This window comes from Pteronotus mesoamericanus, unplaced genomic scaffold (assembly GCF_021234165.1).
Source record: "Pteronotus mesoamericanus isolate MK-2021 breed Mesoamerican mustached bat unplaced genomic scaffold, CSHL_Meso_final scaffold_1066, whole genome shotgun sequence".
Lineage (NCBI taxonomy): Eukaryota > Metazoa > Chordata > Mammalia > Chiroptera > Mormoopidae > Pteronotus > Pteronotus mesoamericanus.
This window is the reverse complement of record NW_026555299.1, coordinates 160,906-232,994: the sequence shown is the minus strand read 5'-3', so window position 1 is coordinate 232,994 and position 72,089 is coordinate 160,906. Positions and strand designations below refer to the sequence as shown.

The window sequence follows — 72,089 nt, the reverse complement described above, 5'->3', positions numbered from 1 at the left end:
TGTTACTTTAGAATTGGAAAATATTTGGCAACTAATAATAATTTTAAAACAATTTGAATTGATTGAGTGCATTCATTTTTATTAATACCAAGGCTGAACATAATTATCTGAAAGACTGACCTATGGAAATCATCATGAGACTAATTAGGAAAAATATTATCAGATTTTCATTTTCTGAAACACTGGGATCCTGTCCATTAATCATAATTTCATAATATTAGTTTTATCATCAATCTTATCCATGAACTTTTCCAACATTGACTTGATGCATCATGTCATTTCAGGGACTGTTATTGCATTTTTACTGCACTGGACCATGGAGAGTGGAAATAATGTCACCGTGTTTATTCTCTTAGGACTATCTCAAAACCGGAACATTGAAATCCTCTGCTTTGTGTTGTTTTTATTTTGCTATATTGTTATTTGGATGGGAAATTTGCTCATAATGATTTCTATCACATGCAGTCCGCTCATTGACAAACCCATGTATTTCTTTCTTAATTACCTCTCCCTCTCTGACCTTTGCTTTACATCAACAGTGACACCCAAACTAATGACCGATTTACTGGCAGAAAAGAAGACCATCTCCTATAATAACTGCATGACACAGCTTTTTATCCTTCACTTCCTTGGAGGCACTGAAATCTTTATCCTTACAGGGATGGCCTATGACCGCTGTGTGGCCATCTGCAAGCCTCTGCACTACACCATCATCATGAGCAGGCGAAAGTGTCACATGATCATTGTAGCCTGTTGCACTGGAGGATGTGTACACTCTGCCAGTCAGTTTCTCCTCACCATCTTTCTCCCATTCTGTGGCCCCAATGAGATAGATCACTACTTCTGCGATGTGTATCCTTTGCTGAAACTGGCTTGCACCGACACCTACAGAATTGGTCTCTTGGTAATTGTCAATTCGGGTCTGATTGCTTTGGTGACGTTCGTGATTTTGATGGTGTCTTATTTTCTGATACTATATACCATCAGGGCTTCCCCTGCAGAGAGCCGTGCCAAAGCTCTTTCCACTTGCAGTTCTCACATCACAGTTGTGGTCCTGTTTTTTGTGCCTGTCCTCTTCGTTTACATCAGACAACCCACAACTTATCCAGAAGATAAAGTGTTTGCTCTTTTCTACACCATCATTGCGCCCATGTTCAACCCTCTAATCTACACACTCAGAAACATGGAGATGAAGAATGCTCTGAGAAAAGTGTGGTGCCGGAAAGCACTTTTGATCGGAAGGCAAATCATCTGAAAGGCATTTTCCCTCCTCACTACAGATCTGTTCAGGTGATATTTGTTCGGCTTAAGTTTATTAAACCAGGAACCGGCTGTAAAAAAATAACCACGACACTTCATTAACATTATAATTTACTATAACATACTTTCTTCTTTACTTATTGATCTGTTTCTTATTTGCATCTTCCCCTAATAATTTGAGTCATCGTTTCCTTGTTCAAGTTCTCTTATGCTCTCCTTTGACTTTTTTTCCTCCTTTAGAGTTCTGTAAGTGGCTAACTGGGGTCACCATTTTAATCTCTTTGCACTTTGGTCCCATGAATGAATAACCAGATGTACAGTAGCAATACTCATACTGACCATCCTAGACCCAGAGAGTCCATATGACCTTGTTATCCTCCCTTTGTATTCTCATAAAAAATGTGCATCAGAAAGCATTTATTTATTTATTTATTGTTAAATACATTTGTCTCCACCTTCTCACCACCACTTTCCCCTGTCCCCTTCCCCCACCTTCCTCCCTCAATCCTTCCCCACTTTGGCTTCATTCATGGGTCCTTCATACATGTTCCTTAACTTGACCCTTCCCTTCCCTTCCCTTTCCCTGACCCCTGCCTCCTTCTCTCTTGACTCTGTTGGTTTCTTTTTTTCTTTCAATGTTGCTGGTTATATTTTCCTTGCTTGTTTGTTTTGTTGGTTAGGTTCCACTTACAGGTGAGATCATATGGTACTTGTCTTTCATTGTCTAGCTTATTTTGCTTAGCATAATGCTCTCTAGTTCTATCCATGTTGTTGCGAAGGGTAGTAGTTCTTTCTTTCTTTCTGCTGTGTAGTATTCCATTGTGTAAATGTACCATAGTTTTTTTGACCCACTCATTTATTTGCATCAGAAATTTAGAACCATTTTTTCTTCCTTCTCATTCCTCCTCTTCCCTCTTCTTTTTTTATAGCCGAGTAGTATTCCATTGTGCAAATGTACCCCAGCTGTTTTATCCATTCATATAATGTGGACACCTGGACTGTTTCCAAATCTTGGATATTGTAAATAATGCTGCAATTAATATAGGGGTGCATATATCATTATACTAAGTGAAATAAGCCAGTTGGAGAAAGACAGATACTTATGATTTCACTCATGTGTGGAATCTAATGAACAAAATGAACTAAAAAGCAAAATAGAGACAGACTCATAGATAGAGAGCAGGCTGACAGCTCTGGGGAGATCTGGAGTCGGGTGGAGAGATTGAGCAAATAATGGAAAAAAAGAGAACTCATGGACGTGGACCACAGTGTAGCATTGCTGGGGGGGATGGGTGGAGGCAGAAGAGGGTATAGGGAGCAATAAAAGATGATGGAAAAAACTCAAAAAACTTCTAGAAAAAATATTTTTATGTAAAAATATGGTTATATAAAAACTGGAAGAATTTTTCCAAAGTGATTTTAATAAAATCATTTTAAAAATCACAGAATTTTAATAATTATAGAAAAAATTTGCTATAAAATTTTCCTTTACATGGTAATGAAATGGTGGCCTTGATTTTAGATAAAGCAGCCACATAATTTATTGTCCCAACTAAGCCACGATGCCACTGCCACTCACCTTTTCCCTAGGGCATCCGTTCTCCTCAGACATTTAAAAGTAGCCAGACATCCTGCTCTTCTGGCACAACCCCATTTATGTCTGGTATTTCAGTAAAACTATAAGTAGATCCCCACTCTTTCACTCAAATATGGCTTAGTTTGGACATAGTGTCTAGTGAAAAATTATAGAGAAGTTCAAGTAGAGAGATATAATTGGAAATGTCTTTAAATAGTGCATATTTGTAGATATATTAAAAACTTAAGAGAATTGTTATTAGAGCAGTTGATAAGTGAATTTATGTAGTGAATATTTAGTGAAATTACTATGCAACCTACACCATGATACATCTCAGCTTGCAAAGGTAATTTTGAAGCAATGAATACATTATTAACAAATGTTTTCTTTTTTAAAATACTTTGGCTAAAGCCTTACATTTATCACCCAATAACTTTTTATTATACATTATTGAGTTATTATAAAGTTAAAGTAATAACAGAGGTGACAATTATAGTCAAGTGATTTCTCATTTTGCTGAAAATGAAAAATATGAAGTTGGTATGGTTGAACACCAAGTGTGCAGATGAACGCACGTCCCAGCTGAGGGGCCCTGGGAAGGTGGTTTGGCTTTCCTCCTCTTGCTCTTCCTCTATAAAAAGGAGGAAATAGAAACTATCTCATAAGGTCATATTGAGGGTAAATGGAAAAGGGTATTGTTCTTCAAATAGAAGCTGCTAAAGATAATTTTATTGTTGTGATTTTTTAATATCCATAAATTAATTTTGTGAAACAGTTGAACTAAAATTTTAACATAAACATTTTATTTTATACTTTAAATATTTTTATCATATAAACATGAGGTTTTTGTGACATGGCCATCATGTTTAAGTAACATTGTAATAAAATACGATTTTAATCAACACTTGGTATTTGTGAAAGCTTTTTTCTTAAAAAGCCCTATAAACTTTAGTTCTGAAACAATGATCTAATTATCTGCTTTATTTTACAAATGGATAAATGGAAACTCTCAGAATTAAAATTTGTCTCATCTTCAAACTACAACCTAGAGAAAAAGCTGAATAGTTAGATAAAAATAAATCTCAAATAAATTGATATTAGTTATCAAAATTTTATTTCAAGCTTTCCAGCAAGGGACAAGTCTTCATACAAATCAGATCAAAGCTTTTACTCTTGACAGTGATATATATAGAAGAAAAAGTAGAAGGAAGGGTCAGATGAGATTTTTAGACTAGATACAGTGGAGGAATGTCTGGTTAAAATTTTTAAGTGAAACATGTATTTGGGCGGGTGAATTCCATTCCCCAAAGATGTTCTTCATTGTATTAAATTCCATCAAAGGATTGCTCTTTCTTTTTTCTTCCCAGAAGAATCTTTAAAGATCATCAAATGTCTTTCCTTAAACACAAGGAATTTTTCCTTCTTAAGAAACTTCTTTGATGAAATCCTTGAAGATGCTTCACCAAGAGAAAAATTTTTTCCTGTATTCTGATTTTGTGCTAAATGTTTATGTAAATGTTACTTAGTTAAAATTTTTTCATCTGGATTTGGATTTTTAAACATGCAATTGAGCTTATATATATTTCAAATGCAATTCTATTCACTTATTCTCTCTCATTCTCCATATATATATATTCTAATGTATGTGATTAGAGAGGACATTTTATGGACAGATCCCATAGTCACTTCCTGTTCAGAGCAACATGTTGCACGGACTCTGGAAGTGGGCTTCACACTGTGATGTTCTGCTTCAATCTGTGTGTTCTCTCCACTTAGGTTACTATAGTAGCAGCTCTCAAACACAGAGAGACTCTCTGATTATTTGGTAAAGGAGTCTAGAGCTATAGGATGCAAGGCCAGGGAATTAGATTCTGAATGGTGTTTGCATATGTGATTGCTGCTATCTTTCTATGACTTTTACAATTGACATTATTCCCTTTTATACCTTGATGGCAAGTCATGAGGGCTGGCTCAGGTCATTTAAGTTAGCCTTTGGAGACAACTGTACTTGAACAACAAATAAAAAAAGCAAAAGTTAACCTTCGGTGCTTGCTGGATCACATTTCTTTCAAGGTCTTTCGGTGTGTTACAGTTTTTAGCCTGCCCTTAAATAAGTAGAAGTTTTACTACCTTGTAGACTGGGACTCAGTGAACTCTAATTTTTCTGAAAGGGTGCAAAGGCATTCTTTCACATATGAAGTGAAGTATTTATTCTCCAGTAATGGGCTTGTCATATCTAATTAAGTGAAATTTATCTTTCAATGAGGTAGCTCAGACTTAGTCAAGATAAAAGCTTGGTTTGTCCAATTATGTTCTGCCAGCAAGGACATTGACTAATATTTTAAACCTACACAAAGAACTATTTGCCATCCAAACTGAGTGGACTCATCATATTACTTACAGAATCAAGATAGGTTCAAGTATTAATGCATTATCTTCAAAATATGTTTTTATTGTTTACAAATGTACTGTTTTTAAAATAGAAAATTTAACATGAAGTCTCTTATTAGAGGATAGTTGTTGTTTTTTATAAAGCTTAACCCATTATAGACATATTCCTCCTAATTCTTGTAAGTATGGAATATTTGTAAGTTTCCCCTAATAATTCATAAATAGGTTTGGATTCACTGGAAAACACAACCCGAGGCAACAATTAGGCGCTGATAGTTTCTTCAGAAATGTAATTCCAGGGAGGCCTGTGTGAGGGAAAGGGCAGTGAGGCAGAGAAGGGACGAGGTCCAGTCCAGTGGGAGGCATGAAAGAGCCAGCCTCAGCCTCACACCCAACACTACCTGTTGATTGTGTCTCAAAGGCCAGGTAAGAAGATCCTGCACCTCGAACCCATCTGTGGAAGGATTAAAATGAAAGGGGAAGTACAACGTCTGCCTGGGTCTGTCTGTAGGAAATTAGCAGTAAAATAAAAATGACATGACCCTTACTTTCATGGAACTTAAAATTCAGTGAGGAATGAAAATGAGGGAAGCATATCAATGTAGAAATATGAAACTGGATGGCAGGCTGTTGTTTAAGGCTTAGCTTTTACACCTTCTGACTGATTTTCCCACTGGCTGGAGGTTGAATAAAGAAAAGGAGTGTCATAAGCAGATATTCATTTGCATCAAAAGATGAGTAGCCCTGAAATCATTGGCTTCCCTTCCCCACACCTTTCAGGGCACCAAAGTTTCCTGATTGTGTTTTTCATCCCCATGTTTCTAAGTGTGTAGATAAGAGGGTTGAGCATAGGGACAATAATTGTGCAGAATATAGACACTTTATCTCTGGTAAAGTTGCAGCTGGTCTCACGTAAACAAAGATGGTGGGTGCAAAGAAAAGAATCACACTTGTGACGTAAGAACTGCCAGTGGAAAGTGCTTTGTGGTGGCCTTCTGCAAAAGAAGTCGTCAAAACCCTGAAGATCCTCGGTCCCATCAGGCTGGAGTCGGCAATGACCAAGTAACCCGTTTTGTGTGTATCAGTGCAGGCCAGTTTCAGCAAAGGACACTTGGTGCAGAAATAGAGTTTTATTCCATTGGGGCCACAGAAAGGAAGAACAATTGTTAAGAAGAAACAGGCCCAGGGAATGCACAACCCCCCTGCACACGATGCTATGAGGAGGACTACACGTTTGTTGGCTCATGTTGATGTCATAGTGGGACGGGGTTGGGGGTGTGTGGTTTGTAGCTGGCCACTGATTGGTCGTAGGCCGTTTCAGTGAGAATGGAGACCTCTTGGCCCCAAAGGAATGTGTGGTGAAAAGCTGTGTCATGCACAGCTTGACTTTCCTCCCTGTTAGTAAGTCAATCATTCGTTTGCATGTCACTGTGAAGATGTAAAAGAGGTCTGAGGGTGCAAGGTAATTAAGGGGGAAGTGCATGGGCTGGTTAATTAGCTGACTGCAAGTAATAGAATCATGATAATCAAATTCTCCAGCCAAATAGCTAGGTAACAGAGTAAGAAAAGTACAAATCAGAAGATCTGAATTTTGTTTGTTCCTAGTCCCAAGATAATAAAATTCAGTAACATTATTTCTATTTTCCATGTTCTGATGCTCCAGAAAATTTTCTGAAATAAAAAAGTAATAAAACAAATAATGGAAGAGAAAATGGGTATCTGATATCTAATTAAAATGGCAATAATGCATTTTTAAAAGACCTAAGCTGTTTTGAGACCAATGAAAATCACTGATTCATGTAGCACAATTCTTTTGTATGGCCAGTGCTAATACTCTTCTGAGGGCCAAGGATACGGTGCTAAGGTAGACAAAATGCCAGTTTTTGTGGAATTTAAATGATTTTGTGAGGAAGCAGGAAAGTATACCAGTCAAGAATAAAGAAATGAAATATTTCAGACAGTTTTAACTATGGTGAACATATAGCGAGCCATCTAAATGGGAGAATTTTGAGTGACTGAGCACCATTAGTAGTTACATTAGAACAGGTGCAAACCAGGACTTCCCAGGGGGAACCGAGGTGTGGGCTTCACACTGATGAGCCCTCCCTACCCCGTGGGGCTCATGGAAAAGTCTTTGTGTCCTTTGCAAGAGTATTTAGCACAACTAATTAGATAAATCCATTTGAAGTAGCTTCATAAATGATGAAGAATTATTTGAATATGTTATTTTGATTATCCAACTATGTGTGTACTTATAAAACAACTTCTTACTACACTACCAGTGTACAGTAGAACCGTGTAACGCTAACTTCTAAAAGAGGAACAAAATTTTTTAGTCTTTTGCATTTTTATTTGCTTTATTAAAAGTTTTTTTCAATTACAGTTGACATCCAGTGTTAACATCGCTTTCAGGTGTACAACATGGTGGTTAGACATCTGTAGTTTACAAGGTGATGCCCCCAGAGAAGTCCAGCACCCAGCTGGCCCCGTGCAAGTTATTGCCGTATCATTGACCGTGTTCCCTATGCTGTACTTCTCACGCCCATGGCTGTTCCGTAGCTGGCAGTGTAATCCCCCCGCCTTTTCCAGCCGCTCCCCAATCCTGCTCCTGTCCTGGTAACCATCAGTTTTTTTCTCACTCAGAAAACTTAAGTTTAGTCTTAGAAGAAATATTTAAAAGATCCAGCTCAGTATTAAAAAGTACATGGCAGTGTAATAATAATAATAATAATAATAATAAGCAATAACAATGATTAAATTCTTATTAAGGAGGCACTGTTATAATTTTTATATTTATTAACTTATATGCTCAGTAAATCTCACTGAATTTTTATTATTTTTCCTATTTTCACATGAGGAGAGTAAAGTGCTGGGTGGATAAAGAATGGATTTGAGCTCACACCTCTAGAAGCAAACTATACTGTCTTTAAAACCTTGTAGAGTTTGAAACTGTGCTCTTAAGTACTATGCTATGCTAATTTTTGGAATTATGGAAATCGTCAGAGTATTTTACATAAAAAACTATTTATGGGAATTCTTGGGGAAGTTTTTTCTAAGTAAATGTTTGCAGCATTTATACCCAGCAGAAAACCAGAAGAAATGATTTTAGATCATCCTTCATCCAATCATTTTAAGTGAATTAAAATGATGAAACATCACTGATGCTTCCGCCTTTAGTATTACACAGTATGCATTTTACTACAAGCAAAATTAAACTTAATGCTAATTAAGAGACACCCAGTGTAATTTTTTAAACTCTGGTCTCAAGTCTGATGGTATAAATACAATGCCTAAAGATGTAAAAGTTCTAAATGACATATTTAACATATTTGACCTCCTTAATGCTTATAGAGTATGACTCCCAAGAACACCTCGTTTCTCAGTGCACATAGAGAATTTGCCACAAGTGATCACTTGCTGGATTATAAAGCAAGGCATGACAAATTTAAATGGGTTCAAATCATTCAGAATATTTCTGTGGTAACAATGAAATTAATTTATAGGTTACTAACTTATCCTTTACTTTTAATTTTACTGAATCTTTTTATTGAATTTCTCATATATGTATATAGGACAATGTTGGATTTAACTTTGTCATTAAAATTTATTAATGTAATTAATATGTTCTGTTTCAATCTGTAATATTTTGTTATATATATGATATTTTACATCCTATACATGCATACATGTGTAAGTATATAGGACCGTTCAGTGTGTATCATATAAATAAATGGCTTTTCACAATTTAGTTTGTTTTGTTTGCCTTTTGCTTTTAGAAAGGTTTGCATTTTTGAGAAGATTTTTACTTTTATACTAAGATCTGTAATATATGTCTATATTATTCTCCTTTTATTTGTGCATTTATTTATTATAAGTGAATTGGAATAAACAGATAATACTCTTAATTTCCCAAACTGTGTGATTTTATAAGTGACCAAGAGCCAACACAGCTACACAACATTTCTCCTAGTTCAAAATTAATAATGAAATAACAAAGATAGAAATTAAAGGTGAGTCGATGCTTGAATGTAGTCAAGTAATTTACTGCCTTTGAACATTTGTTCCCTTGTTCTTGAAAGAAAGGGATGTGGAGTGAATATATTCAAAGTATGAATATCTTATTTTTCGTTTGTTTCTCTGTTACTCTCTTTAAAGCAATTGGTACCCTGAGATAGGAGAGTCTTAATTTAAATTATGGTATCACCCTGCCCTCTGGTGGATATGTATTTATATTGCTTATAAGGGAAAGAAATTCACACTCCGCTATGATTTTTGCAGAGGGATTTAGTATCAGATTCTATGAGAAAATATACTAATTATTGTGCATTTTGGTTGAGAATAAGACCACAAATAAGCGAGTGCCTAGGTTGCAATATTGGGAAAATTAAAATCAACATTTTTTTCTCATTATGTCAAAAAAGAAATAAAAAAACCAAACACAAAATTGCCTCTTGTGTAATAAATATTACTAGACTGGAGATTAAGAGATTCATATCAGGTTTATCTTAACTCTTTAATCTTTTTTGAAATGTGTTATATAGAAGAGTATTCTTAGATTAGGGAAAATAAAGAAAATTGTCTGTAATCACATTGATTGAGAGTTATCCATAGAGCACTAGATATGGGCATACACTTTAAACTTTCAATTCTTAAAGGTATTTCTATCCCTTCTCTTCCCTTCCCTTCCCTTCTTTTCTTTCCCTTTCCCTTTTCTCCTCCTCCTTCCCTCCTCCCTCCTTCCCTCCCTCCCTCCCTCCCTTCCTTCCTTCCTTCCTTCCTTCCTTCTTTTTCTTTGTATTCATCATCTATCATCATACTGGATTGGGGAGGCGATTTTGATTTGTATTTTCTATTTCTCATAGCATAGTATATTTATATACTTGTATATACTTGCATGAATGATCTCCCCATTTACAGAGATGAATTAATAAAACTTGGATTAAACCAAATCCTTTCTGGTTAGCAAAGTTAAAGCATGCTTATTTAATCACTACTATAATTTTATTGGGTAGGAAGTTCAACCAGCCTGTTAGATATGAATATGTTCTGGGTTTTGAGAAGTGCAGATAATTGAAAACCAATAGAATATATTGAGAAGACCAAAAGTGAAGTGATCTTACTGAGAGTTCTATACAAATATGAGGAATAGTCACACGGTATGGGGCATGCAGAGAGACATTGTGGAGTTTCATTGCTTCTGTGTTCTTTCTCAGGAGTCCTTCCCTTCCTTTTACTTCCATGGAAGTTTATATCTATATAGCCCTTTCTAATATCTTATTAGTGAGATTGAACAACCAAGGGACCATAAGAATCATTTACACTATTTTTTTTTGGATACTATGGAGATAAAGTTCTTTCTTTGTTCTGAAATTGGTTTTCCTGCAGTTTTTAAAGGAACAAAATGAATTTTTTCTCTTGAAGTCACAGGGAACAAGGCCAGCCTTTCAGATTTTAGCTTTGAAATATTTTAGAAAGGTTTGCATTTTTACAAAGATTTTTACTTTTATACCTATATCTGTAATATGCACCTATATTATTCTCCTTTTATTTGTGCAGTTACTTATTATAAGTGAATTGGAATAAACTTATAATGCTTTTAATTCCCCAAACCATATGATTGTGTAAGTGTGTTATCACTTATTGTATAAGTGTATATTGTGTGATTATGAGTTCCCTTTTGTTTTTCCTGTGCATTACAGACATCTTCAGGTCCTTAGTTAGGTTATTAGATGCCAGACGCTATAATTCCCATATATAATATCACTATTGATTACTTGACATGGCAAGATACTGGTGCAATTATTAGTTGTTAGAACCATTGGCTTATCCGCAATGAAATGCTGTCAGGAATTTAATGTTCCCTTTCAAATTATAATGAGAATGGGAGTTACCTCTTGTTGTCTACATAAACTATTAATGCAGCAAAATTAATGATAAATGCTGCGTTAGAAGTAAATCAACTTCATTCACAATACCTATACCTTTCTACAATCACAACCTCTTTGTTATTCGACACTTGTCCTTTTGGCATGGAACCCTAGTACAGGGTTCAACACCCAACACAAATTCCAGCTGCATTCCTTACGCAGTTTGGCTCCTCTGATCCTCCAACCCTATCCTGTACCTGTATAAATCTTACTTCTAATTGAGAGAAACATGAATGTCCAAATTTCTACCTTGGTTCATGTTATCATATCTGATTAAAAAGTCTTTCGTTTTTCCTTCTTGTTGTAATCAATTTAATATTATGGTTTGGCACCAAGTTCAAAGTTGTTTTATGATTTTTCCAATCAGGAAAAATCTGCAATATTATTCAGTAATTTCAAATTCTGAAGCGTATCCCTAATAAGCTTGATAAAAGCTTAAAGTAAAAAACAAAACAAACAAAAGAACTTATGCATAGTGACAATGCAGAAAAGTGCAACTTTTTTAAAGCAAATCATAGTTTCTCCTGCTATATTAAAATTACACGATAATAATCACATTATTATAAGCCACGATCTTGTATCATTACTCAAAAGATACCTGCCCACTGATCTGGAAATAATTTTGGAGCTTGCACTATCAAGAAATGAGTTTGCATTGCAGGGGTTGACAAATTTATGAGTCACAAATCAAATCTGGTCTCTTGTCTTTATAAATAAAATGCTATTGACACAGCCATGCCTGGTGGTTTATGTGTCACCTAAGACTCCATTTGTGCTACAACATGCAAATCAAAGAGTAAGATTGAGTCTGTATGTCCCACAAATTAAAAATATTTACCATATGAATCTTTACAGTAAAAGTTTGCTGACGCTTCTCTATTAAATCCAGTAACAGATTGAGATGTTTATATGTTAAGTTATGGAAGCTTCTTAAATAATATATATTATTTTTCAACTTTAATAATAAATATAAGCATTGAGTAACATTATGCTCATATTTGGAAGAGCAATACAAACTACTATTTTAAGAAAATCAATTGTTTTCATAGAAAATGAAGCTCATATTACAATGTTAAATTAAAAAATAGTAAGCAATAAGATTATATGATACTTATTGTATAAGTTTTATATCAAGTTACACAGTAAAAAAATATATGTAGAGAGAGACACCAGAAATACAACCAGGATTAAGAGCAGTTCTCTGAATTGTTACCCAATAGCTGATTTTTATTTTGTACCTTTCTGTATTTTATAGGTATTTAAAGAAAAAATAATTTAAACCTGGCTTATTGCTTTTAAAAAGATTGATAGGTCAAAGTTGATGATGAAATAATTCCCCAATCTGTAGAAGAAATTATATATAACCAAAGTATCACATGAGACATTACTTCACCTAATTGCTCTACCTGTGGCCTCCAAGGCAATACTTCAGTGATATTCTCCAGGGCTAACATCCCTGAGGTCTTGGTGGCATATATGTGTAACACGGTTTGGTGTTAGGATTCAGCTTTTTGGTCTTTTCTCTCTGTCATCTGTAAGTTTATAATAGATTAGAGAAAAAAGTCATTTCCCTTAAATATTGCAATATACTGTAGACTCCTATTAATATTTTTACAGGGTTGTTACTATATAATTTTTAAAGTTGAAATCTCAGCAGGAACTTTTTTGGAGTTCATTAATTTTAGCAAAGAAGATTTAGTAAATGAGTAAGTCAAATTTTTCTGCACTCAGGTGAGTGGATTCAATCTTATTTTATTTCACTTTAGAAGGAAAGTAATGTATACCGGTAATCTTTGCAGGAAGCAAACACATGTTGCGCAAACTGCCAGAATACGTACTTAGCCCATGGCAAGTATTTGAATATTCACTGACCTACATCACTAGGACAATTTCAGTGTTTGTTGATCACAATATCCTTATCCTTCTCTTTATATATATGAACTTTAATAATAAAAAGAATGATATGTTATATCATTTGTCATTTATATATATTGTGTGTGTATATATATGTGGGTAAGAATGAGATGAATACATATCAGAAATTATATTTATTCTTTAAATTAAATTTATTGTGGTGACATTGGTTAATAAAATTATATAGGTTTCAAGTGTACAATTCTATGATACATCATCTGTATATTGCATTGTGTGCACGCCACCCAAAGTCAAGTCACTTTCCTTTATTATATATTTGACCCCCTTTATGCTTTATTGCCCCACCTCCTTCTCTTTGGGTAATTGCCATACTGCTGTCTGTGTCTATGACTTTTCATTTGTTTGTTTTCTTGTTTGTTCATTTGTTGCTTTCAGTTTTATGTCCCACTTATAAGTGAAGTCATATGGTTCTTGATTTTTTCTGTCTGACTTATTTTGCTTATCATGATATTCTCAAGGTCCATCCATGTTGTCGCAAATGGAAATATTTCATCTTTTATGTCTGAGCAGTGTTCCATTGTGTATATATATATCTTCACATCTTCCTTGTCCAATCATCCATCAAAGGATATTTTGGGTATTTATTTTTGATGGTGATCATTTCCCTTTCAACCTGGAATGTTCAGACATTGTCATAACAGCCACAAAGATCAATACATATTTTTGGAAAAAGTAAGCAAAAATGCACTCTGTTGTGGAATTTGTATTTGATGAGTTTTATGTGAAGTTGAAAAACACATTCAGGATATTATAATAAATATGGTGAAAGATCAAACCAGAAGTATAAAAGCAAAGGGATTTGAAGGAACAATTGAAGAGGAAAGGTACAGGAAGATGTGAATGATATTGCTATATATGCAGGAAACCTTTAAGTGCTATGTATGATCATGGAGGATAAAGGCGTAATAACTGAGTGAAGATGATGGAGGGTTTTCATTCAACTCATAACAAGACCTAGAATTTTAAATTCTATGTGGAATGACTTTTCCTTTATGCTGAGTGTCATTTCAGGTTTTAGTAAGTAGTCAGGGAGTGGCTTTGAGAATAATCGCTTATGACAGCCGAAAAAGGCAGTTGAGGCATTTTGGAAGAACATAAAACATCAAAAAATATTAATACATCCTTTTCCCTCTACATGTCCTTATTTTCTGCTACTTCAGGAAGATTAGGTCCCAGGGGATTTCACTATGACGACTTGCTTTGTAGGACTCGAGATATGTGCGTCAGGGCATAGTGAGTTTATAGAGTGGTCCTGATGAATAGGCAAGTCTAACTTCTCTAGAATTTTTGTAAGCTTTTACCCTGGTACAAGTATATAACATTCTCAATGTTTACTCACTCACATAATCACATTCATTTCTTCAGTAAATGTTACTGAGTACCTAGTCTGTCCTCGTACCTATTGTCACATCTTTGGTTTTGCAAATTTTATTTTATTGTGGAACAATGAAGAAAATAATAATTGATACAAAATAAGTAAAATATGTATTATGTTACAAATGTGAATAAATTTGGTATTCCTGAGACTTATAATTATTGATAAAGGCATAGTTAACTGTATGACTATGGTTTTGAAGAATGTGTCAATTGGAGATAAAATTATTGGCAGAGATCAAGAAACTTAGAGAAGACGGAATTGTAAGGATTATCTTTATGTTTACCAAACATTCTCAATGCCACACCAAATAAAAGCCACACTGGAATACCTAAGGAACAGTGCCCCGAGTGTAAAGGGTTTGAGGTAGGCTAAGTTCACCATTTAATGGTGATATAGTAGAAACATCTCTGGCATAATAAAAATAAAATAATAAAAATATTTTTTCTAAACAAGTTCCTATAAATACTATAAATTACAATACACCAAGAAAGAGTAACAGATTTTTATAATTTTCTTTTTTTCACTTTCTTTCAATTTATTTTTTATTTTTTGTTTTTTTAATTTATTTCTTTTCAAAAACATTAAATTTATTTTTTAAATAATTTTTTAATTGATGTTCAAGTACAGTTTTATCCATTCCCCCCTCCCCATCCTCCTACCTACCCCATCCCTGCCCCACCTCCCACCTTTGGCATATATGGCCAATCAAGTGCATTATTCCTCTGCAGGAGATATCTAAATTAGGGGGAGAGAAATGTGTGACCAACTATAAGAATGTCTCTAGAAAGGAAAATTCAGAAATAGCTATAACAAGCCCTGGCTGGTGTGGCTTAGTGGATTGAGTGCTGGCTTGTGAATGAAAAGGTTGCTGGTTCAATTCCCAGTCAGTCAGGGCACATGCCTGGGTTGGGGGCCAGGTCCAGGTCCCCAGTTGTGAGTGTATGAGAGGCAACCACACATTGATGTTTCTCTTACACTCTTTCTCTCTCCCTTCCCCTCTCTCTAAAAATAAATAAATAAATGATCTAAAAAATAAACTAAACGAAGTAAAAAAATAGCTATAGCAACAATAGTAATAAAGAAAATGAAAAATTGTAACGACCATTTTGCTAGGTCATTGATTTCCTTTTGAGTTCTAACTTTTTCTTGTTAAACTGGTTAGGCAGGGAAGAAATTATTGAAACTTATGATATGTATGTCCTCCAAGACAAGCATTTTAAATCAACTTATATTCAGTCAAAAAGCTAGACTGGCTCTTCCCATGATACTGTCTGAGAATACTGCGTCTTATCACTTAGAATATTAGAGAGCCAACTCTGTTTTCGTCCTTCCTTCTTTTATTATTCCATTTAGAAAGATGGTAAATTTACTCTAGAATATTTATATTAGTAAATTCTAGCTTCTGAAAAATGTAACAAATAAATGAAAGCAAGTACTTTCCACAACACTATATATATTCACTATGTCTTTCAACATTTGCTCCTTTTAATCTGGCTTATCCAAATTTTGCTTCCCATTTTTCTGAATCAACTTTCCTATTTTGTCCACAGGAACCAAGAAAACCAGAGTGATGAAGTCACCTTCATCCTCTTGGGCTTCTCAGAGTATCCGGACCTTCAGGTACCTCTGTTCCTGTTGTTCTTAACTATCTACATAGTCACTGTGCTGGGGAACCTGGGCATGATCGTAACCATCAAGATCAACCCCAAACTCCACACTCCCATGTACTTTTTTCTCAGCCACTTATCCTTTGTTGATTTCTGCTACTCTACGGTGATTACCCCCAAACTATTGGAAAACTTGGTTATAGAAGACAGGACCATCTCCTTCACAGGATGCATCATGCAGTTCTTCTTGGCCTGTGTATTTGTGGTGACAGAGACATTCATGTTGGCAGTGATGGCCTATGACCGATTTGTGGCGGTGTGTAACCCTCTTCTCTATACAGTAGTCATGTCTCAGAAGCTTTGTTCCCTGTTGGTGGGTGCATCATACTCTTGGGGTATAGCGTGTTCCCTGACTCTTACCTACTTTCTATTGGAATTATCCTTCAGAGGAAATAATATCATAAATAACTTTGTCTGTGAGCACGCTGCTATTGTCTCAGTGTCTTGTTCTGACCCTTACATTAGCCAGAAGATCCTATTAGTCTCTGCCACTTTCAATGAAATAAGCAGCCTGGTAATCATTCTTACTTCCTATGTTTTCATTTTTACCACTGTCATGAGGATGCCTTCAACTGGGGGGCGCCAGAAAGCTTTCTCCACATGTGCCTCCCACTTGACTGCCATCACTATTTTCCATGGGACCATTCTTTTTCTCTACTGTGTTCCTAACTCCACAAGCTCCTGGCTCATGGTCAAGGTGGCCTCTGTCTTTTACACAGTGGTCATCCCCATGCTGAACCCACTGATCTACAGCCTCAGGAACAAAGATGTGAAGGAGGCAGTCAAGAAATTAATCAGTACCAAATTGTCATGCTAATTAATGTAAAATGGCCAAAATTTACTTACCAACTAATTACTTACCAATTAATTTCCAAGAGCATTGAGCATTTTTGTCCAATTTTTTCTAGTATTTTTACTACTTCAAATTCCTTTTCAAAAAGTGAAGTGGTGCATATGTTTAATGTAACACCCCAGTTATGAATCATTCAACCTCTGCTCAGTTTAAATTTTAGCACATTAGTTATAAAATAATAAATAATAGTAATTAAAGCTCAGACCATTTAAATTAAGTCTTTGCACAGAGAGTTTGTTCTGTAAAGATCTCTGAGTGAGTACACAGTATCATCTGGCTTCCCAGGGGAATCTTCTTTTCTTTTTTTAAGTCATTGATGAATGGGTTTAAAGAGCTACTTTGAATATTTATAGCTTACCCTGAAGGAGTATACATCAAATGCAATATACTAAACTATGAGTTGTTATCAGACACTAAATCACTAAATTTAAAAGAAATATTTAATTCCACACAGGAAGCATTGGTACATTGTAAGTGCAAAAAAGCCTATCTTTACCCTTTCCTCCCCCCAAATCCAGATTATTGTTTGGTTAAATTGTACTTATTAATATAAATTTTATTTGCTCTTTGTGTATAAAACACCAAAAATAACAATTAATGATTGTACACTTCAGAAATAATATCATAAAATCAAAAATTGCCATTCATGCCAGTCTTGAGTTGTATGTAATATATCTGTTGTGGTGTAATAATAAAACAAAATAAATTTTCAGTAATATGTAAGGCAATATTTTTATTGGTGGATTGAATGGAAAGCCCTGCTAATATCAGCTAGAGCTTCTTGGCTAACCCGCTCTACTAGTCTTGTCTAACTGGCAAACTCACCTCTAGTCTGTAGATCTGCAAGGTAATTGAGTGGTTGTGCTCTGCGTGCTGTTGGGCTGGTTAGAGTATTTCTTGCATTGTCAGTGGTTGAGTCACAAGACAGAAAGAAGGTACTATAACAAAAGATAGTTCAACCTCCTTTTCATGTTATGCGTGCTAACATTCTGTTAGCCAATGCAAATCACAGAGCTGAGCACAAAGTCAATGGTTGAGAAAATACCTGCATAATGTAGAACTGAAATGTTACCTGACAATGAGCATAGATACAGAGGAAAAATGAGGAACTTCTCAATATTTCAATATATCTAAAGTTTATGGTAAAGTTTACTTCATGAAAATATTTTTTTTCTGTCTTCCAGATAAGTATGATATAACTGTTCTAGTTTGACAGACTTTTCCATAAACGAATGGGCTACTGGGTTAACTTGATTAAATGACTCTTTGCTGGTGTTGCTTGCTGATCATGGTCGATGTCTCATAGGACAAAGTCTTGGTAAATTTTCAAGTATCACAGTTCCAGTGTAACTGCAGACTGTGAACTATGTTACTGGTTTCACTCAAATTGTAGACATTTTATATCCAAATAAAAAATTCTAATTTTTACCACCATAAGATTTGCTATCAAACTTTGTAACCTAACCTATTTTCTGAGTGGTTAGCAATACATAACAATATTTTCAACTATCCAGGGTATATAATTACATATTTATGTGATTTATTTAACATACACACTCAACCAAGTGTGCCTGTCAACAATACTTTGACTGAGTATGTTAATAAAAATATTTAATGACAGAATATATGTATTTAGGAGGTGTGAACACAGTATAGAGCAAACTATATTGATAGCTGCCATAGGTACTTGAATTTAAGAACCTAATCTTTAAAAAATCTAAAGATGGAACTGCCTTTTGACCCAGTGATCCCACTGCTGGGATTATACCTTAAAAATCCTGAATCACCAATTTAAAAGAGCATATGCACCTCAATGTTCAAGCACTATTACTTACAATAGCCAAGTGCTGGAAATGGCCTAAGTGCCCACCAGTAAATGAATTGACCAAGAAACTGTGGTTCATTTACACAATGGAATACCATGCAGCAGAAAGAAAGAAGGAGCTCCTACCCTTCGCAACAGCATGGATGGAACTGGAGAGCATTATGCTAAGTGAAATAAGTCAGGCAGTGAAAGACAAATACCGTATGACCTCACCATTAAATGGAACCTAATCAACAACAAAAAAAAACAAGCGAGCAAAATATAACCAGAGACTTGGAAATAAAGAACAAACTGACAGTGACCAGAGGGGCAGGAAATGGGGGATAATGGAGGAAACAAAGGAAAGGAGCAAGTCAAGGAACATGAGTAGAGGACTCATGGCCCTGGACAATGGGGTGGAGATTGGCTATGGGAGACAGGTGTGGGTGGGGCAGGGGAGAGCAACAGGGAAAAAGATGGGACAGCTGTAACTGAACAACAATAATAAATAAAATAAAAAAACACATAAATGAGAGAAATTAGGTAAATCACAATTTTAAAACTGTAATTAGGTTTCTGTGTTAAAGGAGAAAACAAAACCAATTATAAAAGAAAACTCTGGATAGCTATAATTTTCTTTAGACTAGATCATTGGTTATTCCAGAAATGTTCTTCTTTTAAATTTTATTTTTAAATCATGTTTATTCTATTACGGTTGCCTCAATTTTTCCCCCTTTGCCCTCCTCCAACCATCCCACCCCGCCCCCCTCTCCCACAGTCAATTCCCACTCTGTGGTCCATGTCCATGGGTCATTCACACAAGTTCTTTGTTTAGTCCCTTCCCTTTCTTTCCATCACTGTCCTCCTTCCCTATCCCCTCTGGTCACTTTCAGTCTGCTTCATGTTTCCTTGACTGTGGTTTATTTTGTTTGTTAGTTTATTTTGTTGAATAGATTCCACTTATAGGTGAGATCATATGGTGTTTGTCTTTCCCGACTGGCTTATTTAACTTAGCATAATGTTCTCCAGTTCCATCCATGTTGTGGCAAAAGGTAGGCGTTCTTTCTTTTCTTTGTTTGTTTGTTTCTTCCTTCCTTCCTTTCTTCCTTCCTTCCTTCCTTCCTTCTTTCTCTCTCTCCCTCTCTCTTTCTTTCCTTTTAAATGCAGATTGATTTTATTTATTTATTTTTTAAATGTCAAGATCCATTATAAAATATTAAAAAATTTAAATCCATTATAAAGTCTCAGCAATCATGAGACCAGTTAGATTTTGCTAAAGCTGATTCTTCTGTCTGAAGTTAAAAGGCTCCTCTCTTGCTATTGTTCAGTTGTTCCTTCCAGGAGATTTCTCCACAGTTTAGTTGTAATTCCAGGTTGGTCCTGGGAGGAGGTCAGTGTGACTTCCACTCACTCCTCTGCCATCTTGATTCTCCTATTCCAGAAATGTTTTTGAGAGAACATTTATTTACCCTATGTAATGCAGAAAATCTCCAAGAATTTCAAAGTTATACATTTAAACTGAATGTACTCATTTCAAATATGAAGTGAATGCATGATTTTAATGAAGGGTCTAATAAAGTGCTAGTGATGGGCTCCTCATTTCAACGTACGAATTATATTCTTCTTACTTTCAATTCTTGGTGGTGGTTTGGATAGGCTTGTTTCTGTAGAGCTGTGGCAAGATTTTTGGTAAAGATATTCACAACACTGAAGGAGAGCTGTATAGACTTAATAGTCACTTAATGGGGAAAATGTCATAAGTTGATTGTGGACCACATTATATAAATATTCATTTTCATACCAGGTTTAGCCATAAATGAGACTTTAGTAATAAATGAGACTTTAGTAATTTGCTAATGCTGAAAAATTGTCTTACAATATGAATATCCATGGGTGGTAGGTGATTTTTTTTTGCACACCTGGTTTTTCCTAATGTTTATCATGTTAGAAAAAGATGGCCCCTGAAAGAGAAAGGAAATTTACACAGGCAGTTAGGAGGAGGTTGTGGAGCTCCTACATCAGTGCTCTGTATTTTCTGGATGTTGCTGCCTACATACATGATTTATTCAAGCTTAAAGCCAGTCTTGTTGATGAAAAACTTTGCATTCTAAGTGCAAGGATAAAGCTCAATAGAACATTCATGAAGATAATTTTGTGCTTGTGAATTTGAGAGAAACAACATCTAGGATTAATTTCCTATGTTTTGTGTTTATTTCCCTATTGCTATCATCAAAACTTCAGGAAGGCCTTATAAATAATTATAGCCGTGTACCCAGTGTAGACAGCATATTAGAGAAGATAAAATTATAATTGTACAGAAATTTACCACAATGGAAGAATAGCAAGGCAACATTTTCAAGTTCATTTTATGAGGCCAATAGCATCAGATAAAAAAATTATAGGACAATATATCATAAATATGTATAGACTAATACTAAATTCATTGATATATAAAAAAGATAATACATCATATCTAAGAGGGGTTTAATACATGCATTCAAGTTTGGTATATTATTTCTAATCCATCAATGTAATTCAACATATTAACAAAATATAGTAAAAAATACATATAGTCACCTCAGCAGATGCAGAAAGTCATGCAGGGCACCAGTCATATAGGGTGAGTGCTGGGCAAGCCTCCAGAAGTCAGTCATCAGCGTTGACCCCTATCTGAGCCCTCCTCCCACATAAAGACACAAAGCAGTAAAGCAGGTGGCCTTACCCTGGTGATGTCCTAAGGCTCCACCCCACACAATTTATAAGTGCCTTTTTTATGATAGGCCACTCTACTAAGACAGGGGGTCAAAGCAGCTCTACCTAATACACCGAAACAAAAATAGGGAGGCTGCCAAATTGAGGATACAAAGAAATATGGCGCCCCCCCCCCCAAAGAACTAAATGAAACAGAGATAATCAACCTATCAGATGCAAAGTTCCAAACACTGGTGATCATGATGCTGAGAGAACTCACTGAGTACATCAACAACATAAAAAAGACCCAGTAAGAAATGAAGGTTAGACTAAGTGAAATAAAGAATAATCTACAGGTGACAAACAGTGGAGGAGATGATGATGGGATTCAAATCAATGATTTGGAACATAAGGAAGAAATGAGCATTCAACCAGAACAGTGAGAAGAAAAAAGAACTAAAACAATGAGGATAGTAAGAGGAGCCTCTGGGACATCTTCAAATGCATGAACATCCAAATCATAGGGATGCCAGAAGGAGAAGAAAAGCAAGAAATTGAAAACTTATTTGAAAAAATAGTGAAAGGAAACTTCCTTAATTTAGTGAAGGAAATAGACATACAAGTCCAGGAAGCACAGAGAATGCCAAACAAGTTGGACCCAAAGAGGATAACGCCAAGAAACATCATAATTAAAATGCCAAATGTTAGAGATAGAGAATCTTAAAAGCACCAAGGGAAAAGCGAAAAGTTACCTATAAAGGAGTTACCACAAGACCACTAGCTGACTTCTCAAAAGAAGCTTTGCAGGCTAGAAGGGATTGGCAAGAAATATTCAAAGTCATGAAAAGCAGGGACCTACAGCCAAGATTAGTCTACCCAGCAAAGCTATCATTTAGAATCAAAGGGCAGGTAAAGAGCTTCCCAGACAAGAAAAATCTAGAGTTCATCATCACCAAACTATTATTATATGGAATGTTAAAGGGACTTACTTAAGAAAAGTGGAAGATCAAAACCATGAACAATAGAATGGCAAAAAATATATGTTTTTCAACAACTGAATCTAAAACACAAACTGAGCAAACAAGAACAGAGACAGAATCATGAATACTGGGAGCATTTTGATGATTGCCAGATGGGAGAGGATTGTGGAGGAATTGGTGAAGAGGTGAGGTGATTAAGAAGTACGAATAAGTAGTTACAGGATAGCCATGGGGATGTAAAGTACAGTATAAGAAATGGAATAGCCAAATTACTTATACGCATAATCCATGGACAATGAACAACAGTGGGGGGATTGCCTGAGGGAGTGAAGGGTACTGGGTGGAGGAGGGCAAAGGGGGAAAAATCAGAACAACTGTAACAGGATAAACATTAAAGTAGACAAAAAGAGATCTTAGAAATATATGTGTTAAAGAAAAATTCAAAACAGGTTTACATGTAGAAATTAAAAATAATTGTGTGCTAAGTTAAATAGGAGGGATTCAAATATTAATTTTAATTAAACAAATAAGTAATAGAAGAGATAACATTAAATATAGTGAGATGAAAGGGATTTTAAGTATTAAGGAACTTTAAGGAGGCTAAAAAGTAACATCAGAATTAAAAGCCACATGGGAGTTTTTAAATAAAGAATTGACACTTAAAAGTGCAGTTTTATATTTTGAAAACTCTTGGAAAGCTCTTGGAAGATGCAGAGATAAAATATGATTAAAAAGATAAGAAGAAACAATGATATCAAAAACATAAAGTAGAGATTTGACAAAAGTTATGTGTATGCCTGGGATGAGTCAGAGCAATCAAAACGGAAGGGAAGATCAAAGCTGTAAGTTCTTTTCTGAGTAACAAAGAGTAAAATATTTAGATTTAAAATGTTCACTGTGTTTTAAACAAAAGTAGGTAACAAGAAGCTGGCAAACCCTAAGGAGATTTTTTTGATTGAAAGGTTAACAAAATAATCTTTTAAGTATGGAGGCAAACAAAACCTACTGCCCACCAAAAAGGAAAAAAATCAAACAATTCTCAGTCCTCTTAACAATATTAATAATAGAGAATAAGTAAATAAAAGGATAATATCTAAAGCATTTTTTGGGGAAAAAATGCATACAGTTAATAATAGTGTATTACATATTTTAAAGTAGTTGAGTAGATCTTAAAAGTCCTCATAACAAGAAAAAAATTGTAGTTATACATAAGGACAGATGTTAACTAGACTTATTGTGGTGATCATTTTGCAAAATATGCAAATATCAAATTATTATGTTGTATACCTGAAACTACTATAATGTTATATGCCCATTATATCACAATAAAAAGTTCTTTCACATACAGAGTCAAGAGAAAGTTGTTAAAACTTAACATCTCATAGAGAAATATTGATTTAAATAATACAGCATGTATATTTGTGAATACAAGTTTTCAAATTTTTTAGGTAGAAACTTAATAGAGTTTTTTTAGGAGCCTCCAAACTGTTTTTGTTAAAAAATTAATTAATTTATTTTTCCAAATACATTTGTCTCTGCCTTTCCCCCCTACTACTTCCCCCTGCCCCTCACCCTTCTCCCTCCCTCAGTCCTTCCCCACTTTGATTTTGTCCATGAGTCCTTGCTATATGTTTCTTGACTTGCCCCTTCCCTTCCTTTTCCCCTGCCCACTCCTCCTTCCCCCCATCTTGTCTCTTGGTTTCTTCTCCTTTCAGTGTTGCTGGTCTTATTTTCCTTGCATCTTTGTTTTGTTGGTTGGGTTCTGCTCATAGGTGAGATCATATGGTATTTGTCTTTCGCCCCCTGGCTTATTTCGCTTAGCATAATGCTCTCCAGTTCCATCCATGCTGTCGCGAAGGGTAGTAGTTCTTTTTTTCTTCCTGCTGTGTAGTATTCCATTGTGTAAATGTACCATATTTTTTTGATCCAGTTATCTACTTATGGGCATTTAGGTTGCTTCCAACACTTGGCTATTGTAAATTGTGCTGCTATGAACATTGGGGTGCACAGGTTCTTTTGAATTGGTGTTTTGGGATTCTTAGGGTATAGTCCCAGCAGGGGAATCACTGGATCAACAGGCAGTTCCATTTTCAGCTTTTTGAGGAAATTCCACACTGCTTTCCACAATGACTGCACCAGTCAGCATTCCCACCAACAGTGTACTAGTGTTCCCTTTTCTCCACAGCCTCGCCAGCACCTGTTGTTTGTTGATCTGTTTATGATGGCCATTCTGACTGATGTGAGGTTGTATCTCATTGTGGTATTGATATGCATTTCTCTGATGACTAGTGATGCCGAGCATCCTCTCAAATGTCTCTGGGCCCTCTGTATCTCTTCCTTGGATAAGCGTCTGCTCAGGTCCTTTGCCCATTTTTTTGATTGGATCATTTGTCTTCTTGGAGTGGAGTCATGTGAGATCCTTATATATTTTGGAGATAAAACCTCTCTCTGATGTATCATTAGCAAATATATTTTCCCATACGGTTTTCCATAGTGTTTTTAATAGTTGTATCAATTTACATTCATACCAGCAGTGAATGAGAGGTTTCTCCAAACCTCTTCAATCTTGTCATTTATACTTGTCTTGTTGATAATAGCCATTCTGACAGGTGTGAAATGGTATCTCATTACAGTTTTGATGAGCATTCCCCTAATAGCTAAGCAAGTGAAGTTGAACATCTTTTCATTTATCTGTTGGCCGTTTGTATGTCTTCTTGGGAGAAGTGTCTGTTCAGGTCCTCTGCCCTTTTTTTAATTGGACTCTTTGTTTGGAGTTGAGCTATATGAATTTTTTATATATTTTGAATATTAACCACTTGGAGCTGTTGTTTGCAAATATCTTCTTTAATTCAGTTGTTTGCCTTTTTGTATTGCTGGTGGTTTCTTTTGCTGTGCAGAAGCTTTTCAGTTTGATATAGTTCTATTTATTTATTTTTGTGTTTACTTCCCTTGCCTTTGGGGTTAAATTTAATAAAAGCCTCTCTGAGACCGGGGTTCATAAATTTAGCACCTATGTTTTCTTCTATGTAATTTATTATTTCTGATCTTCTATGTAGGTCTTTGATTCATGACAAACAGCAGTCTAGCTTCATTCTTTTGCATGTGGCTTTTCAATTTTCCCAGCACCATTTATTGAATAGAATTTCTTTTCCCTATTGTATGTTTTTGGCTCCTTTGTCAAAAATCACTTGCCCATATATATACATGTGGGTTCATTGCTAGGTTCTTAGTGGCCAAGATATGGAAACAACTGATATCCTTTAATAGATGATTGGATAAAGAAGATACGGTGCATATGTACAATGGAATACTACTCAGCCACAAGAAAAGATGAAATACTGCCATTTGTGACAACATGGATGGATCTTGAGAATGTCATGTTAAATGAGACAAGTCAGACAGAAAAAATAAAGAACCACATGATTTCACTCATGTGTGGGATGTAAAACTGAAAGCAATAAATTGACAAAAAGAGGAACAAACAAACAAAAACTTATAGGCACAGACACTAGTTTGGTGGTTATCAGAGGGAGAGGGAGGGGGAGAAGTAAACGGTAAACAAGATCAAACAGATGGTGACAGAAAAAGATTTGATTCTGGGTGGTGGACACACAATGCAATATACAGATTATGTACCATAGAATTGTACACTTGAAACCTATATGATCTTATTAACTAATGTTACCCCAATTAACTTAATAAAAAAGAACATAGTAGCATGCTACAAAGTTAAAAAGAAAAGAAAAACAAACAAAACTTTCTAGAATAGGGAATTGTATTATATGCTGAAGAACTTGTGTTTTTTTTTTCTAACCTAGGCTAGAACCAAAATTCAAATTTTCATGCTGACTCTGTTATGTCAGGCTGATGCTGTTTGTCTTGGAGATAAAACAAAACTCTAAGCATTTTGTTTTATTTGTTTTATTTCTTGGCAATAAGAATGTATTTTCTCTTGCCATTTGCTAACTGTTCAGATGTGATCTGCTAAATTTTAAGGACCAGCTAATACATTATCAGAATATAACTTAAAAAAAGGAAGAAAAAAAAAGGTTTTCCTTTCCAGTCTTAGCTTCTGATAGTTAAACTTTTTACATATGTTGGACAAAGTCCTGGGAGAATTATTTCTTTGGCAACAGGTGTGAAGCGTTATATCTGAGAGAAGTCCATTTTATGCATTCTTAGCCCTTGCTCCCAAGACAGTGATGCAGAAGAGAGAGGGGTGTCGCCCTATCTGTGTCACTTCAATTTACAGAGAATTTCATAAGGTTTCTTTGCTTAGCCCTGAACTAGAGGTGAGAGAGTCTATATCCAGTTAGAAACAAATTTGCAATTGTCAGGAAACAAATCTCATTGAATTTACTTGGGATATGAAGGCAAACTTTAATTGCACTTTCCCTTAGTGGCCTCATTCCCAAGATATGGTATGCTTCTGGGGACAGAGCATTTTTAATAACAATAGCAAATAAAGAAATGATGCAACTTTTCAGGGAACTTTTATCTAGATGATAAAAACTAAATATATTTTACAGTGGAGCAGTTCACATTTTCTTTTTGGAAGAAGATAAAGAATAAAATCAAATGACTATTGAAAATTCTGCCCCATTCTGCATGTGAAGGTAGCCATGTTAAGGGAAGAGATGAAATCTGAGAAACTTGGCTCATTTTTACTTTAGTTCTTCCTGTTATCTTGAAAGAAGAAGGAGAGAGCCTGTTAGAATGTAAGTTGAGATCTTCTAAACCATCTTCTGTTCTTCATTCTACTTGATTTTTAACAAGTTCAAGAGAACATAAATTATTTTAAATAAACTTAAAATAAATTACATGTTTTGTTCACATCCAGAATCAGCATGATCTTCATCTTTGTTGAATGTTGAGCAAGGTCTCAGAAGAGATCATTTATATAGAGATAAATTTAAATTCTGCAGCTGGATCAAACTAAGTATAAAATTGGACAGAGATATTTCAGCAGCAGAGTGAGGGGGGAAATAGTCCTGACTTTAACTCCATCTCTGTCTAAACCAACTGGGTGATTTCTTTGTTAAAGGAAAACTAACATAGATGGTCTTAGTATTATTCAAGTGCTATGAACATGAAAGTCAATTGTGTCCCCAGCTCTGTGTGGTATTCTAAGTAGCAAATAAAAAAAATAATAGAAACTGAGAAACTAAAATTTGCATAGAGGCGTAGAAGGCTTGGGCAGGTGCAGAAGCAAAGATCGGTAGAAAAGAGTTGAGTTTCAAACAATTGTCAAGGTGAAGCCTGAGATACAGTGTGTGACTGATTCAGTGGGAGTTATTAGGCTTTTTAAGAAGTTTAAGCAGGAGGTGAGGGTGATGGGTAGACAGTTTGACTGCTTATTTCATCTGTCTCTTTAATTCTCCCAAAGCCAAGGAAATAATGTAAACTGTATTTTAGGCTTCACAGGAGGCCTTGCTAAAGTCAAATAATAAATTTCAAATTAGGAAACTGAAGGAAAAGTGTCTAATGTAAGTCTTATGTTGGACTCCAATATTCTTGGGTTCATAATTTTTTAAAAAATGTAATGTATAATTAGCTCTCATTTTAAGTGGATGAGAATTCTCAGAGATCAAAGACAATAATTTTATCTACATTGAATAAATGAAGCATTTAAGTAAAGTCCAGAGAACTCAGCTGACTTAACCAAGGTTGTCACCCTTATAATGGGTGACATAAGAATCTACAGAAGATACAGAGATGGGAGAATTTAGGTTCTTCCAAATTTCTCCCCTGTATCGTTTTCTTCCCTGCACTGGTACTGAGACCAATACTTTCTGTTATCTTATGGGCTTACCACTAATGACCATTGGCTATACATACTGCACCAGGAACAGGAAACCAGAAATACAATATTCTTCACTCATGTTGCAATGAGTATTTTCTTTTTGAAATGAAAGGAAATGTGAAGGTATCAATATTTCACAATGTAAGAAAAGAAAAAGCATAGACCATTTGACATGCGTTTCAAAGCCCACCTCTGCAGTCACTAGCATTATGAATTTGGATTGAGCTTCAGTTTCTCTCTTACATAAAATGAGATGATATTTAGCTTGCAGGCTTATTCAAAAGAGTAGGTAAGGCAAAAATAGTAATTATTGTGTACTTATTTAGGTGCTCAATAAGACTCTGTTAAATGCTTTGGATGTGTTATCTCATTTAATCCTCACAACAATGTATGAAAGTGGTATTACTATTATTATTCTTGCTTCACAGAAGAAGAAAAGTCACATTCCTGGGGTGAGAGGAGGTGGTTGCCAGAGCAGTCGGATAACGTGCATTCAGCCTTAGGTTATAATCCCAAAGTGCAAAGAAAGTGGTCTGGAGTGTGAGTGACTGCTCATTTCCTCTCCAGCTTGCCTCACTTCTACTCTCCTGCATCATTTCACCAGGTGTGTGGCCACCTGGTGAACTCAGGTGAAGTTCACTAACGTGGGAGTTAGTAGATGTCTACTCTGGAACCACTTGTGCTCAGTGAGTCAACTGGGAGGACCCTGAGCAAGCTGCTCCTCTTTTCAGGGCTTCCATTTTTCCACCTATGTATTGATGGATTCTACAGTCTTAAATATTACAGCTGCAGGTCTCAGCTTTTGCACTGGGCTACACTTCTCTTTGTACTTGCAGCCACAGCTGGTAACTAACTCACATCATTCCTTGTTAATGCAGTTTCTAGTATATTTTTGCTATGTCTCAATTTTGAGGATATGTTCACCAAGTCTGCTGTGACGACTCTGCTCTTCTGGTGGAAACCACAGCCAGTCAATGGCCAATGGCAGCGACACAGGGGTCACCGAGTTCATTTTCACAGGTTTGAATTACAACCCCCATTTGCAGGTCTTTCTCTTCCTGCTCTTTCTGAGTTTTTACATTATCAACCTAACAGGGAACTTGGGGATGATTATTCTGATACGGATCAGTTCCCGCCTTCACACACCTATGTACTTTTTCCTCAGCCACTTGTCCTTTGTGGACATGTGCTTCTCCTCAGTCGTGAGCCCCAAGATGCTCACTGACTTCTTTGTGCAGAGGAAAGCCATCTCTTTCTTGGGCTGCGCTTTGCAGCAGTGGTTCTTTGGGTTCTTTGTGACAGTAGAGTGCTTTCTCTTGGCGTCCATGGCCTATGACCGCTACGTAGCCATCTGCAACCCGTTAATGTACTCAGTTGCCATGTCCCAGAGACTCTGTATCCAGCTGGTGGCTGGTCCCTATGTCATCGGGATCATGAACACCATGACTCATACAACAAGCACATTTCGCCTCCCTTTTTGTGGCCCCAATGTCATCAATCATTTCTTCTGTGATGTGTTCCCCTTGTTTTCCCTTGTATGTGCTGACACAGGGCTCAATAAGTTGATGGTTTTCATTTTGGCTGGAGCTGTGGGCATCTTCAGTGGCCTGACCATCGTGGTCTCCTACATTTACATCCTCATTGCCATCCTGAAGGTCCACTCTGCTGGTGGGAGGCGCAAAGCCTTTTCTACCTGCTCCTCTCACCTGACAGCTGTCTCCATCCTGTATGGTACCCTGTTCTTTATTTACGTACGACCGAGTACCAGTTTCTCCCTGGATCTCAACAAAGTGGTGTCCCTGTTTTACACAGCAGTCACCCCCATGTTGAACCCACTTATCTATAGCTTGCGGAACAAGGAGGTCAAAGACGCCATCCACAGGACTGTCACTAAGAGGAAGGCTTCTTGGCCTAAATTCTTATCTGGAAAGGAAACTCGGGGAGAAATCTGAATGGAAAGACTGATTGTGTGATTCCTAAGGACACTTGCAAGGGTTCGGGGGCTGGTTGACATCCTTTTATTCATTTATTGATCCAGTTCTTTGTTCATTTAGTCAATTAGTATAGATTTATTAAGCCCTGTATGTGATTTTTCTCTGCAATATACAAATATTGTAGTTCAAACCCACAGTCCACTTAATTTTGCTTGTCTTGGATACCTCACAGTTCAATTATTTTCAAAAAAGCTTTATTTAATTTGTTATTAATTTTCTATCATTCTGCTAATATGTATTCTCTTCTTGCTGACCCTTTGGTAATGGACTTTTAAAACTCAGTACTTTAGGTTTGGCACTCACATCTAGCTTCCATCAACAGGGATCTGTAAAATAAAAGTGATGTGGGATCTCATGTTTAAGCTCATCAATGGAAAGAAATCCCTGGCTGTAAACACTGATTTCTGGGGTGACCTTAACACAAAGAACTACACACATCTTAGGGAATGAAGACGGATCTGTGTTCAGCTCTGACAGAGGAGTGGTCCACAGTGTCTGTTTATAGTGCTAAAGAGACTTGTGCTTATTTTAATACATTTCACACCTGAACGAGCTTGTGGCAGAATGGGTAAAGCTTTTATTTTTTTAAGATTCATTTTTTTTGGCAGGTGTTTAGAGAAGTACCTAAACTTCTCTTGGTTGTACACATGATAGTGTCTTCTAAACCCTGTTAATAATAAAATTCATTACCCAGTCAGTACAGATTAATGTGTGGTTGTATGTAGGCTCTTCATCTAGGTCTACTTGTTCCTAGTAAGGTGAATAGATTTGCAGCATCTCAAGGGAATACACACATACAGTTCAACTTGATTGTTATGACTCCTGGGCCTGGTGAGCACTGGGCAGGCCAGGTCTGAGCGCCTCTTGGAGGCCCAGGATGCTACCTAATTCCACATTATCTTTCTTGACCTTGCCTTATCTCTTAATGTTGGACATGAAAAGGAGAGAGTTACACTGAGGAGATGGACCAGCTTTCCTAGGTAACATTATAATATTGTGGCTAAATTGTTACAGAAATGTCCTCAGAATATTAAGGAACTCTTTGGTCCACCTGTTTTCCCAAAATGAATTTAGCAAACTTGGTTAAGAAACTTCCTTTGAAATTCACAGTCTCTATTGGCTAGATAGAGAAACAAATTTTCTAAACTATTGAGCACTTTCCTACATACACAGTGTTTTTGAGCTATTTTCTATTGATTTTTGTATAATGCACAATCTCTGAAAATAGACACTCGATCACTGAGCACTCACACAATCATAGCATGCTTTATGACTTTAGGAGCCTTAGAGACCAGTTTATCCTGAATGGCTAGTCTTTAAGGCTTGGGGAAAAATGTCTTTTATTATCTTATGCATTATAAAGCCCAAAATATGACTTGCCATTAAATGTACTTGTGGAAGATTCATTTAAAATTCAAGAACCTTATTTTAGAGTATATTTCATAGATAGGATAGAATTTCTCCCAGAATATTTATTGGAAATAGTAGAAAAGAGAAATGATATAACAAAAAGAAGCAAAAATTAGAGTTAGAAGCCCTCATATACTCATATATTCAACAAATATCATTGAACATTTTTTGTGTGCCAGGCGCTGAGCCTGGTGTTGCAAACAGCAGGGAAAACAATAGACACCATTCTGCATCCACAGAGTGGATGGGATAGCAGATCTAAGACATACTTCTATTCATTACCCTTTTGGTGTACAGGTCAAGTCCGTAATGATATAAGTGGAAATAATGATAGTATTTACCATACCATAGGACTATCACAAAGACTAAATTATAGGATGGCAGGTAGAATCCTTCATATGATGTGAACATATTTTGCTGCCTCCCAATAAAAACTATTTGTTGAAAATGGCAACCTTGTTTTGGAAAAAGAGTGTTATCCTAGGTGTGCCAGATTCCCCAACATAGGTTTCTCTGCAGGATCTTCATTGCAATAATGGGATGGAGAGTCGGGGAGGGGGAGCATGGTGCAGGGGACAGCCACCCGAATTATAAGCCTAGATCCATCACTGGCATTTAGTGATTTTAAGGTTGTCTTTTAATCCCACCTATAAACCAGTGATGGAAATGCCTAATTTACTGAGAACTTGTAACCAGATTCTCAAAGGAGATGAATTTCACAGGGCATAAGTAGTAACCACCTTTGTTATTTTGTCATTCCCTCTTCAAAATGCTGATGTGTCACCTCAAACCTCCTGACCACTTCTAACATCACAGAGAGATCTAATAGTTTTCCCTTTCACTTGGAAATAAGAAACAAATGGTTTCAATTTCCAACTGTTAAAAAGTCCAGTCCCGTCCAGACCAGACCAAGATGGCGGAGAGGTGAACGTGTGTCTTCTCCTCCCGTGGCCACACCAAAAATGCAACTGAAGTGCAGAGCAACCATCGCTGAGAACCACTTGAAGTCTTGCTGAGAGGAAGTCCTATAACTAAAGAAATACAGAAGCCATTTCGAGACTGTTATGCTATAGTTAAATAAATTGGGGTACATCCATGGAATTAAAAAACAAGTCAAGTGCCACTGCAATGTTAAACTACACACACTTTTCCAAATTAAAACATTCTCCCTCCCCATCTCCGCCCCTGGAGCCTGCAGTGATGACAGGGGCAGACGTGCATCTCTATTATTGCTGCCCCTCCTTCCCACTCTGCAGCTGCTAGGTAGGAAGAAGAGGGAAAGAGAGCAGAAAACAGTTGGCTGGGTTGGAATCTGGTGTCAGTATCTTTTAATGACAGATGCATAACTACTGGCTCTTTCTCTTGGGGGATTGTCCTAAGGAAATAATCCAAAATGGATGTTTGGGTGGTGGTGGCACCTTGTTTTCGGGGGATGTGTTTGTCATTGTGCATGTACATAACGCGAGTATCCCCTGGTTTCGTTAGCTAATAGAGAACAATGCCAGGTTATGACGGGCTCAAGTTCCCATCCTTTCTGAGGCAAGAAATGCAGAGTTTGTGAGTGTCTCTTCCCCATGTAGTTCACAGCATCCCCAGGGCAGAGAAACAATTCATGGTGTTGCCCTCTCGCCTTCTCAGTTGCCTCTGGCTGCCTGTGCTCCACCCACCGGTTCCTATTCCCATTGCCCCAAGTCTTCTGCTTCACAGCAGTGGCCACTCTTCAAAGATTCCATCATTTCCTCCCAAACATGCCAGCAGTCCCAGTTCATTTGGTCACCTACTGCATGTTGAGGACAAGATGCAATCACTAATGAGACTATTAGACGGTGGAGATAATGAGATAGATGTGAAATTTTGAAGATAACTTGGAGCTACAGCATAGCTTCCCCTGAGTCTATTAGGGGCTTGCTTTGTGGACCCCACAGGACAGCTCATCAGGACAAAGCATCCATCCATGGACCCTTTGCCTAAGGCTTGGACTTAGCCTGGAACATCAATGGAAGTCCTCACAGGCGGGTCCTGTTTGAATGAAGCCAAGTGAGTTCAATGCTTTTTTACAGTCTTGTCTTCATCTAAAGGTGCTTCCTGTAAAGTCTCAGTGCACAATTCCTTATGAGAATCTAATAAAGGAGAACATACTAAATCAGCCACAATTCAGAGAAATACCATAACCTAAATTCTTACTTAGAAAAGAATTGCATGTTTCAAACATGTCCTATAGTAAAAATACATATTTTACACAGAGAAAGCCAGTTGAGACATACAGGTGCATAACTGGAAATGAAAGTTCAAAATAGACTTAGTTCCACAAAATATACTTATACTACCTGCAAATCATGTCGCTTACTAAATTTTGGGGATTGGCAAACTGTGGTCTGTGGGTCAAATCTAGCCTGGCACCCATTTGTGCAGTTTGTAAGCCAAGAATGGTTTTTACATTTTTAAGAGGTTGAAAAAAAAAGCAGAACAATATTGCATGACCTGGGAATATCCCTTGGAATTCAAATGTCAGCGTCCATAAGTAAAGCTCTGTTGGAAGACAGCCATCTTTATGTCGGAATTCCTCAAAGGCAGCCCCGGGGGCAGTCTGGACAGGATGACACCGTGTTGGGGGCACTGTCCTTTGTGTCCTTTGTGTTCTCTGTGTTGCCAAGTGTTTCATCACATCCTAGCCTCTGCTCATTAGGTGCTTACAGCACCCCGCACCCCAGTCCTTGGGGCAAACATGTAAATCACAGCCACTTTTATGACTTGTCTGTGGCTGCATTGGGGGCTTAGGAGCAGAGCTGAGTAGTTGTCACAGAGCCAGTATGCCAGCAGACCCTGAAATATTTACTATATGGCCTTTCATAGAAAAAGTTTGATGGCTCTACTTTATTCTGCTATTTCTTTAAACAATGCTGGTCATGACCTGCTAAACTCTTAATTTCCCACTAATAAGTCTCAAGCTGCCATTTGAGAAACCTCGTGCCTGTGTAGCTCCAGAGAGGCAGCATATTGAATACCGGGTAAAAGCATATGACTCAGAACTGAGTGTGGGTTCGCACTGCAACTGTGTTATTTAAGAGCTGTGTGAACTCGAGTGACACAAAGAACCTCTCTGAGCTTTTGTAATCACATTGATAAAGTGGGGATGATAACAATAGCAGTTACACAGTTCTTTGCTATTAGCGTCCTCAGAGAAACAAAACCAATAGGATGTGTGTGTACATATAAAATGAGATCTTTTAATCTCATTTTTCTCAAATTGTCCTTATAAAGGACAATTCTTTTAATGAATTGCCTTATAAGATTATGAAGGACTGCAAGTCCAAAACCTGCAGGGGGAGCTGTCTGGCTGGAGACCCTGAGAAGAGTCCATGTTTCAGTTCAAGTCCGAAGACCGTCTGGCTGAAGGCCCAGGAAAGGCAATGTTGTAGTTCAAACCTGAAAAGAGTTTGCTGCAGAATTTTCTCTTGTTCAGGGGAGATGAGCTCTTAAGTATGCAAGCCTTCAACTGATTGGGTAAGGCCCACCTATGTTATGGAAGGCAATCTACTCAAAGCTCACTGATTTAAATGTTAATCTCTTCCCTCACAGAAACATCCAGAGTAATGTTCGACCATGTATCTGGACACTATGGCTAAGACAAGTTGATTTATAAAATTAAGCATCATAGTGCTTAACATTTCATGTCAGTAAAATAAAGAAAAATTATAATTGCACAGCACACCAAAGAAATTGAGATAGAATGAAATTATCTAAATGGGACATTTTTAGACATTTCATTATGTTTAAATATCATATTATGATAATGAAAAATAAAATACAAACTGATAGGGAAGGTGTTTTCAATTTGTACAAAAATTACAAATATTTTCTTTCCAAGTCTGTGAATGGGAAAGTTGAGTTTGCTTCCATAAGCACAACAGCTTTACCTTCAGTTTTTCAGATGAAATTACTATGAACAATTCCTGATGAATAATTTTTAATAATACTTTGAAAATTAATTTTTACAGCACATATGTTGAAAAGAACTGAGTTAAATTTAAAGAAATAATATTAAAGCTATTCTTCATTTTCTGTTTTTGACAAATATAATATTTGTAATGAGAGGCCTCGTTATAATGAAAATGGAGTTCAGATCCCATCTAACGTTTACAATATTATGTATTTCAAAAATCAGATGACTCTCTAATTTGCTAAAGGCTCATGAGATGCTTGTTAGCCATGTTGCTGCATGGGCATCGGTAAAATGATAATCGACCGAAAGGCACGGACATATCTGATAAATAGGAAGACAGATTCGGGAGGCCACATGGAGCTGCATTTGCCAGGAGACTTTGCCAGGTCCACTGGTCACCAGCTCTTGCCTGACTGCACTTCCACGGACACTTGGAGCAAGTGTGTACCTTGCAGCACTGACTCCTTGTCCACAATGGGGCCACTGATGTAGTAGCTCAGGTGCCTGAATTAGGCCAAACCAGCATGTTGTAGTGAAGCAGAGAGCAGGGAAGTGGATGTTGGGGTTAGTCTCTGTGGGAACCAGGGGTTGTGCCATCCGACCTACTCTGTGGGCTGCGTTCTGAAGAGTGGTGGAGGGGCTTCCGATGGTCACAGCCCTCAGGGCTGGGGTGGCCAGTGGCCCCAACTTCATCCCCATAATTCCTGGCACACCTAGACTTCACATACTGACTAAAAATCTCTTCTTGTTTACTACTGTTCTCCCAGCAGAACGCCTGCTACAGAGTAGATGCTGAGGAACATTTGTTGATTATAAGCTGGCCAATAATTTATATAATTGTCTACATTCTTATCTCAGCAGAAAACCTTTGCTTTGCCTTTAAGAAGCTGACTGACATTCATAGCAACACTATTTCCACGGTCAAAAGGTGAAAACATCCTACATGTCCATTGGCAGACAAATGGATAATCAAATGTGGAACAGCCACACAAAGAATATCATTCAGCCTTTAAAACAAAGAAATTCTGATACATACATAGATGAGCCTTAAAGACATTGAGTAAAGTAAGCCAAACATGAAAGGACAAATATTGTGTGACTCTACTTATCTGACATAGATGAGCCAAATTCATAGAGACAGAAAGTAAGGTCATGGTTACCAGGGGCTGGGGAAGGAGATAATGCAGAGTTCGTGTTTGATGGTGCCGAGGCTCAGTTGGGACGAGGAAAAAATAATTCTGGAAGTAGATTGTGGTCATGGTTGCATGATAATGTATTTAATGTCATTGAATTGCACACTCAGAAAGGGGTAAAATGGTAAATATTAACATGTAGGGCTACCCAGCTGAAAGGGTGCCTTTGTGTAGGCAGTCAGGAATGTTTAATGTGATAAAGAGACTTGTGTTCATTTTAATGCATTTTATACCCGAAAGAGCTAAAGGAGTTCATCATCACCAAACCCTTATTATATGAAATGTTAAAGATTTATTTATAAAAAAGAAGAAGATCAAAACTATGAACAGTAAAATGACAACAAACTCACAACTATCAACAACTGAATCTAAAAAGAAAACAAACTAAGCAAACAACTAGAACAGGAACAGAATCATCAAAATGGAGATCACATGGAGGGTTATCAGTGGGGAGGGAGAAGGGGGAGAACAGAGGAAAAGGTGCAGGGATTAAAAAGCATAACTGGTAGGTACAAAATAGACAGGGGGTGTTAAGAACAATATGGGAAAAGGAGAAGCCAAAGAACTTATATGTACGACTCATGGACAGGAACCAATGTGGGAGATAGCTAGAGAGAATAGGGGAACCAGGAGGAGAGGGGCAAAGGGGAAAAGACTGGGACAACTGTAATAGCATAATCAATACAATATATTAAAAATAAATAAATACATAAAAATAAAATCTTTTTTGTTGTTGTTCAAGTACAATTGTCTCCATTTTCCTGCCAGCACTTTCCCCTGCCTCACCTAGCACCACCTCCCACCCTCAATCCTTCCCCACTTTGGCTTTGTCCATGGGTCCTTCATACATGTTCTTTGACGACCCTTCCCCTTCTTTTCCCCTATTATCCCTCTCTCCCCACCCCTTTTGTTGCTGTCAGTTTGTTCTTTATTTCAATGTTGCTGGTTATATTTTGCTTGCTTGTTTGTGTTGTTGATTAGGTTCCACTTATAGGTAAGATCACATGGTATTTGTCTTTCACTGCCTGGCTTATTTCACTTAACATAATGCTCTCCAGTTCCATCCATGCTGTCACAAAAGGTAGTAGTTCTTTTTTTCTTTCTGTTGCATAGTACTCTATTGAGTAAATGTACCACACTTTTCTTGATTCACTCATTTAATGATGGGCACTTAGGTTGCTTCCAACACTTGGCTATTGTAAATTGTGCTGCTATGAATGTTGGGGTGCATAGGTGTCTTGAATTGCTGTTTTGGGATTTTTAGGATATAATGCCAACAGTGGAACTGCTGGGTCAAAAAGCAGTTCCATTTTTAGTTTTTTGAGGAAATTCCAAACTGTTTTCCACAGTGGCTGCACCAGTTTGCATTCCCACCAATACTGCTTTATTCATTCAGTGCTTTGATTTTGAAGTTGCAACTTAAAACACAATTTATTTGCCTTTACTGAGAAAAATACATCCCAGAATTTAGTGACTAAAAGTAATTGGTTATTTCTCGCCATTCTATGGGCTCAATGCATGGTCTTTCTGCAAGTCTCACTTGGCCTCATCATGTGGCTACAATCCTTTGGAAGCTCTGCTGGGGCTAAACTTCCAAAATGATGTCACTGTTCTGTTAGGTGATTGGGTGCTGGCTCTTGGCTGGGGTGCCTCGGTACTCTCCCATGGAGTCTCTCATCTGCTATTGGGTTACACTGGCTGCCTTATGTAGTAATCTCTGAACAGCATTTGAAGAGGCTGGAAGTAGGAGCTGAAAGCCATCTTGGTGCCTCTACTCCATATCCTATTTAACATCTATTCCTAACACATTTTCTTGCTCAAACATGCCACAATCCCAGCTTGTTAGATCCATCCCTGTTTTCCCTAATGGAAGCATTGCTCTTCTAAACTACTACAGCTTATGGGAAACAGAGATTTAGTTGGTAAGTGATTAAGGATAAACAGGCTGAAGAGCCACTCCTATTTCCACTGTGCACCCATAAATTCTGAGTCCCCTAAATTGCTGGAAAAAAATAGAAATACGCACTGGTTTCAAATTTAGACCATATCACACACCTTGGAGGCCATCACTCCATCCCTCTGAACTATTGCCAACAGAGCTTGTCCCGTCACTGAGATTTGGAACGCTATTCCAATGTTCCAGGCACACTGTTTGAATTTCTGAACAGTAAGTGAGCTTTTCTTCACCACTTGTCTTTCAAGGGATGCCCCAGGGCAGGACTGTAGTGAGATAGCTGTCCACTTATGTGTGGTCCCAGACTATCATGTTGAATCAAATCATCTGAAAATAATACCCTAATGTCTTTCATATTCAGGTTGTCCTGAAAAAATACCTCATGAGGTTACAAGTTTAAGCTTCGAAGGACAAAGCCATACAGCAAGAGCATGAACCATGGGCACCCAAACCACTTACTCATGCAATTTACTTGTGTCTTCAGGAACAGGAGTGCTCTTGACCACTGTGCATGCTTAATGTTATGGGTTAATGGTACAGACAGTACCAAGCTCAGGAGGTGGAGGTTGCATAGTAATAAGGTAGCCTATGGTCACACATTTAGTCTCTATTAGGGTCCATGAAAAAGTCAGAAGCTGTTTCTCAAAAGGTGAAGAATTATCTGCAGAAGAAGTTACTGCTTTGTTTTAAAATCCTGGTGGTCTAATCTGTAATTTGCTGGAAGGACTCATCCAAAGCTCTGAACAATTCTTATCTGTGAATACACTTCAAGTACAATCATATATGTGGGGTCGCTTGTCCCAAATAACACAGCACCTGGCATGGCACACTACACTTGAAGTTTTCTCTTGTTTTGGGACCCACAAAAATGGACAATATTTTGAGTAACTTTGTAAATGTGCTGGAGTACCTTGCCTAAAACTGGAGTGAGCTGGCCACCAAATCAAAAGAAGCCCACTGAATTTTGGTGTAGAGGAGAATCTGAGAAATATGGTTTTATCTTAGTTTTATTAATCCTGGAGGGCATTTTGGTTGTGTGCAAACAAAAACTGGTATTCCATTTCATACTGCAATTTTTTCTATGTAATTTCAAAAAATCTGAGTAATTAAAAATAGCACAAGAGACCTGCATTTGCCTTAATTGTCCATTTTGATGCACATGAGAAACAAGTTGTTAGGGATCCTCCAGAGTTTGAGTCCCCAGGGCAACAGCATTAGATGTAAGAGCCCCGGAGTCCCCATTATGCTCCACGTACAAGAAACGGGGTGGTGGCCTGTTTCTCTGTCGCGGGTAAGTTTATTTAGGTTTTTATGAAACAGTGAACATATTTTCTAAATGTAATAACTAAGGTTTTCTTTTATTTTTCTTTTGATATTAGGTCACCATAAATGTTATATAACTCTGAGTCCAATTATATTAAAGAAAGAAGTTCACAGTTATGGAGACATTTGGCTTCAAGTCCATTGACAACCATTTCGCAAAGAACAGAATAAGCTTTCCACCTGGAAAGAGATATTGATTCATATCTTATTTCTATGCACCTTATATTGGTATATAAACTTTCACAAGCAAGCATATAATGTAGTTCTGAGAGAACTCTGCATGATAAATCTTAAGACCCGTAAGAATCTCAAGATTTCTCTAACATTTTACTTTATCCTTAAATTAAAAACATAGCCGCTTGAAGATTTTAATTGATTTATAGATACAGGCAATATAGAGTAGTAATATATGCTCTTTTTTTGAGGGAAACAATTTACATGTGTTCACAGACTCATTATTCATGTATGTACAAACATGTGATGTGCATATTATGCTACCAGCTAGTGTGAATGTAAACACTATAATATGATAAGTATTTCTTATGGAAACACAAATTGCAATGGAAATGCAAAGATGTTTTAGAGACTCAGCTTGGTTTGTTATATCAATAGCAGTTTTCTAAATGAGACATGTTCTATATGGAAGAAACTAGGATTCAAACTTTTCTCATTTTATTTGGCCTACCATAGAAATTTATGACATGTTCGTCATTTATTGCCATAAATTTCTTTGAAAGAAAGGACTCTCTTCCCCCACCTTTCCCTTCAAATGTGCTATGGTGATGGCGGCAAGAAATATGAGTGTGGAGACAATCTTTGTCCTCTTGGGTTTCACAGATTATCCAGAGCTCCAGATCCCTCTCTTCCTTGTGTTTCTGATCATCTACATCATCACCGTGGTAGGCAATCTCGGAATGATAGTAATCATCAAGATTAACCCCAGGTTTCACACCCCCATGTACTTTTTCCTTAGTCACCTTTCTTTTGTTGATTTTTGTTATTCTTCCATCATTACTCCCAAGCTGCTTGAGAACTTGGTCATGGCTGATAAAAGCATCTTCTACACTAGCTGCATGTTGCAGTACTTCCTGTCCTGCACTGCAGTGGTGACTGAGTCCTTCTTGTTGGCAGTGATGGCCTATGACCGCTTCGTGGCCATCTGCAATCCTCTGCTCTACACAGTGACCATGTCGCCGAGACTCTGTACCCTGTTGGTGGCTGGGTCATATCTCTGGGGTATGTTTGGTCCCTTGGTACTCCTTTGCTATGCTCTCCAACTAAAATTTTTTGGATATAATGTAATTAACCACTTTTTCTGTGAATATACCGCTCTCATCGCCGTCTCGAGCTCTGATATACACATTCCCCACCTGCTGCTCTTTGGTTTCGCCACCTTCAATGAGGTGAGTACGCTACTGATCATCCTTGCCTCATATGCTTTTATTTTTGTGACTGTACTAAACATCCGTTCTGCCAGTGGGCGTCGCAAAGCCTTCTCCACGTGTGCCTCCCACCTGATGGCCATCACCATCTTTCATGGGACCATCCTTTCTCTCTACTGTGTACCCAATTCCAAAAACTCTCGGCAAATCATCAAGGTGGCCTCTGTCTTTTACACAGTGGTCAACCCCATGCTGAACCCTCTGATGTATAGCCTGAGGAATAAGGATGTGAAGGATGCCTTTTGGAAATTCATAGATACAAAAGTCCCATCTCACTGAACCAAACTCAAAGGATATTTTCAAATTCAAAGAGCAAAAAGAACAGAGCTGAAAACACTCTAAAACCTATAGCACATATTTGCATGAGGTTTTTATGGATCGCTGTGATGTTAGTGTGTTGAGACTTGATGAGTTCAAAATGCTTGAGGATGACAAATAAGTTAATTCTGGGATAAATTCCAAAAGATTTTGGCCTATAAAGCATTTCTTTCTTCAAATTCTGTAAAAAAACACATAAAAATAATACAAAGCACAACATGTGGGGAGCAAAGTTACTGAGAAGATGATCTTTACTCACCTTAGAAAAGGCCTTTCTGCTGTTACTGCACTTGACCATGGGTGGCTTGCCTTTAAATGTATTTGTGCTGTGTGTCACAGAAGCATTGTGTCTTTGCTGGGAGATATAGGTGGGTATGCTGTGTGATAAAAGCAGGAGTAAGTCCTTGCCCACGCTTTCCTTCCTGGGGGCCTGTGAATTCCATGAATGGACAGCCAGCTTATGTTGAGAAGCACATTGGGTAAGGATGCTTATACCTGTTGTGTGTATGATAATGCGGAAGGCCAAGAACTGTCTAAAAGTGACTGAAATAATTGATTTAAGACAGGAACTTACTGTTGACTCCAAACCTAGTGTCTTTTTCGCTATACTACCTCTGAGGCTATTGGTCTGAGAGGTCATGAAAATTAATTTTGTCATTTGGAAATGACGACCACTGGAGTTACTTCAATATTTCTAGATTATGCTTGGATGTTATTTCTCAAAAGGCTGCATTCCAACTACTACCAGGTCTGAAAACTTCTATAAGCATTATCTGGTCCAGTTCACACATATCAGGATCAGGATGAAGGTAATACACACTTTATCTTGGAATTCTGAGGAATCATTTCAAACTTTCTGTTCTAATGTTTTTATGAAGCACTAGCAAGCACAAACATCCAGTAACAAACATCTTAAAAATCAAAGCAAATTATAGTAGGAAGGCTGTCCCTACAGAATTTAAAATGAATTATAGACATTATTATTAAAACAGTGTCATATTAGAACAAATAGATGGCCATGTGAGAAAAAGATTTATCTTTTTTATTTATATTTATATTTATTTAATCTTCTTTATTTCACATGCCATAAGAGAGTTCTAAAAACAGGTTTAAAATTTAGATTACATGAAAATACAAAACTTCTTGGCAAAAACAACAGAAAAAATTAAAATTTCAAATAAAAAGCAATGCTTATATTACACATAGTAGAGAAGAAAATGACAATTTTATAGAGAAATAGACACAAGATAGAATTAGTTTATAAAAAAAGAATACAAATGACAAACATATAAAGAGTTATTCAACTTGACTCAATAATAAACAGACAAGTGAAAACTGCCCTAAGCTATCATTTCTCATCTATGCAAATGGATCAAATCCAAAAGTTTAATGACATATCCTGTAAATTAACCTGCAGGGAAACATATTTTTCATGAATTGGGGAGGAAGGTAACATATTACATGTGATTTAAAGCACTAGCAACATTACATATAAATTTATCCTCTTTCAAAGCACTCACAATCCTAGGGATCCACTCCAAAGACAGAGTATCAAGAATGTAAATAACATATTCACAAACATTATTAATAATAACAATAGACTCAATAAAATCCAATATCAAGGTGGTTGAATAAACTATTGGTCACAATAAAGAAGTATACAGATGTGAAGATGGGACGTTTTGTATATTGCTATGTGATACCCTCCAGAATTTATTATTAAATAATTAAAAAGATTAAAAGGTAGAAAAGTTTTTATAGTATGGTAAATTGTGTGAAAAAAGAGAGAAAGGTAAAACAAAAAATGATAAAGATAGGGAGAGATGAAAAAAACTTTCAGGAATGTACCTCAAATATAGCTTTGATTTGAGGGAAATGTAGAATTTAACATAGTTTAAAAGACGTGTAGCAAGGTCTCATGGACAAAACCAAAGGGGAAGGATTGAGGGAGGGAGGGAGGAGGGGGCAAGGGAAGGTGGTGAGGGGAAGGCAGAGACAAATGTATTTGAAAAAATAAAGAAAATAAATTAAAAAAAGTAAAAAAAATAAAAGACCCATTTATGTCAAAATGTATACAAAAATCTCTAAACATTGAATTAAGGTAAAAACAAACGAACATGTTTATAGTAGAAACATGGTCGCATGGGGTTAAACACTTTCTATAAAGGACTTTAAACATAGCATTTTGAGTAAACTTTCCCAATATGCAATTTTTTTTAGTGTAAAGTAAATAAGTAATCATTGAAACTAAGGTTATCAGCATAAGAGAGGAGTTACAGCTCTAAAGTAGGAGACGTAAATAAAGAACTTTTCATTTTAATTTGAATTAGAAGTTGAGTTTGAAACATTTTTTTCTCTTACAACAAATACCACTTAATAAATACAACCCAATGGCAATGAACATCCTTATCCCCCAAATTTTCTCTGAAGGGAAATCTTTGCTCTCTAAGTAGAACCAGAGCTTCTTGGAAAAGTAGCTGACTTGAAGTTTGAGGCAGAAAATATAGCGGGCCTTGGGCAACTTAATTTTCCAGAAAGCAAGAATGCTCTTAGTAGGTAGTAGGATCATTTCAAAGAGACATAAGGGACAATTAAAAATGGCTTCCAGTGGTTTAGGATTAACATAAAAATGAATATTTACTGCAATTAATTTAAAGACATCAAATACATTTAATTCTAAACATTTAAATCTAGATATTATAAAAGAAAAATAAATCATTGACTACCATTAAAGGTTGCAGGTAGGTATCAGGTAATTACTCTGAAAATCGATAAAAGAGATACATATTTATTCTGTTTTCCTTTATGAATTATATCTCAGGGTTTCTTAACAGTTGAGGGGAAATCCCAAAGAAATAAAAGCAGATAAAAGGATGGAATTAGAAAATCAATAAAATATGGGTCAAAGTTATGGTTTAATAGGTGTTAAAATCATTCATTAAGCAAAAAGTTGAGAAATTTTTATTTATTTATTTATTTATTTTGTTATTAAAAAATAATTTCCTGCTTTTAATATGTACATATTTTAGATTTGGTAATCATTGCCACATATAGACAGGCTTATAGAAGAATTTCAGATATTAAGGTGGGACATTTTTTAGTGAAATAATCATACTGACACTCCCTGAATCCACAGATCGGGCTGAGTATCACTAAAAGCCAGATAACCAGTTAACATGTGCCTCACAATTTGATGCAACTGACAGTAGTCAGAACCACCTATAAACTTTTGCCTTAAAAAATACTGAGTGAACCTGAACTATTAAAGATGATTTATGTATGTATGTATGCATTTATTTATTTTCTGGGGATGACATTGGTTAATAAAATTTTGTAAGTTCTAGGGGTACATTCTATAATATGTTATCTGTATATTGTATTGTTGTTCACCACCCCATGTCAAGTATCTTGATGTATCAGTTTAAAAGAATTGGTGAAGGCCCAGCTTAAATGAGACCAAATGAAGCAATGAACCAAAGAGAGAATATACAGCCTTTTATGAATGGTCCAACTTTTCAAAAAATTTACCTGAACACACACACACACACACACACACACACACACACACACACACACACACACACAGGGAACAGTTATATAATAACAGAAACTAAGTTATAATAACCAAATTTATTTGAGTCTTGATTCAAACTACCTGTAAAAATATATCTTTGAGATAATTGGGGAAATTTAAAAAGGGGTTTGGTATGAAATGACATTAAAAGTCTGATATTATTTTTGTTAGGTGCAATTTTGACATGGGTGTTTAATAAAATGTTTGTCTTACTGGTGGTTACATTTTTTATAAACCCCTATTAATAACTTCTCTTAGCAAGTGGGTTGATAAATATAATATCCTACAAGCATAAGTATGTTTTAAATGATTTCAGTTTACAGGACTGGAAGTACAGGGCTCAAAGTCTGTAAAGTGTCTTCACTCTTCATAGTCCCCTTTCCCAAGCTGTTCACAGGAATGCCTTGCCAAAAATACATTTGGGCCATGAAATAAGGCAGCGTGGCAAGCAGGTCCTGTTGTTACTTGTTTTGAGGCTTATAGCATTGGTTGAAATATTTTTAGTTTCCTTGAAATTCTTTAAAGGGCTTAAAGGGTTAAAATTACATTGATAAAGCTTTTGGTCATACCATCTGAGATTATTTCTGTAGATCTGAAATTATTTAACAGTAATTTCTTTTTTTCTTTTTAAAATCTTTTTTGGGGAGTGTTTTAGGTCCTTTAATTTTTAATTTTTTTAAAATTTTTAAATCATTTTTATTCTATTACAGTTGTCTCAATTTTTCCCACTTTGCCCTCCTCCACCCTTCCCACCCTGCCCCCCTTCTCCCAAAGTCAATTCCCACTCTCTTGTCCATGTCCATGGGTCATTCATATATGTTCTTTTTCTAGTCCCTTCTCCTTCTTTCCACCATTGTCCTCCTTCCCCATGCCCTCTGGTCATTTTCATTCTGTTCCATATTTCCTTGCCTGTGGTTCATTTTGTTCGTTAATTTCGTTGAATAGATTCCACTTATAGGTGAGATCATAGGGTGGTTGTCTTTCACCAACTGGCTTATTTAACAGCATAATATTCTCCAGTTCCATCCATGTTGTTACAAAAGGTAGGAGTTCCTTCTTTCTTTCTTTTCTTCTTTAAATGCAGATTGATTTTATTTATTTATTTTTTAAATGTCAAGATCCATTATAAAATATTAAAAAGTTTAAATCTATTATAAATTCTCAGTAATTAAAACAACATGACACCAGCACAGAAACAATCAAGTAGATCGATGAAATAAAATGAGCATTCTAGAAACAAACATATATATCTAACAATGTAAAATATGATTAAATTGATATTTCAAATCAATGGGGAAAATAAGGCTTATTAAACAAATAAGGTGCATGGACCACTATTACTTGTAATAAAACAAATATAGAGCTTTCTTTCATGCATTATACAAAAAATATTCATGTAAGTTAAAGTCAATATGTAAAATCTAAGGAGTTTTAGGAGAAAATACAAAATAATATTTTTCTTACACTGAAGTAACATATTCAAACCCAGAAGCTATAAAGTAAAACATTGACAATATGATTGCATTAAACATTTAAGACTATACAGTAATATACATATAAAAATTAAAGGACAAGTAATAGAATAGGAAAATATTTGCAACATATCTAAAAAAAGGGTTAATAGTTTTTCCTTTTTTCTTTAGGGAAAAAATTCTACAAATATTTAATTAAAAAATGGATAAAGAAAAAAAGTCATTTAAAGCTTTTTAAAAAAATAGAAATAGGCAAGAAATATACATAAACAGGTTTAATTTCAACAAATAATAAAGGAACAATTAAAATAACACATTATTGTCACAATCAGATTAATAAGTGTTAAAAATATTGGTAATATCAAGTATTCACAACTCTGAAAGGAGCTGGGTATTCATAGACTCTTTTTCTTCATCTTCTTAAAGCAGTCCCTTTAGCATATTTTGCAATGCTGGTTTGGTGGACGTGTAGTCTTTTAGCTTTCTTTTGTCTGGGAAACTCATTATTTTGCCTTCCTTTCAAATTGAGAGCATTGCTGGGTAGACCAGTCCTGGTTGCAGGCTTTTGCTTTTCATGACTTGGAATATTTCTTGCCATTCTCTTCTGGCTTGTAGTGTTTCTGTTGAGAAGTCAGCTGCTAGTTGTATCGGGGCTCCCTTACATGTTACTTCCTCTTTCTCCCTTGCTTCCTTTAGGATTCTCTGTCTTTGATTTTTTTCATTTTAATGATGATGTGTCTTGGAGTGGGTCTCATTGGGTTCCTCTTGAACAAGACCCTCTGAGCTTCCTGGACTTGTGAGACTTTTTCTCTTCTCCAATTAGTGAAGTGTTCCATCATTACTTTTTCAACCAGGTTCCCTTCTTCCTCTTCTCCGCTTTCTGGTATCCCTATTATATGGATATTATTACATTTCAGATTGTCCTGCATTTCTCTTAATGCCTCTTGATTCTTTTTGAGTCTTTTTTCCATTTCTTGATCTTTCTGGGAGCTTTTTTCTGCCTTATCCTCCAGCTCGCTGATTTGATCCTCCATGTCATCTAGCCTGCTTTTGGTTCTTTCTAGTGTGTTCTTCAATTCAGAAATTGTATTCTTTACTTCTTTTTGCCTCTTATCGATAGTTTCTGTGTCCTTTTTCATGCTGTTATAGTTTGCAGTAAGTTCCTCATAGTTTCCCTGTAGTTTTTTGTAGTTCTCTCTGAGCTTACTGAGCTCATTGAGCTTCCTTAGAACCATTGTTTTGAACTCAATTTTTGATAGTTTACTTGCCTCTATTTCATTTAGTTCTCTTTCTGGGGATTCCTGCTTTCCCTTCGACTGGGGCATGTTTCTTTATCTTCCCATTATTTGTGAGACTCTTCTTTTTTGCTTCTGCTTCTTAAATTGACCTGTCTTGATTTCCTCACTTTGTGGTGTGAACTTCTATGGTTGGAGACAGCTGTTTTTTCTTTCTGGATCTGTCTCTGATCATGTCAGATGTTGACCCTGCCTGATCTTAGGCAGTCTGTTTGAGACTTCCAGAAATCCACTGTCTGTTGCTGTCTCCTTCAGCTGTTAATCTCTGCAATCAGCAGGCTGACTTAGAGACACCGCAGGGTGAGGCAGAGTCCCTCCTGGGGGCAGGGCTATGGCGTCTCTCATGCTGCTCCTGCTCAGGGAAGTGGTCTGCCTGAGCAAGATGGCTGCTGCCATCTGGGGAATGAGTCAGCACCGGGATCCTGCCAGCTACTTTCTCAGTTCTCTCCCCAAAGCCTCCTTTCCCAGTCTCTCCTTTGGCTTCTCTAGCCCACTCTGCCCCCGTCTTGGCCGGAGTCCATGGTAAGTGGCTGTAAATAAAAATTTATGTGTTGGTCCTTTAAACAGCTCTTTACATCTCCAGCCTCCTGTCTCTGGCAGAGAGCAATCCTGCAGCTTTTCGCAGCTGGCTGTTATCTGTGTACTTTTTGGGCTCTGGTGCTGTAGGCTGGAGATCTCTGCTTATGGTTTAGACACCCCTCTTCTCAGGGGGAATCCAACTGGCCATTTCAATATCCTTCTGGTGCTGCCGCCCATGGGCACCACACCCGCCTTCTTGAGTCTCTACCACACTCCTTACCAGTTATGCTGTGCTAAAGCTGATTCTTCTGTCTGTCCGAGGTTATAAGGCTCCTCTCTTGCTATTGTTCAGTTATTTGTTCCAGGTGATTTCTCCACAATTTAGTTGTAATTCCAGGTTGGTTCCAGGAGTTCAGTGTGACTTCCACTCACTCCTCCACCATCTTGATTCTCTAACAGTAATCTCTTAAGGAAAGTATACTATGATAGTACTCTACTAATATTATCCCATATTTTGTTATTATTCTAAGGAACACTAAAATAATTGCATGAATACATCCTTAGAGGACACTCATAGATATACCCAGTAGGCTTCCTTCTTTTTCTTTCTGCCATAATTAATGTGACCTGGGAATATACATACTATATTTTTGATAAAGGAATGTAGAAAGTGCCACAAACTGCAGAATTATTGAGATGCCTAAAAAAGTAGTTTATTTGGCAATAAGTCATATTGTTGTTTCATTTGCCCCATACTCAACATTTCCCCCTGTAGTTATTTGCATAACTTCATAATGGTCTTTGCTCAGATAGCACCTCATTGGTCTTGTTTAACCTCCCTACTTAAAATGATTCCTTCAATTATATATTTTTAACATTTATTACCAGAAAATGATTATATATTTATTTATTTTTATATTCCCATTAAATATAAATTTGTTGATGAAGGGAAATTCTTTTTTTCCCCCTCCAATATCTAAGATAGTACTGGTTCAGGATAAGCCTGTAATAAATATTTGTTTAATGAATGAATGAATGAATGAATGAATGAATGAGTCATTATGTATCTTTATTATGTGTTCAATCTCCTTTCCCTGTTTCTTGCACCAGAAAGCAAAGTTCACAAAATAGTCACTGTGTTCATTCTGACCAGTAAATATACACCCTTAAACCAGTCTACATTCAATGGCATTGCTTGTTACCACAGAGAGATTATATATCTTTTGAGAGAAAAGTTTTAAAGTGATTCATACATGTATTATTCTTATATCACTAGCACAGTCTTGCATGTAATGGGTAGACAAAAATGTTTGCTGAATGAAAGGACATGATGAAACGTTGGTAAACCTCCTTTTAAGATTTTTCTAAAGGAGGCTATTTGAGACACTCTTTCCCATTTGTAGGCAATTTCACCATGCTGTATCTGATTTTGAAATTTAAGATTTTAATTGTAATAAACTTGACAAGAAATAGGAAATTATGCAGAGTGGACGTTTATTTTATATTATTTTGTTTTTATTTTGACAGGCCAGTTTTAATAATCTCTTCTAAAACCCCCTTATTATTCTTTATGAACTATCTCTTCTCTGCATTCAAATTCCTTGTAGGTCTGTACATGTGACTCTATTCACAGTTCCATGGAAGGTCACAATTTTCTTTCGGTAAAGATTCATTGTACATTGTGATAATCACTGATCTAGGAGCTCAAAATACATCAGTGAACAAGGCAATAAAAAAAATTCCCATTTTCCTGGAACTTTTATTCTAGCAAGGAGAAAAAACAATATATAATAAATTTAATAAATAAGCATTAAAATATATTTATACCATTATAAATACTTTAAACACTAAATTTGGTAGTAGGGTAACCTGGAAGTATAATAGCATGGTCATTGAAGCTTTCACCAAAAAGATGCATTTGAAGAAAAACTTCAGGGAATGCATTCTCATGTAAAGGAAACACAAGTTAAAACAAGTAATAAGGGATGCGTGCTTTATAAAAAAATTTTTTTTCCAAAGCATCAAGGAGGTGAGACTACCTGGAGAAGACAGAGGAGGGAAAAACAATAGAATAGAAGAGACTTGAAAGGAAATAGATCATTTCCCTAATTGAGTATTTAACTTTCTATGTGTTTCTGCTTTAACTCTTAATGAGTTCCGGTGACCTAACAGATGGATCTCACACTTCTCCCACATGGTTAGAGTGGGTGGCATGGAGGACGAGGGCAATTCCCAGCATGCAGTAGTTACTTAGTTCATATGGATAATGAGGACTTTTACAATTAGGTAATTTTGGTAATTATAGGATGGTATTGGAATGAGCAGTGGGCTAGGGTAAGTAGCTTTAAGAGAGAAATTTTCACACGAAATGCCCCTCCTGCTGCTCCAGGTCTCCAGTACTCAGCAGGGAAAGGTGATTAATTTGAATTGTTTATTTTATGACCTCAAGAGCAGGAGGCAATAGAGAGTCTCTAGGGTCCATATCCCAAAAGCTGTGATTATAGATATAAGAATATATGCATCACTCCTAATCAGGAGAAGTCCTACCTTTGCCAACAGCAGGCTTGTTTTAATATTCTAAAGACAGATTGATGTTAATTCCACTGCATGTTATCTAGAAACCAATGTGAAGGGGGGAAACCTTACGCTTTAGATTTATGCAGTTCCTGAGAAATACTTAGTCATTGCAAAGTCTCATATCTGAATGCGCCAGGAAGAGGACCGCCATTGGCCTACAGAGCTCTGCATTAGAGGGCCTGGCTCAGCTGAGGTCCCCAACAACAGCCCCACGAACAGCAGGTGCCTGGCGTGGGTGAAATAAGCTCTTACAGAATTTTGGGAATGTGCACTGTCTTGCTTCTATAAATTCCTGGAAGCGTAGTAAAGGTAGATACACAAGTATTTAAATAAAATGAAATAAGCAGAGCATAAATAGACTCTTCAGTGAAAAAAATTAAAAGGGGCCAGCTTTAATTGGCCTCTGAGAGCAAAAGTTATAACAAAATGGGAGAAAATTATATAAGATGATTTCAGCTGTTATAATATTTCCTGGACTCAAATATATAGAATTTTTTTTTTACCAGCAATTTAACAATAGCATTTGGAACACAAGAGCCATTACATTAATTATAACATTAATTCTTAAGTGCCTTAGATAAATTAAACATTGTATTAAGGAAAAAGTGTGATAATTAATTAGAATGTCTGGCTTTGTGATGGATTGTCTTTTGAGGTTGTCTTTAATATTCAAATTTATGAGAATAGGAACAGATAAAGATGTCACATATGATCTGACATCTTTATTGATGGGCCGATAACATTCCTAGGAATAATTGAGAGAGGGTTTCCTGATATCACAGGACCTTAGAGGTGTTAGGCAGCAATAGAGAAATACAGGGCCAGGCAAAAGTAGGTTTACAGTTGTGAGTCATGAAACACAAAGTTTTTTTTTGTATTATTATTTATTAATTATTGTATTATTTTCCATAAAAACACCTGTAAACCTTTCGTCTCTCCCTGAATAATTCTTTTGTATTACTATTTTCTCATGAAATATCTTCCTAGTGCAATCCTACCTCAAGGTTGGAATCCTTCTTCTTTATAGGTGATATAGGGACAGAATAAATATTTTATAGGTTTTGAAGGGAGTGGAGGGGGATGGGATGGGGGAAAGAGAAAGAGGGGGGGAGAGAGAGAGAAGGAGAAAGAGATACACATGGGAAAGAGGAGTTTCTAAGTCAGAGTCTTCTTTACTATATAGTTAGCTAGTTATTCCTGGGAGAAAAAAAGTCTCCCTAAATTTCATTCTCAGTTCACATTGATGGTGTCTTATGGTACAGCTCTGTTATATGTACACTGTCTCTGGGCTATTGCTCATACACTTAGACTCTCTGGTTTGTCATAAAAGTATGGCTATTAATATAGGAAGTACCTTAGTATCTAGACCTTGAACATGGATCAGAGTCTTGCATAAAAAAATGGACACATTTCTGGGAGTTTGACAATTAGGGTTTTAGGTGCACATGTGTAAATTGGTCCTTATTTTTATGTCATTGGGAAAGTCAGGCTTCCTCCAGCTTCTGTTCTGTCACCTCTAGAATAAGGAAGAGGACCAGATTACCTTTATTGTCTGTCCTAATTTTATCATTTTCAAGCAGTAAGAAAATATTGACAATTAGGACTCCCTGAATTGAGGAGAGTACTCTCTGAAGAAACTGATTAGGATTTATTTAATATCAGATTTACTGGATCAAAAAGAAAAATATTAAGGTGTAATATGGAATTAACAATAAAGGCACACATTTAAATTGTTACGGGTGTTCATTCTTAATGTCACAGTGTGAATGTGTGGGACACATTAATTTTAGAAATTTCTCACTTTCATCACTGATTGTAAGGCTGACAAGATCAGTCACTGTATTATGTTAGGCTTATATTTTATGAAATTATAGTGTTCAAGGAGAGATGGATGTGTTATGGGTGGATTTGATTTAAAATACCATAAATACCTTGATCTCATATTATTCTTAAATATCAAACATTACAATTGAGAACTTAAAAAATTAATTCAGTAATTGCATTTCCTTACTTAAAGAAAAAAATTTTTTAAAATTTTATTCTTATTGTTTATGTTGTTGCAGTTCCCACTTTTTCTCCCCTTCCCCGCCTCCACCCAGCCCTTCCCCAAGCCAATCCTCATATTGTTGTCCATGTCCATGGGTTGTGCATAAGTGTTCTTTGGTTAATTCCTTCACTATCTTTCATTTTGTACCCCCTCCTCCTCCTCTCCAGCAGTTGTCAGTCTGTTTTATGTATCTGAGCTTCTGTTACTATTTAAAAATGATTATCCTGTTCAAAAATATTATATGTTCAGTGTATCTTGCATAATAAAGCAGAGAAAAATTTGGAAAGATATTTCGCTATATCGACCAGTTCGGTAAGGGATATTAACCCAGCTTTTCTTGCCCTCACTTGCCTTAATGTTTTTCTTCTTAGGACTCACTCAGATTCTGACAAACAGACACCATGATACTGTCAGGCAGAAATAAAAGTGGGACCACGTTCACTCTCCTGGGCTTCTCAGATTACCCGGAATTTAAGGACCCCCTCTTGATTTTTCTGGCCATCTACACTGTCACCATTGTGGGAAATATTGGAATGATTGTTATCATCAAAATTTATCCCAAACTGCATACCCCCATGTACTTTTTCCTCAGCTACCTCTCGTTTGTGGATTTCTGCTACTCCTCCATTGTTACTCCCAAGACCCTGGTGAACCTAGTTGTCGAAGACAGAACCATTTCTTTTCTCAAATGCGTAGTACAATTCTTTTTCTTTTGTACCTTTGTGGTAACTGAATCCTTTTTATTGGCAGTAACGGCCTATGACCGCTTCGTGGCCATTTGCAATCCTCTGCAGCACACAGTTGCCATGTCCCAGACACTCTGTACCCTGCTTGTGGTCGGTCCATGTGCATGGGGAGCAACGTGTTCCTTGATACTCACATGCTCTGCTACTAAGCTATCATGTTAGGGTTTCAACACCATCAACCACTTCTGTGAGTTCTCCTCATTGCTCTCCCTTTCTTGCTCTGATACTTATGTCAACCAGTTGCTGCTTTTCATTTTGCCACCTTTAATGCAGTCAGCATGCTCCTCATTATTCTCACATCCTACGTATTTATTCTTGTCACCATCCTCAAGATGCATTCAGCTAGTGGTCGCCGCAAAGCCTTCTCTATCTGTGTCTCAGACCTGACAGCCATCACCATCTTCCATGGCACCATCCTCTTCCTCTACTGTGTGCCCAACTCCCAAAACTCCAGGCACACAGTCAAAGGGGTGTCAGTGTTTTACACAGTGGTCATCCCCATGTTTGACCCCCTGATCTACAGTCTGAGAAATAAAGAGGTCAATGATACAGTCAGCAAGCTAATGGACACTAAAGTCTTTTCTTGTTGAGTATATTATTTTAGTAGGATTTGTCCATCACATGCAAATGAAATATATCCCTATAGGTTCATTTTAAAGATTTTTTAAAAAAGATGAAGACCTAGTGTTGTACAATGGAAAGGCCATAGATTTTGATTCAAAGAGACTAAACCTGACTCTGGCTCTTACTGAAGAACAATCAGCAATTTCTCTTACTTTAATTTTTCATTTATAATTTTGAGACAACATAAGCTAGCTCCTAATCTGATTGTATAGATTAAAAGATAATATAGATATCATGTGGAATGCCTTATATAATCTTAATAAACATTAATTTTCATCCTCTTTTCTTGTAACATACCTGGAGCAGACTAGGCTTTCAGTAAACACATGAATTTCTCTTATAAAAGTATTAAAAATATTATATCCCACCCATTTCTGATATTTGGAAGAACTCTGGTATAATTTTAGAGGCTATGCCCTTGAGAAAGGAGCTTTTGAATACAAGGCAAGCAAAGTCCATAAGGTCTGTTTACAGATTTCATAATGTCTGTGTGATCTCTGGTTCACAGAAGCAATGCTTGCATGAAGCCCACAATGCTCTGAAGTTCTTCATGGACTCCGAAGGAATCATGTTAAATTCCAGTCATATGCACCAAGTTGGAAAAGATTTTCCCCCTGTTTATATCCCATAGAAGTCATTAATTATTTGAGTCCCAAAATGATGGTGTTTTCTTGATATCTTGGTGTCCCACAGAGATCAATGATTGTTTAGGGAAGCCTAAGAAACAGGGGCCCCAGGGACACACACTCACACACACACACACACACACACACACACACACACACACACACACACAGAGCCATAAAGCCTACAGCATTTTCCATCATAATATGTCCAGAAACAGGTAGGCGATGTTTATCCCACAGGCTGGTTGGTTGGACTACACTGGTTCTTTTTTGGTGGGGAGTGGACATGCATGATATTTTCTGGGATCTGTAAGCTTATTCTTTTTATTTATTCTTCTCCTTGAGGTAGTTTATTATAGTCATGTGTAAGAGAAGAAAGAATTGCAAAGGAAGGCAGCAGTTTTAGACATATTTTTGCAAGTATGTATTTAGCCTTCTCTTAATTAGGGAGTATATCAAGAAATGTCATGTTTTGAACACTCCTTTGTGAAAATATTTTCCCTTTGTGTATTGAGAAACAATCTCAGTGAGAAATGGGAACAATCTAATTTGTGGAACCAAAGACCTTGTAAACAGCTTTTAGTGTGAAAGGGAAGAGCATAAACAAACTGGAGAGAATGCTTGATTTTTCTCTCCTTCCCTCTTCCCACTCTCTCTTACTAACTCCATCCAGGAAACCTGTGTGGAGGTCCCCTGATGGTCACCCTGAGGCCAAGTGGCTGTAAGGGGCCCTCAGGACTGTTCATGGAGGCACATGGACTTCTGTGGCACCTCTGCAGCAGAAAGGAGAGGAATTATTTTGGCCGTGTGCATTGTCTCTCCATAGCAGCTTTCTCAACCTCGATATTTTTGACATTTTGGGCCAGATAGCATTTGGATGTTTTCATGTACATGATCCTGGTATGTATATGTATGTGTGGAGAGGAGCCTGTTGTTTGCATTGTGGAGTGTTTAGTTGCATCCTTAGTCTCTACCTGCTAGATGTTAGCCAATCCCTCCTTATTGTGACAACAAATATATCTCAAGACACTGACAAATGTCCATAGGAATACAAATCACTCCTGGTTAAGAACCACTGCTTTGTAATTAATCACAGCCCGATTTTTCATCTTTATATTTGGAAACAGAAAAAGGTTTTTCAAAATTATGAGTAGTTTCAAAACTACTTTGAACTCAGAAAAAGACAGCTCACTTTTACTGGCCACTGAAGAAAGAAAACCATAGCATTAGAATAATTGTTTTTAAATTGGGATTTATTAATGCACATATACTTCCCCCCTTTGATACCATTTGGAGAATGAGAACAATACCTGGCTGTGTTGGGTTTTAGCTCAGTTTCTCTTTCTGCCAAGAATTATGAGCTGGTGCCTCTTAAAGTCATGTATGTGTCTCCCAAAGGTCAGGAGGGAAAGAAATGAGGCTGTTCTTATCATCTGCTGGCATTTTCTATGTCAAAGATCTTGAATGGATCTGTCTCTTATTTAAAAAATCACACCCTTCTTCCTTTGAACCTCATAACTCTTACATTTTGTGAGAATTCAAGCAAGCTTCTATATTGCTTGTTTAAAAAAATGATTGGAATAAAAATACTTTGTTTTATGTGTGTTGTGAGGATTAGATATACAATTCAAATTTTTATATATGTATATATTTTTATATAACATATCTTACCTATGCACTCTGGCTTACTATTTTTTAACTTGTCATTTTAGCATGGTCATTTTTCAAGTCATGAAAGTTATTCAAAAATGTAATTTTAATAGCTGTGTAGTTTCCCATAATATATATAACATACTCTCAACATTTTCCTCCTGCTTGACACTTTAAGTTTTACTATCTTAATACTGCAATGTGGCAGCAAACATCTCTGTTAATAATTCATATTCACATCTTTGATTATTTCTTCAAATAGATTTAAAGCGGAGAATTCATTTGTCAAATAGGTCATTAGAAGGCTTCGGAGTCACACTTACAGGAAGTTTGACTCCAAGAATACCAATTCACTAAAATTTAATGGCTGACATGAAATATCTAATTAATAAAATTGCTTTGCTGACTAGAGAAAAAAGGGCACAAAAGCTACATTTGCCATCTAAAATACATTAATATGACCAGCACCATTGAAAGAAAGAAGAAACGGACAGGAACAGGAGGGAGGGAAGGAGGGATGTATTGGGGAAGGGAAGAGGAAGGGTCAGATCAAGGAACAGGTGTGAAGGACACTTGGACATTGACAAAGCCAAGGTGGGGAAGGATTGAGGGGGGGATGTGGGTTTGGATGGGGCAGGAGAGGGTGGTGGTGGGTAAATGAAGACAAATGTATTGGAACAATAAAAAAATTAAAAAAATATGAGGATAAATACTCAGGAAATAAAAAACCAAAAAAAATCTACACAAGGAAAAAATAAATAAACAATAAAAAATAAACACTTGTGGTTTAGTAGTCTTTAATAAACATACTTCCTATCATTTAGGTGGAAAACAATATAATAATTAAAAAAATTATTTCCTGAGATTTCAAATTTTCTAGTACTGACTAAAAAGTCACCAAGAAAAAAGGGATTTGAATTTCATAAAATGATACTGCTCATCAAATAATATTTAATGTCTTCCTAAAGATTCACTTCTGGACACTAAATTGTATAGAACTAGTTTAAGGAATTATATTGACTCTTACAGATGTGAATGCTTTTGGGTGATCTGTGAATTAAACTGTGAGCTCTATGCATTTGTATGCTGCAATATTGGGATCGTTTCTGAATGTCACAAGAGCAATGTCCTATTTGCTGAAAAAATTATCCATCCTAATTATTTTCATGTCTTTTTAGGAGACAGTCAAAATAAATTTGGGATCATATAATGGAGAATAACTTTTAATGTTTTTCACCAAACTCAATAAAGTGAGAACATGAACAAAGAAAACTGTACCACCGTGACAGAGTTTAGTCTTGTTGGATTATCAGATGTCCCTGAGCTGAGGGTCCTTCTTTTCATGGTGTTCCTCCTGATCTATGGAGTGACGGTTTTGGGCAACCTGAGTATGATCGCACTGATTCAGGTCAGCTCTCGGCTTCACACTCCCATGTACTTTTTCCTCAGCCACCTGTCCTTTGTGGATTTCTGTTACTCAACAGTCATCGTGCCAAAGCTGCTAGCTAATATCTTAAACAAAGACAAAGCCATCTCTTTCCTGGGATGTGCGGTGCAATTCTACTTGTTTTGCATGTGTGTGGTAACTGAGGTCTTCCTGCTGGCCGTGATGGCCTATGACCGCTTTGTGGCCATTTGCAGCCCACTGCTGTACATGGTCACCATGTCCCAGAACCTGCGAGTGGTGCTGGTCTCTACCTGCTACCTCTCTGGGTCTGTGTGTTCTCTGATTCACTTGTGTTTAGCTCTTGAGATTTCATCCTACAGATCAAATGTGATTAACCACTTCTTTTGTGATCTGCCCCCTCTCTTATCCCTTGCTTGTTCCGATGTCACCGTGAATGAGCTGTTGGCATACACTGTGGCATCTTTCATTGAGATCATCACCATTGTGATCATCCTCACCTCCTACTTGTTTATTTTCATTACCATCCTGAGGATGCGCTCTGCAGAGGGAAGGCGCAAAGCCTTTTCCACCTGTGCCTCCCACCTCACAGCCATCATTGTCTTCCATGGGACAATCCTATTTGCCTACTGCTGGCCCAGTGCTGACAACAATGAGGATGCTGACAAGGTGGCTGCAGTGTTCTACACTGCAGTGATTCCCATGCTGAACCCCCTGATCTATAGCTTAAGGAACAAGGATGTGAAAGAGAGTCTCAGAAGAGTAGTGAGCTCCAAAATATTTTCCTAGAGAATATTTCAAAGTGGAAGATGGTGGAGGGCTGAATCGGTGGGCTGCAGTGATGGAGTGGATTGAACCAAGGAGTAGGTCGTGAGTGAGTTGTTTGATTCACTGATCTTTATACTTGCTTTTGATTACTTTCCCATCAGCCTAAATACATTATTAATTGGTATGGCAGCTTGACCTAGAGTGTTTCTTAAGTATTTTCATCAGGATGCTCTTGGGCAGTTTTCATAAAATAACTGAATAGGTTTGTTGTAAGAGTTGAGAGCTAATTGCTGTTTTGGGGATGGAATGTTGTTTTAAATTAACTGCCAATATTAATGACAATCTATACAAAGAAAAAATAAACCTAGATTATTGTGTATATTACAAAGGATTCATTCCTTTTCCAGTGCAGTAATATTTATTGAAAGATGGCCTCTTAGGCACATTATCATTTTTTTCATTTCTGTAACATTATATTTATTGTTTAAAAATTCTATCCTTAGTTTTGCTAGGATTACTTATATTTTCTTTCTTTGACCTGCACTCTTTGTATTGGGAGAAAAGTACAAGTTGTTCTGAAACTTATTGAATGGTAAGGTTTTAGTAGCTTTTGTGAGGGTAAAATGAAAACTGGACAAAATCTTGTACTGTTTTATGAAATAATTTGGTATAGCCTATGATTTTAAAGTTAGACTGATAAATTAAAATAAAGCACCCCATATTTGCATATGTAATTGTAACCAAAATGTTTTATATGTTTACAAATTGACTACTTTCCTTTGTAGATTACCACTAATATAATTTTTAACTTACCTGGAACAATTGTGGAAAAATAACAAAAATGTTATATTGCTCCTGATTGGAACCAATGAACAATTTGTGTTGAAAATGACAGTTTTGTGTTTTTTTCTCTACCTTGGTGTAAGATGATTACATTATTGTGAAGTTCGAGATATAAACTTTAATTTTTATTCTGAGGAAATGAAAATGCATAGTTTAAGTGCTGTGACCAGTGCATTAAAATGTGTGGGTGATAAAATAAAGATAATGAATTGAGATTTCAAACACAAAGACACCATACTTTTGAATGACTACTGATGTAACCTTTCATGTTATTCCATTCTGTCACTTTAGACTTTACATCGTGTCTCGCATCTCCTGTAGCGGCCACGCCAGTGTTACTTATCTTTTCTACTCACTGCCTCTTCAGTGAATTGACTTTGAAATCATTATATTGGTTAGAATTTTAATTGACATGTAATATAAATCATCCTAAATTTTACTTGAAAAAGAAAAAGCTATTGTATTCAGTGTACACCATAGTTCTTCGGTGCATCGTGACTCGTTTGAAAGTCACAGATCCCCAGATTTCACACGCTTTCTTGTGTCCTTGAGTCATATTTAATTCTAGTCACTCTACAGAACTGTATTTAAATGACTTGTACTTATTCTTATTTTTATCGTCCTTGCTGTGGCAAGGACTTGCAGTCCTGTGTTGACTAGAAGTGGCTACAGTGGACGCTTGTCTGAAAATGCTTGGAGTCTCCATCACAGAATGCTGTTAGCCACAGGCTGGTGGCATATGGCCTTTAATGTGTTGAGGTCCATTTCATAGTTTACCATCGGTGTGGGACAGTGGTAGGATGATCTGGCTGTGGAAACACTTAGAAATGATTTTGAGTAACCGGTTTTCTTTCCTATAGAGCTTGAATTATAACAGGACATGATCGGCATTCATTGTGTACTCTTCCTATCAGATTACTATATTTGAGGATATATTTATTGGCGGTAGACAGCCTGATAGGTGCATGTATTACAAATTTTCATGAGCCCTTTTAATCAATGTTCATTTTAACAATTTAATAAATATGTTGTGTCTATTTTTTGTTCAGGACACATTCAGTAATCATTTTTCTTTTAGAAAGTAATTCTTATACAGTCACTAGAGAGATTTTCTTTCTCAGGCTCATAGATGTTTTACATTTCATTTATTTATATACTTATTTAGAGGGAGTAAGATAGGGAGAAAGAGAGGGAGAGAAATATTGAGGTGGGAGAGAAACATTGATTGGTTGCCTATCTCACGCCCCACACCTGGGACCTGGCCTGCAACCCAGACACGGGCCCGGGGAGCAGGGGAATTGAACAAGTGATCATTTGGTTTCCAAGCCAGCACTCAAACCAGACACACCTGTCAGGGCTGATTCATATAATTTTCAAAAAGTCTTTAATCTTACTCATTAAATAACTTAAAAAGCACATCTCATTTACACTTAGTTGAATCTTGTTTAAAACCACATAATTAGACTTTTGGCGGAAGTGTAGGATATGTCTAACTAGAAAGAGATTTGTCTCTGATATTACAGCACAAAAAGTTAGATGTTCTTGAGATTAACACTTTTCTGGAACCTATCAGATAGCTGAGGTCTCCGGGTAACCAGCTCACACAGGCATGGACTTCTCAGTAACAGAATTCCATTGCTAGGGGAAGGGACCGAATCTGGAGAGAGGTCCATATACAAAGAAAAGAACTAAAGTTTAGAAAACATTAGGTATTGAGGACCTCTGGTGAAACCTCTCCTAGCATTAAATAAGATGACAATAGATGAATTTGAAGTTTGTGGAACTCTGGAAATAATATTGTCAATAAAACTGAAACCTAGTTTCAAGCACTACCCTTAATCCTAAGGAAAAGAGAGAAATCAGTATCAGGCCAAATGCCATTTACTTGAATCTGAGTTGACTTTCAAATAACACGCATTTTTAGACAATTGGATATAATACAAGTAAGTGGGAGAAAATGACCGCTTATAGGGAAACAAAGCCATTAAGAGACTCAGGTTTGGATAATGACTTAGATTTTAGAAATGTCAGATAGGCTACCTGAAAGAACTATAAATCTATGGGTATAAACGGAAAAGATATCAACATGTGTGAGTAGATGGGAAATTTCCAGTCATGGAAACCAATTTTGAAAAACTAAATTTTCTAGAAATAATAATGAACAAATAGAGATAAAATATGTCATTATAGGCATAGGAAGTAGTCTCAACATACTCAAGGAAAAGCAATAGTGAACATACAGACAGATGAAATGGAAAATACGACGCAAAATGACAGTAAAAAAACTGAAGAAACAAGGGAAAGTATTTAAGCTGTACGATAATGTCAAATAATCAAAAAAACTATACTTCAAAACTCAGAAATAAGTTAGAATGAGGTCTGGGTAGAGGACATCTGTGTAGAGATAGTGGCTAAGAATTTTCTAAAATTAACAAAGGACATCAAGTCCCTGGTCCAAGAACCTGAGATAAAACCAAAGAGAAGGAGCGCACACAGAAAACGCAGTGGGAAAAAGGTGAAACTGTAAGGACTGAATGTCTTAGCACTGAATAACGTCCTCGTGGAGTGCTCTCAGTTGCATTGCGGGGTGATGAGCAGCGCCGTGGCCTCTTCACACTGGATGCCAGCAGCACCCCCTTCTAGTCATGTCGACCAGAAATGATCCACAGTTAATTGTCAAATGTCCCTGTATCTATGTGTGTTGGGGTGGGTACAATACCACGTCCACTTTTGAACAGCCTCTCTAAAGAAAGAAGGATAAACGTTAGAACAGTTTTCTTGCCTGAAACTGAAAATAAGAAAAAAAGAGATTGAAAAATAGAAGCGGTAGAGAGGTAAAACAATAACAGAGCTCTCACCACAGAAGGGTATACTTAATAAAATATCTTTCAAAAATAAATGATAAAACTATTTTCAAATTTTTAATAACCAGGGTAATTTACTTTCAGCATACATGTACTAACAGAAATATTAAGGTATGTTATCTTAGGAGAGGGAAAATCATTGAGATTCACTCATTCAGGAAAAAAAACCTGGCAGTCGCATGTTAAATGTAAATTTGAAAGGCATTTTTCTTATTTTAATTGTTCTAAAAATATCCTTTCAAAAAGGTCCTAGTTGAGGGTGGAATAATATAATTAAAGTGCTGAAAAAATGAAAACAAGGGTAAAAAAATTAGCATTCTATAAAAGTATAATGTAGTAAGATAATAGAATAAAGAATAAGACAGTACCTAGGAGTCTGCTGTTTCATGATCCATATAAAACCCATGATTTGTTAAATAAACTTACTGTTAACTCCTAAAAACCATAATAATTTTATAAAGAGGAAAAAATAATGTCAATAAAGATTTAAATTATCTCTCTTCAAGGGATGACCAGAAAATGGTATGTAACAAAAAGTGGGCAAAACAAAGAGAAATAATGTATTAAGGTAAGATATTTAATTCAGTCATATCAATAATAACATTAACTATACATAATCTAGACAACACTTAAAAGATAGAGGATGTTATACTGCACGTAAAGGAAAACACAATTTTGTGCTATCTAAAGAAACTCAATTATGAAGACACATTTAATATAAAAGGATAGAAAATATCTTGTGTGGATGTATTAAATAAAACAAAGTTTAGAAGAAGAAATACTACAAAGGGTAAAGAGGCTATTGCATAACGGGAAGGAATCATCAATTCGCCGTTGTACATAACAGTCTTAATAGTGTTGGTCGAATGATTGTATGTGATTAAGATATAAAGACTCCCTTAGTTGATCAATAGATTCAATAAAATTCCATTAAAAGTCTCACAGAATTTTTTAAATTGACAATCTGATGGTAAAATGTACACTATAAAGAATTAGAAAACTTGGAAGTCAAACCATTGCAAGTAAGGAACGCTCTGTACTTAAAAACTGAAAATTACAAATATTGTACGTGGTACTAGTGGTATAAGGTAGGCATATATATCAGTGAATAGAATTGACGGTCCAGGAAAAAAGCCTCCAATCATGTGTGTGGCTGATTGGTTTTGAAAACCTGTCAGGCAGTTCCTGGGGAAAAAAGTCCTTTCAGTTAATGGGGATGAGTGATAGGAGAATCACATGCAAAAATGATGAATTTCAACTTCTGCCTTGCATCATACACAGATACTAACTCAAAACGGACCATTGGCCTAAAATTGAAGAATAAAAAGTTTAAGTTATATGCTTGATGAAGGATTTGTGTCAGCAATATGCAAGGAACATGCATTTACAACTGGAATATGAAAAGCCACATGCAATTTTTACAAGCGGCAGCATATTTGAATAGACATTTCATCAAAGGCAGTACAATCTAAAAGGACCGTTATCATCTGCGACGAGGCCCAGAGCCATACCATGAGTTTAAGATGTCTTAAGTGAGGGCTTAAAGAATTAAAAATGACCTTAAGATCAACAATAGTCATAGTTACCAGATTTTTCTGGCCCACAGGTTTCTCCTAATGGGGTTAATTCAACAATTATGGATTGATAAGAGCTTTTCTTTTGTTCTGTTAATTGTGAAAGGTGATGAGGAAATGGAGGACCGGAATGTATAATCAGTCCTGGGTGCTGTCTCTGGCATGTCATTTTTGGAATATATATTGTAATACAATATTTGAGAGCATAAAAGCTATTTACTTGCAACTACTTTTTAATTTAATTTTATTATTTTGTATTATTGACATTATTACAAATGTCCCCCATTTTCCCTGCTTTGGCCCCCGCTAACCAGCCTCCCCCCACACGCCAGGTCCTCAGCACGTTGTTGTCTGTGTCCAAGGGCTATACACATATGAGTGCATGTTTTTTGGCTAATCCCTTCCAGTCCTCCGGACCCCCACCCTCTGAGATTGGTCAGTACTTTTTGACCACATACAACTTGTGACGTTGATGTGTGCACTCAGTGATACACACAGACGAGCAGAGCACTGTGGCCTACATGAGCATTAGACAGAATGAAAGCACATCTGGAACAGATCATAGAAGGGGCTCCGTCTGATGGCATTTGGCGTTGGACACACATTTGGAAAATACAGCCCAGCACTGGCTGGGAGCGAGTTCTTTTCCCCACGAAGTCACATGGGTGAAAACAGAGCGGCCTGGGGCTTTTCCTATGATTTATATTGACTTTAATCTGCAATTCCGTGCTTGTGCCTCCATCCTCTCCTTTGTAAGACAGGCCTAGATTTGTTCTCTTGATTGGTTGTTGTGATGATTAAATGAGTTAGTGTTGCATAGTATTTAGAGTGGGTTCTAACATATAAGTGCCTAATAAGTATTAATTATAGTATAGTTTTCTGACCAGTAGGTTCATTGCTTTTATGGTAATAAAAAATTCAGGTGTAGCTTTAGTCATTGAGCCATATAGGAATTTAGGATATTTTATAATATCATAAGAGAAGGAGAATTTATAAGAAATATTCACATTACTATGGCAATTATGATCTGTGATACTTGTATATAATGCCAAGGTGTAATATCATAATGAACCATAAAATCTAGGAGGCACGTTTGGTTTAAACAGCTTTTTCCCAAGTGGAGATAACTTGAAAAATAAATTTTCTGATGATATTCCATAGAGATTAATTTTAGTTTTATTACTTCACACGTTGTAGTAAGTTTAATTTTCATATATTTTGTTACAGCATAGAAATCAATAATTGATGTGCAACTTGAGGGACCCATTCCCCAGGAGCTTAAATTGCAGTATAAGTCTCTAACTGTGCACCATACTCATCCAAACATGTTCGGCACCGGGACGGAACGTCTGTCACTCAGGTTTGTTAGCTAATACTAGGCTGTGGTTACCTGAAAATTAGAGTTAATATAGTTTCCTAGCAAACAATTATTTGAAAGATATAACTATCTGTTTGTCTTCTTGATAGAGAGTGATTTAACATACCACATTCACGTGCGCTTACTGGTTCAAGTGTTTTTGTCTTTTTGTACTGAGAGACACTTGATTGTAAAATCAGAACAGTTTCCTCTGGGTCCCCAAGCGCTGATATTATGAATAATACGGAGTGAAAAGTACAGAATACAGAGTGGTCTCTCTCTCTCTTTCTCTCATCTATTTCCATTTTATTTCACACCATTTATTGTCATGAAATCTAAATATGACTATAGAAGGACTCCAGACTGTGACCCTAGTTTTTTGTTATTAGAGTGGGTTTTATCATATTTTAAATGTCGTGAGGCGACACTGGTTCCTAAGACTAATAGGTTTCAAGCGTGCACTCCTACGACGGGCCACCTGCAGGTTGTCCTGTGTGCCCGCCACCCAGAGTCAGAATTTCTTCCGTCACCATGCACTTGCCCCCTTTACCCACTGCTACCCCTCCCCACTCCCCTCCCCCTGGTCACCACCGTGCTGTTGTCACCCTCAGTCTGAGGGTTGACGTCAGTGTACGAGCCTGAGACTTGGTCACGGAGAGAGAGTCAGGGCATGAGGACTATCTCTGTGATAAATGAAGTCCTTTAGATTGGACTTGCTTTTACCGTAAACTAGTTTCTTATCAGCCCAGAATATAGGGAGACATTTTCCAGCTTTATTTTCCTGGTTTAAGTCTTAAGTGAGCAAATAAGTCAGGGTTTTGGTGAGTTTTTTTGCCAAGTAATAAGAAAACCATGATTTCAGGAGGTGATTTGCCCCCACTTTGAAATTAGCTCCAGCTATGGAGAAAATACCAGGTTATGTTTTCAGTGCAGAATCTCTTCACTCAGTTTCCTTTACGTGTATGTCTATGACATCATAGGAATAGTCCTCTAGGAAGGAGGGCAGAGGATCAAATTCTTTAAATCTTATGTGTTTTCTTTAAGGTCAGGTCTGAATGGTACATCTAATTTTTGCAGCACATATGAGTATAATGTAACCAATTTCCCAACCAAGTACTTCAGAGAACCTGGGAACGTTTTCACTTACCCTTTTTGTAAAATGTGGGTAAAAGATTAACCTTCTTTTGTAGCCAAGTTGCAGTGGTAAATTACAAAATATCTATCATATGTCCACACACCTCTACATGTGTATCTTAATTTCCATCTACTTGTATATTCCAAATGTTTTCTTATGCATTTTTAAAGAAAGCTAACCATTTCCAGAACATAATTTAAAATGACCTGATAGCTTTCTACCCTAGATATGATGCATCAGGATGTAACAATTGCTCTCTTTTAGACACTTAAAATTTCCCAGTGTTGATATCGTAAACAATGCTTCAGTGTACCCTTGGATGTAGTTTTTCACAATTTTGCAATGTAGTTACTATATCTTATTCACATTTCTCATTAAAATGTAAGATAGCTTTTGTTGTTGTCAGGGTTAAGTGTTCTAATATATGCCCTAACTACTTTCAAGAAGAATGTTTAGGAAATTTACATCTTCCCAAGACCTTATTAACTTAGCTCATTATTAGTGTAACTAATTAAACCAATTTGTTGATTTGATATGAAAAGTATAATTTTAAGGCTATATTTTAATATTTTTCATAATTCCCAATTTAAAGAGTTTCCTGAACCACAAATCTCAAAAAATTGTCACCTCAGAAATGGACTTGTGAAGAATATTGGGTCTGCTTCAAATTTCTGTCCTTGACAGAATCACTTAGAAAAAGGTAAATATTTTATAGAACCAGAGTAGGTGTTATCTTGTTGGAAAGAATTATCATGTTTTTCGAGAATGGGAATAATATTTGTGTGGTTTTGAAGTATATCATTGAATGTGTTTTGAAACCCATGAAAACGCTGTTTAATCGGTCATCTCAGCCTATTGTCATAAAGGTTGGACATATTTTTAATTTCTGTTATGCGTAATACAATTTTGACCCATGGGACTCAGGAGACAATATTTTTAGTGAGATGACAATTATGTATCTGTCATGTATGAATATACTGCTAGATATCATATTATTTTTCCTGAAATTGTTCACCTCTTCATTTCCTCCTTTATTTTCTGTTTCCAGAGAAACACAGAAATTGTCATTTGTTTTCCCACTGGGTGGACATGGGGGAGGAGAACTGCACCGCTGTGACAGAGTTCATTCTCCTTGGATTAACAGACGCCGCTGAGCTGAGGGTCCTTCTTTTCATGGTGTTCCTCCTGGTCTATGGAGTGACGGTTCTGGGCAACCTGGGCATGATCGCACTGATTCGGGTCAGCTCTCGGCTTCACACTCCCATGTACTTTTTCCTCAGCCACCTGTCCTTGGTGGATTACTGTTACTCCACCATCATTGTGCCAAAGGTCCTAGCCGACATAATAAACGAAGACAAAGCCATCTCCTTCGTGGGATGCATGGTGCAGTTTTATTTATTTTGTGCCTATGCAGTCACTGAGGTCTTCCTGCTGGCCGTGATGGCCTATGACCGCTTTGTGGCCATTTGCAGCCCACTGCTGTACATGGTCACCATGTCCCAGAACCTGCGAGTGGTGCTGGTCTCTACCTGCTACCTCTCTGGGTCTGTGTGTTCTCTGATTCACTTGTGTTTAGCTCTTGAGATTTCATCCTACAGATCAAATGTGATTAACCACTTCTTTTGTGATCTGCCCCCTCTCTTATCTCTTGCTTGCTCTGATGTCACCGTGAATGAACTGTTGGTGTACATTGCGGCCTCTTTCATTGAGATCATCACCGCTGTGATCATCCTCACCTCCTACTTGTTTATTCTCATTACCATTCTAAGGATGCGCTCTGCAGAGGGAAGGCGCAAAGCCTTTTCCACCTGTGCCTCCCACCTCACAGCCATTGTTGTCTTCCATGGGACACTCTTATTTACTTACTGCTGGCCCAGTTCTGAGAACAATGCGGATGCTGACAAGGTGGCTGCAATGTTCTACACTGTAGTGATTCCCATGCTGAACCCCCTGATCTATAGTCTAAGGAACAAAGATGTGAAAGAAGCTCTCAGAAAACTGGGGAGCTCCAAAATATTTTCTTAGAGAATAACTTCTTAACAGTACTTGGGTTCCCATGGCACGGGCTGGTGGAGGGAGGAATCGGTTTGCAGTTTTGGAGTGGGCAGAACAGCCTGGACATACATCTTCATGAGGGAGTCATTTAGATTTCCTTATCTTTGAGCCCGTGCAGTTGAGCAGTGTAGGTTTCAACTGATTTCATCATTTGCAGACTACATCTTCGCTTGTATTCTTTCAAAAATGTTTTAAATTGGCATGGGAAGTGGACTGTCAGACATACATTGTTTGCTTAAAACATTCATAAGGTTAAGAAAGAATCTTGAGATTCATATTTTCTGATCTGTTATGGAAACTGAGTTATTTCAAAATTGAATTCCTCTTATTTTACAATGGAGACCACAGCTTTGCCAGTTTACACAGAGAATGAGATTCCCATATGTGTATATACTCTGCTTGTTCATTTCTTGCTTCCTTGTCATTGCAGTGTCTAATGTTTTTGGAGGTTCAGGTACTAGTGTCTAAAAAATGGAGACATGAACAAAATAATTATTTCCCAGGAATCGTAGGGAACTTTAGTGACAAGTCATGTGTGAAGAGCTTAGGAAAAATCAATGCTTAATTAGCTTTCTGTTTCTGTCCTTGGGTTGCTGTGTGTGTGTACATATATTAAATGTGTAGATACATTTAACAACCTTTGTTATGGGTGACAGCATTTCTGAATTTGGCTGTTTTTATCACTCTTCCTGCTTATCATTATTGCTACTTTATAGTTTTTTTTAAATTTTATTTTATTTTTCATTTCATTTTATTTTTTTAATTTATTTACTTTTTAAATACATTTGTCTCTGCCTCCCCTCCACCTCTTTCCCTTGCCCCCTCCCACCTTCCCTCCCTCAGCTCCTCCCCCTTGGTTTTGTCCATGAGTCCCTGCTATATGCTCCCCGACTTTCCCCTTCCCTTTCCTTTCCCTGCCCCCCCTTCCCTCTTGTCTCTGCTGATTTCTTTTCCCTTCAGTGTTGCTGGTCATATTTTCCTTGCATCTTTGCATTGTTGGTTAGGTTCCACTTATAGGTGAGATCATATGGTATTTGTCTTTCGCCCCCGGCTTATTTCGCTTAGAATGATGCTCTCCAGTTCCATCCATGCTGTCGCAAAGTTTAGTACTTCTTTTTTTCTTTCTGCTGCGTAGTATTCCATTGTGTATATGTACCACGATTTTTTGATCCAATCATCTACTAATGGGCATTTAGGTTGCTTCCAACTATTTACTCATACTTATAGGTAGACTTCTAGGCGCGGTTTATGTTCTTTGTTGTGTTTTTGCTCTTGATGAAATGAGCTTTTTTCATTCTTCTTCTTTGTGTCTGAATCATATTTCTTCATTCATTCCTGATTTATATGCATCATTGACTAATTTACTTGTGCTTTCATTGTGTTTATTTCAATTCCTACAATATATTTGCCTGTCCAATGAAGCTTCTCCCCTTAAATTGACAATAATGTTAGCAGTAGGCTTGAGCTCGTGAGGAGTCCTGTGAATTGTAGGCTGTTCAGCAGTATCCGCAGCCTCTACACACTCGATGCCCCAGCACTACCTTGTCATTGTGATAATCAAAATTGTCATACGTTGTCAAGTGTCCTCTGTGTGTTTGTTTAGTTTGTTTGGTGGAAGTAGATTCAAAACTAACTCTACTTTAGAACAACAGATCTAAAGGGGAAAAGGTAAGCATGCGTCTGATAAATGATTTGTATCTACAGATCTTTATAATTAAATACTCACGTCTCAATAAAGCAAAGACCAAAAAGGAGCACAAGATGTCCTGGTTGGGTGGCTCAGTTGGTAGAGCATCATCCCATTCACCACAAGTTTGTGGGTTTGATCCCCGGTTGAGGCAGTTTCCTGGGTTGCGGGTTGTATCCCCACTTCTGGCACATATGGCAAGCACCCGATTCATGCTTCTCTCTCACATCCTGTTCTCTCTCTCCCTCTTTCCTTTCTTCATCTCTAAAAACAATAGTAATTTAAGAGCAATCTTCAGGTGAAGATATAAAAAAGTTTTAGAAAAAGCCTAAAGTAACTTATAAAATGTTTTGAATTAAATGCAAATGAAAACACTATAACATTTTAAAGGAGGATTATTTAGAGTTTTAAAAGGTAAGGGATACCTTAAAACTAGAACCTTAGATTCTATATTTAGAAAGTAGGAAAAAAGTTGAACTAATCAAGCAAAGAAAGAAAAACAAATATAGGAAGCATATAATAAAGACTAAAGTATAACCAATAATACTAAGATGAAACACAATGTAGAACATCCATGAGTTTTAATTTTGAAAACATCGCTAAAATGGACAAAAACCTGTCTAGAATTAGAATGAGAAGATGAGACAATTTACAAAATAACATCAGGAGGGATGCTGGACTTTCAAAAATTAAAATAACTGTAACAAATATAAGAACATGTGCCAAGAAATTAGTCAACTTAGATGAGAAGAACAAGTTACTACATAGCTAAAGTTACCCAAAAGTGACAATAGAAAATAGGAAACCTGAATAGACATATAACAAGGAAATAAATTGGGTTTGTAACTAAAATATTATCTCTTCTGTCAATATTCAGACACAGATGGCTGGACTTGTTATTTTCACTCAACACTTATATAATTAATAAGAGGAATTATTGATTAACTCTTGTCAAAAGAGAAGGAGGAGATTGCTTTCCAAATCACTTTATTTAGGAAGTATTAGGCTGATATCAACGTCAATAAGGAAAGAGAAGGAAAGACAACACACATGACAACACACATAAAACCCTTCATGGTAGTAGATAAGAAAATTCCCAGCAAAATATTTGCATGTAAAATCAAGAATATATATAAAAATTAATAAATCATAATCAATGAGTATATCCCAAGAAAGCAAGGAGGGTTTAACAGATGAAAAGCAGTTAATGGAGCACATGACATACAGAACACAAGAACCATACACAAAAACCATATGGCTACCTCAGTAAATACAAAAGAGGTATCTGACATAATATCAATCCCATTCAAGATAAAAATTTCCGAGGAAGAGAAATAGAGAAAATGCCTCCAACCTACAAAACTTGCTTCTGCCATCAAACTTAATGATTGCTGAATGAGTGTTTTCCCCCAAATCACAAAACAATGCA

At 36.7% G+C, this 72,089-nt stretch overlaps 7 protein-coding genes across 8 annotated transcripts; all 7 read left to right on the top strand.

The window, feature by feature from the left end:
• Nucleotides 1-301: 301 nt before the first annotated feature.
• On the top strand, nt 302-1,255 carry LOC129081496 (olfactory receptor 4P4-like). Its single transcript, XM_054587161.1, has one exon. It carries the CDS (start codon nt 317-319, stop codon nt 1,253-1,255), a length of 939 nt encoding a protein of 312 aa, XP_054443136.1. The 5' UTR covers nt 302-316.
• Nucleotides 1,256-12,856: 11,601 nt separating this feature from the next.
• Nucleotides 12,857-16,951, top strand: LOC129081495 (olfactory receptor 5D13-like). Of its 2 annotated transcripts, none has more exons than XM_054587159.1 (2): nt 12,857-12,885; nt 16,018-16,951. In XM_054587159.1, exons 1-2 carry the CDS (start codon nt 12,857-12,859, stop codon nt 16,949-16,951), a joined length of 963 nt encoding a protein of 320 aa, XP_054443134.1. The 2 variants fall into 2 exon arrangements, with proteins under 2 accessions (XP_054443134.1, XP_054443135.1); XM_054587160.1 differs by lacking the exon at nt 12,857-12,885 and adding an exon at nt 14,649-14,669 and having other exon boundaries at nt 16,034-16,951.
• A 12,288-nt stretch (nt 16,952-29,239) lies between these two features.
• Nucleotides 29,240-30,217, top strand: LOC129081466 (olfactory receptor 1009-like). Its single transcript, XM_054587135.1, has one exon. The coding sequence runs from the start codon at nt 29,240-29,242 to the stop codon at nt 30,215-30,217; it is 978 nt and encodes a 325-aa protein (XP_054443110.1).
• Nucleotides 30,218-40,858: 10,641 nt separating this feature from the next.
• Nucleotides 40,859-41,803, top strand: LOC129081493 (olfactory receptor 5D14). Its single transcript, XM_054587158.1, has one exon. It carries the CDS (start codon nt 40,859-40,861, stop codon nt 41,801-41,803), a length of 945 nt encoding a protein of 314 aa, XP_054443133.1.
• Nucleotides 41,804-53,727: 11,924 nt separating this feature from the next.
• On the top strand, nt 53,728-54,662 carry LOC129081492 (olfactory receptor 5D18-like). Its single transcript, XM_054587157.1, is given in 2 exon segments — nt 53,728-54,322; nt 54,325-54,662. Coding segments are annotated over 2 exon segments (933 nt in total).
• Nucleotides 54,663-58,230: 3,568 nt separating this feature from the next.
• Nucleotides 58,231-59,190, top strand: LOC129081491 (olfactory receptor 5L1-like). The gene has a single exon (XM_054587156.1). The coding sequence runs from the start codon at nt 58,231-58,233 to the stop codon at nt 59,164-59,166; it is 936 nt and encodes a 311-aa protein (XP_054443131.1). The 3' UTR covers nt 59,167-59,190.
• Nucleotides 59,191-68,007: 8,817 nt separating this feature from the next.
• On the top strand, nt 68,008-68,943 carry LOC129081490 (olfactory receptor 5L1-like). Its single transcript, XM_054587155.1, has one exon. It carries the CDS (start codon nt 68,008-68,010, stop codon nt 68,941-68,943), a length of 936 nt encoding a protein of 311 aa, XP_054443130.1.
• The last annotated feature ends 3,146 nt before the right edge of the window (nt 68,944-72,089 follow it).

Excerpts from the sequence above, each read along its gene's own strand:
- LOC129081496 (XM_054587161.1), top strand. The coding sequence starts at position 317 with ATGGAGAGTGGAAATAATGTCACCGTGTTTATTCTCTTAGGACTATCT.
- LOC129081495 (XM_054587159.1), top strand. The coding sequence starts at position 12,857 with ATGAGTAAGTCAAATTTTTCTGCACTCAG. Across the intron at positions 12,886-16,017 it reads TCAAATTTTTCTGCACTCAG|GAACCAAGAAAACCAGAGTG; the intron begins GTGAGTGGATTC and ends TTTTGTCCACAG.
- LOC129081466 (XM_054587135.1), top strand. The coding sequence starts at position 29,240 with ATGGCCAATGGCAGCGACACAGGGGTCACCGAGTTCATTTTCACAGGT.
- LOC129081493 (XM_054587158.1), top strand. The coding sequence starts at position 40,859 with ATGGTGATGGCGGCAAGAAATATGAGTGTGGAGACAATCTTTGTCCTC.
- LOC129081491 (XM_054587156.1), top strand. The coding sequence starts at position 58,231 with ATGAACAAAGAAAACTGTACCACCGTGACAGAGTTTAGTCTTGTTGGA.
- LOC129081490 (XM_054587155.1), top strand. The coding sequence starts at position 68,008 with ATGGGGGAGGAGAACTGCACCGCTGTGACAGAGTTCATTCTCCTTGGA.